This window comes from Pollicipes pollicipes, unplaced genomic scaffold (assembly GCF_011947565.3).
Source record: "Pollicipes pollicipes isolate AB1234 unplaced genomic scaffold, Ppol_2.1 Scaffold_7261;HRSCAF=8764_pilon_pilon_pilon, whole genome shotgun sequence".
NCBI classification, from domain to species: domain Eukaryota; kingdom Metazoa; phylum Arthropoda; class Thecostraca; order Pollicipedomorpha; family Pollicipedidae; genus Pollicipes; species Pollicipes pollicipes.
This window is the reverse complement of record NW_023597054.1, coordinates 59,606,058-59,678,146: the sequence shown is the minus strand read 5'-3', so window position 1 is coordinate 59,678,146 and position 72,089 is coordinate 59,606,058. Positions and strand designations below refer to the sequence as shown.

Below are 72,089 nucleotides of genomic sequence, written 5' to 3'. Positions count from 1 at the left end.
CTTTCGGTCATCCACATACACAACTGTCTGCCTGGTGTTTGCCATATTCGGAGTGCTGGGTGCATCATATCAGGTGAGTTAGACTGTGGGGAGACATGTGATGTAACGTCAGATGTCGTGCAGTGTAAGTTGCCGTGAGCAATCGCCACCAGTTACCCAGGTGCAACATCAGGGCCAATGGGTGCTGCTGTATGGTGGCAGGGACGGAAACGGCCAAAACAAGGGGAAATTTGTCGGAAACGGTTTTGTCATCGACCAATGGCTCAAAAGGCAGAAGGTTTCTTCATTGCTAAGTGCAGTGATAGAGCAACGCACAAGTACATCAGTTGTGTGATCGTGTTTCCATCAACGAGGGCTCCAACTCCCCAAAGTGTCAGTGCTGTGTGCCCGTCTAATGTATCCGCCCCGCACGGACCTACATGGTGCCATAAAAAGCTAACATTAGCTCTGCTTGGATAAAACCATCTGCCCTGCGGTGGCCGCCCTTCCCGCCAGGGTGACAGGCAGGCGACGCCATAACGTCAACAGCTGGTTGCGTTGTAAAATCCCTATCACGACGATCACCGCCATAGCCATCCATTCAAAAAGCCTTGTTTTTGGGTGACGCTAATTGGCATATTGATGACTTCATATGTTTACAAATTTGTTATCTCGTTTCCGGCATGCCTCTGTCGTGTTTGCGGCGTGGGGACGTCATGGCTTCCAATATTTGCAGTACATGCTGTCATTCCAGGAGTTGTGCATATCCCCCCAAAAGTTGTAAGGAACAGCGACTTTTCCACGCGGGCAATGACCCCTCCCCCCTCACAATCCCCCAGTATCTAACCCCTGTGTCGCAATATAGTGGTGAGGAAAGGTAGTTATCGGTAAGTTATTTGAATCGTTGGATGCATCTTCACAGGAATAGTAGTCGCAGAAAGCACTTAGCGAGTGAAAATACAGGTTTCTGTTGTACTCAACAATTGTGCTTTGCAAATAGCCCAATCTGCAAACAAGCTTTTTAGGTCCCGAACCCACCCGACCCCAATGATGTTCACTCCCGTGAGCCGCGCTTGTGCCGCAGCCAGCAGTTTGAAATGTGGCACCGAGTCTACATTGGTCGGAATCCATGCATGCATCCATACATCCATCCATCTATCCATCCGCCGAACTGAAGTGCAAAAATGCCGCGGCTTTTGAACCGTCAGAAGTTTGAGGATCGCCACAGGTCGGTAAACGTAACTTGAGCTTCATTATCAGCCAAACGACATGTGCGACCTCCACCTGTTTTCGATCAGCGTGTGTTATCTATACACGGCCGTCATGAGTCAGACATATTCCGACGTTCCGCTTTGCTTATTCCGCGCTGCATCAGCTGGTCGTTGTGGTCTGGCGCTAATAGCCAGACCACCCAATGACTGTCAGACTTTGCGACGCTCGGCCCTCAGCCCTATGTCAACTACGGCGCGTCGGAACGCGGGAGATGATAGGCCAGCGATATGATCGAAGCGGTGACGACTGTGTGACGCCGATATTGGAGAAAGCGAAAAAAGTGACTCTTCTGTTGTGTCGTTAGAGGCAACGTCCACAAACATTAGTGAGAGGTGCGACTGATAACGCAACGAACCTTGCGTTAAGGAGCTTGGCTTCGAACTGTGGCATCTCGTAAACATTTTACTTATATTTGGGCAAACAACGCGAGGGAATGCGGTGGAACGTTCACCATTGTCTTCGAGATGAGTGAATGATCTAACGATAGCCACGTCATCACGTAATCTAGCGCGAAAATGTCATGCATACAGGGTTTTATCTTTTGATTGTTAGCGCCGCGTCGACAATCATTCCGTGTCGTTGCTTCGTCTGCTTCTACAGCTTCTCATGTAGATCAAATTAGGAATGTTTGATTTCGCTAGGATTTCGGAATATGCCGTGGCGACTTCCCAAACAGTATTGGCTCACTGGGTTCACGTGAATGTGATTGTCAGGAGTGTTAAAACCGCGATATAGCTTTTCAAGCGGATTTATGCTGCCTCGTTACGAACATCTTAAAATATACCGATTGAGTGACTTAACGTACACACTCGTTGCTAAGCAAGGCTCGTTACTAAGTAAGGTCTCTCTTCCGAGGCAAAATATCCCAATAGCTTCGGCACGAGCTCGCCGCATGAGCTGCCCCCGCCGGAGTCCTCGTGCGCTGAGCTGCCTCCGCTTGAGCCCTCGTGCGTGTCCGTTCTGTGCACGCGCAGCTAACGTGACGGCTCGTCGCGCAGATCCTGCACAACCACGTGATCTTGGAGCGGAGCAGCCAGCGGCGTCCGACCTTCATACTGCGCGGCCGCCGCATCCTGCAGTGGCTGGGGTTTGCCGACTTGATGGCTGCCCTAGGTGAGCTGTGCCACGTGCCCTTCCAGTGGCAGTTGTCTTACATGCCGCGCAGTTGCGGGCTTTGTTGACGTGATGCCGGTCCCCAGTGAGTCGAAGTAAGAGATCATCCAGTAGTAAGTGCGGGTGCGTATGTGAGGGCGTTACGGTGACGCGTTCAGGGTCCAAACAAGGTGCGGGTTGTGTAGTCATTTTCGTGCGTCTCACTGCGAAACGGCCTGGTTACACCAAAAAAGTGGTATCTGTCAGTGGGTTGCAACACAAGCTAATGATCGGTACCTAAGAATCGAGCATGCATTGCACTGTGCTGTGACCTGTAATGTGTTTCAATTATTGCAGCGAGTAGCGTGCTATGCTTAGTGGTCAGCTAAGTTTCCGTTTCTTCTACTTGTTCCTGGGATGGAACATGTCTTTATCTGGCGTCGCTCTGTTCCAGGCGTGATACTGCGATGCGTAGCATGGCTGATGGACGACGCCCTGATACGGAAAATGGGCATTGATGAGTTCTCCAGTGACTTTTGCATCGTCTCATCGGTAAGTTGTGTCTGTCCAACCCCTCTCACCTATTCCTATTTTTTCTCCCCCTCCCCCTCCCACACACATACCTGCTCCTCCTTTCCACCCTTCCACATTTGGTCCAGGTGCGTGATTCTTAGTCTTCAGCTGAATGCAGTGGCGCACCGACTGAATTGGAAAAGGAGTGTAGTCGTTTGACCACACGCCTCGAACTCTGGAAGCCTTTTTTGGTGAAGCCTTAACGTGTCGTGCGAGGAGCGCGTGCAGCGGTAATCTGCCGTCGCCGGACCTGTGGACATGTGGACTGCTCTCCCGCTGAGTCCCCGCCGCCATGCTGCCGGCAGGCCATCACCCAGTTCTTCTACACGGCCACCTACATGTGGACGCTGCTGTACGCCGTGGACGTGCTGCGCACCCTGAAGGGCACCAACGGCTCGATGGTGACGTACGGCCTGTGGGCGTGGCTGGTGCCGCTGGTACTGTCCGTGATCGGCTTCCTGCTGCTCTTCGTGCCGGACACCAAGTGAGTCCAGCGACCGGCTGGTTACGCTGCCCCGGTGCTGGAGATTGGCGACAGCGATTGCGTCCGGCGGTCGCGTGTTTACGTCATGCATTCACACGCCTATTCACACTAGCGCTGTGCACGCATCACTAGTGCTTTCTCTTGCGTGTTGGTGTGACTGAGATTTAAAGGAGGTGTTCCACATTTTTATGGGGCTTTGAACTGAAATAGCCATCTTGAAAACCACTCGGTGCAGTTTATAGCCCTGCCTTTTTAGACCTGCACCTAGACCTAAGACCTGAACTTGTGTAGTTTCTGAGCGAATATGTGTAGACTATTTCGGGAGACTTTCGAGGTCACCCAAGCATCCAGCATGTCATAATAACATTCGGATCCTGTCATTGCATTTGTCATGCGGTGGTCAAAATCATGGAAAGTGTAATTGTTGAGTCGTTTATATCTGGTGTTCGTGAACATGATTTCCAGATATAACGGTCACCAACTGCCTCTCAATCAATTTTGTGTAACATGCAATGACGTCATCAAACAATGACGCATTAGGAAGCACATATATAAAACAGAGAAATGGTGTCGCCTAGAGCGGTCTTTTCCACTTGCCATATGACATGTATGCGAATATATGACAAGTACGCGAATAGTTATAAGTAAACTTATTGCATCATATCTGATGCTTGCTTCAATATTTTTCAAATATGGAACTTCCCTTTGAATTGGTAGATGTCAGTGCGCTCCGTTTGCGCCGACTCTTCGGCTATTTAGGGACGTTGCGACGGGACGAATATCAGCGGAGCCGCACTTTGGCCTGGCTTTGCAGGGTGTGCGGAAGGCTTTCGGTGGCGTTCGGTGCGCTTTAGTTTCATATCGGCAGTGACACATCATTGACAGGTTTATGAACGTTGATTGGCATGTACGTATGTGGCGGTCATTCCTGATTCGGTATCTGGGCGGTCGGCCACCTGCTGCCTCATCCCCGGCGCTGCGTCCAGCCGGCCCACTCACCAGGGCTGTGTGCTCAGCCGCCGAGAGCTCGCTTCGCGCGGGCCGCCGGGCCCTGCCCCGCGGCCGCCCTTTCACTCGAGCGCGCTGTTTCAGCTGCCACGCGCGGGGCACCAACAGCTTCCTGCGCCACTTCCCCAACTACGTGTGCGTGTACGTGCCGCTGGTGAGCGTGCTGGTGGCGTGCCCGCTGCTGGTGCGGTTCTCGCTGGCCAGGATCCGCGCGCGCATCGTCAACACTTCCAACCGGTGAGGACCGGCGCGCGGCCGCCGCAAGCGCCCGCAAACCGGCGTCGCGGTTGCTATGACAACTGGTGTAAGGGGCCGTTAAAATCGCCATTAGCTCTGCTGGGCTTGGTGCGACATCGGCTCTGGTGACCGTAATGCGTTATGCGTTATTCACGCGTGTTGTGGACGGTTTTGGTGACCGTATCGGTCGGTATCAGCGCGTGCGGTGACCCCGCCCCCGTCCGCGTGCTTCCAGCTTCAGCAACCGGGAGCGTCGCACGCTACTCTACCTGCGCTTCAAGTTTGTCTGCATCATCATCGCCTTCTACCTGTGCTGGGTGCCGAACCTCGTCAACGGCATCATCCTGTGGAGCACGTGGCCTAATATACCTGTCAAGCCGGTGGTGGTCATCTGGTACTTCATGGTGAGCATGCCCTTTGCGCAAAGGGCGCGAGTGGCAAGCGGCCCTCAAATGGCGGTGTGCTTGACGTGTTTGGCGCATTATTCTCCTTGGGTTTTTGTGCCCAGTACGGGGTTCGATTCCCTACGGTGTCCGGCCTCCTGTTACGGTGAGAGGCAGGCGACGCCATATTGCCTCAGCAGCTGAGTGCGTCGTAAGGTCCCAGTGACACACACTCACATTCACACATTCTTGTGCGCGGTGGTGCAGGTTCAAAGAGCGCTAGATGGATGTTGCTGCGGCTCCGCCACGTTCTGAAGTGTGTGCGTGTGGTTTTCGTTTGACTTTTGACGCGAGTCTTGATTCGTGTCATGGCCGCCAGCGTGACGCCGAGCCTGCTGCCAGCATTGGATTCGCCGGGCGTAGCACAGGAGAGGCGTGGCTCGTGGTCCCGCAGATCACCCGTGCTGGGCGGTACTGAGCGCGTGTGGGCGGCGCGGGCGGTTCTGAGTCCGCGCGTCTGTTGCAGGCGGTGGTGAACCCATCCCAGGCGGTGCTGAACTCGGTGCTGTACCGGAGCTGGGACCCGAGCTCGCCGAGCATCCGCGACTGGCTGGCCGAGCGGCTGGCGGCCGTCACCTGGTGGCGCTCCACTCGCAACGGCCGACCCGAGATGGATCCGCTCTTCGAAGGCCCCAGCAAGTCCTACGACTCGTTCGATGACCGGTAGGACACCTGTCGGCCGATCTCAGAAGCTGTATCGTGGATTTTCTCCAAAGATGGCAAAGCAATAGAGACGAGCATGCTGCCTGGAGTGAGTGCGTGCGGATACTGCAGAACCTTCGAGCTTTCTAACGCAGATTATAACTCAACAACATGCTCCTTAATTGATTTGTGACCTGTGCTCCGTGTGTTTACTGGCCGGTGCAGTACGAGACGGGCCTCATTCGTTATCCCTCGGACTCAATTCAGCGTGTCCTGGCTCAAAAAGCGTGACCTGTCACTGACCTCACCAGCCCGTTCTGTTCCACGCCGTTTTGAACGGCCCTGAATGGCTTGTGAGGAGCTTTTGCCTGTTGGTCTGCCTTCGGCGCCTGCGTGCGTCTGGTATTTCCCTTGCGGTCGTGTATGGCTCATTCTGTATCCCAGTGAGCCACCCAGCACTGTGTTGCCGGTCATCCTTCGGGCTGCATTGCCGCGGGGTGCCTGTAGTGAACAGCTTTGTAAGCAGGAAAGCTGGTCTCTGGGGATCTGAACAAAAGCCAGCTCTTTCATGTGTACCAGATCAATGTGAATGAGCTGATGCAGGTAGTTGTGGACGCGTGTTCCATTTTTAGTGCCATGCCAGGTTTTTCCAGGACCTGATCTGTGAATGTTTCTAGTTATGTGCTTGCTGGGACCAAGTTGCATTGTGCATTTATTTTGCTCATGTTTATCTTAGTGTGCAGACGTTTTGTGATTACGTTATGGCTCAGTCAAGTGGTGTAATATGTTGCCTGTGCTTGACATGGCATACAAGGGTGTGGTGGCTTTGTTCATACCAGGCGTAGAAGTTTGTACCTTACGTTGAACGGAATGTTGTGGCAATTCAGTATATGTAAAAGGTAATCAAATATCTACTTATAGAGGACGGGGCGGTGTGGTGTGGGGATAGATGGATACTGCGCGATCGTAGCTGAGAATCAACGTGCCCATAATCCTCCAAAATCATATCTGGGGGTCTGTGTAGGATTGGTACCTGGCATCACCCGAGTTATATGCTGAGGTCTTGTCTCGGAAACTTCAGCGGCGTCACATACGCCCACGATTTCGTCGTTTTCAGTGTCATTGATCTCCTCTTGGCTCTCTGTCACCCGTCCGGTACCCGTTCGCTGTCGCACGAGCGCCGCAGAGGGCGGCCCGTTCTCGCTTGTGCCGCTCTGCCGCCGTGTTCGCCCGTGGCCGAGGCTGTGTAGAGCCGCGGCCCGCGGTGCGCGCTTCTGACCGGGCCGAGACGCAGCTGGGCCGGCTCCCTCAGCGGCTGGGCACGGCTCGTGCCCTCTCCAGCCGTCTGAGGCGCGTCTGGTCAGCGGCCCCGTGTCTGCTGCTGTCTGCCCACCTGCCTGCTGCCGTCTGCCCACCTGTCTGCCGACCGCGGCAGGCGGGCACGCACGCTATGTGCCCTCCCGATTTTGCGTGGCATCGTTAGGCAATATATTTGCATTTTTTGAACTGGTGTCTTTTGAATGTGTGGGGAAATTGTAATATTTGTCAGCTGAAGTTTTCATACCTGCAGTAAACCGACGACAGTAGCAGTGCCGAAGAGATTTTAATGGGGTTTCAAATGGTCATGGGATATGTGAAATTGCTCGTTATGTGCACACGCATGGTTTTTATCATCATTAATTGGCTCGAAGTGTACCGGACGGTCGGGCCCGACTGCATTGACGAGTGCTGATATTCGGGTCACCACTTCATGGCGGGGAGTCTGAACGAATCACCGCAACAGTACTGTGGAATCGCCACGGCGGACGTGCGATCAGATCACCACACCAGACGGTGTCAATCCGATTGCCACGGCGGATAACATGACCAGCGGTAGACAACACAATCAGTTCAACACAACAGACAGCGTGATCAGATCACCGCGGCAGAGAGCGAGATCAGATCATCACAGCGGGGAGTGAGATCAGATCACCGCAGCAGGCAGCGTGATCAGATTATCACAGCAGATAGCGTGATCCGATCACCATAACAGACAACGATACCAGATCACCACAGCAGACGGTGTCATCCGATCGCCACAGCAGACAGCGAGATCAGATCACCACAGCAGACAACGAGATCAGACCACCACAGCAGACAGCGTGATCCGATCACCATAAACGGCGCGATTGAATATCCACGTGATCGGATCAGACCACCTCCAACGCAAGCATAATCAGATCTCCACGTCAGGCAGCGGGTTTGGGATCAACCGAGCAGAGCGCCTGGTGGAATTACTACTGCGACCAATGTGCTCGGATCACCATGACGCGCAGCTTGATCACATCACCGGACGGATGGTGTGGTCGAACCTCCACAGCAGGCTGCGCGATAGAGTCGATGAGGGCCTCTGTGTCGGTAGAGCACCGCCAGTGCCGAACAGTCGCTAGACGAGGGGGAGAGCTGCGTCGGTAAGGAGCCCTGAGTCGGCCAAGGAGACATTTGCCTGCGTAAGGACTGAGACGGGACCCCGAATACCAGAGGGCCTCTTGCTCTGGTCGAGGCCCTCTGACAATGAAAGGAGATATGAAAACTTTTGACGAAGAGACACAGTGAGGCAATGGAATGTCTCTATGTCACTCAGGGCCCCAGCACTGAACTGGGTCCTCCACCCCATTTCAGATAAGGGCCCGTTAAGCCATTGAACCCCTGCGGCGATAAGGGAACTTTTGCACCATTGAGGGCCCCTTCCGTCCATCCAGGGTCAATTGTCTGGATCACGGGGCCTCCCGCGTCAGGGAAGAGACAAATGCATAATCTACCATTCTATGGGCCTCGGGTCGACCATGCGCCCGTGTCGCCAGCCGATAGGTACCCCACGCTGAGACGGAATACCCCTTCAGCACCTGACTGGGAAAGGTGGTGATACAGTGTCCCTGGTGTTTTACCGACAGGGCACCTTGCATGGGAAAGGTTGGGAGTCTCCTTAGTGTTCAATAGGGCGGATCCATGTGAGGTCAAAAATGAAAAGAGCCAACCCATGTTTACCTGAGGATGTCCATATTGCTTCAGAATCGCCTAGTGAAACGAATTACATGAACAGTTTTGAGCCTTCGCGCACAACCTTACGGGCAAGAACACCGGTGGCCGGGGCTGCGGTTTCTGTAAAACCGAGTGGCGTTAGCCGGCTACAGCTAACCCCAGGCGCCAGGCGCGCTGCAGCGACCGCTAAATGATGTTTCCAAAAGTCATTCGAAAGTAGTTCGTGCCGTTCAAAAACTAGGCTAGGATGTGTATCTCACCCTTACAATTTTGAGGTTATCGTCGGAACAGTTAAACAGTTATAACACGAAAATAGATATTCCACCGTTATTTTTCTAGTTCCACCACCAGGTTTCAGCACCAGTTGGACGCATACAGCGATACCTCCATATCAAACACCCAAAAATTGCGGGGGTCAAATATACGCCGGGACCACTTTCTACACGTGCGAATTGATGGTCAAAAGCGCTCAAAGGCTACGGGGTTCGATTCCCCGCGGTGTCCGCCCTTCCTGCCAGAGTGAGAGGCAGGCGACGCCATATAGCCTCAGTAGCTGAGTGCGTCGTAAATCTCTAATCACACACACACACACACGCTCAAGGGCGCCTCTTCCAGAAACGTCATCGTTTTCGTCCGGTTGTTGGCCGCTGCTTAGCGTCAGCCCGCAGGGATGACGCCGTGCGGCTAGAAGATCGCAGCACCGGCCGTCGGGGTGTTTGCATCTAGGAACTGCGAGCACGCATGCTCAGAACGATATTTTGCATGTTTTTTTAATTCTCGAATCTGAATGAAAGTTGAACATTCACAGGCGGACATGGGCTAGCCACGCCAAAACCAACTGTTGACCTCATTTTGATCTGCAATCCGTGATCACGTGGCCCTCAACATTTCTGTAGAACCCAGAGGAGATCCCGCAGAGCTCCAGAGTGCTATCGTTTTTAAAAAAAGTTCACTCAATCATTGTCATATGAGTGGACAGCAGAACTGCACCTTCCGGTGGCATCTGACTTAGGTCAAGGAAAGTGAATATTTAAGTGATGCGAGGAATATCGGGCTCCCCGAGATCAGGTGGGCCATATTCGGTGATTTGTTTTGGGGGAGGAAGCTTTCACAAACAGGGTGCTTGCCAACCCTGCCCCCCTCCCCCCTCCCCACCTTACCAAGACTGGCTGCGCCCCTGACTGCAGATAGACAATATTGGTTCTAACAAGACGGAGCACCTGTGCACGCGACACTCACTATCCGCGTCTGGCTGCAGATAGACAATATTGGTTCCAACAAGAGGGAGCACCTGTGCACGCGACACTCGCTATCCGTGTCTGACTGCAGATACACAATATTTGTTCCAACAAGACGGAGCACCTGTGCACGCGACGCTCGCTATCCGGGTCTGGCTGAGCAGCAAGTTAAGCGTGCAAGCTGCGCGTAAGGCGACCCTCGGGACCGCACTGGTCGGCCATCTTCGGCCAGCTATTGGGTGGTCCAGACCTATCGCCACTAGACTTCTGGCTTTGGTCTGTGGCCAGCAAGCCTCTCCAACAGCGATGGAGCAGCCGAGGACGAGAACGCCGAGGTGGTGGACTGGGGCATAGGTGGCCCACCGTTTGGAGGGCCAGGCGTGCCAGCAAAGGAACCGCACTGCTGAGGTGTGTCGACTGGTGTGGAAAAATCAAAGCATAACATCGTAAAACAATTTTCCCGGGGCTTATAAAAAATGAGTGGTATTAAAAAGCCTACGGCCGACTCAACACTACAGGGCTGCATTGTATCGCGTGAAGGAAACCTGTTCAAGACTTTCACATGTTCATGTATGCATCCGCTCGTATCGAGTCATTTTTTGTCTTCACGCGTTGTATGAAGCCCACGGATACGTGTACATGAGATGTGTACCGGGCTGGGTTGGGTAGAAGCCTGAAAAAATATGGGAACAGTTGCGGTATGGATGGGAATTCCAATGAAGAAATGAAATGAAAAATGTGCTTTTTACTAAAGGAAAGTATCATCAAATGCCACTGCTTGCGTTTTTATTCATGAAATTCACGTGCTTGATTTGGGGCATGGTTCAAACCTACAGACATCAATTTTATATCCGTGCGGCTTTTGAACGCAACCTTGAGGACTTCATGAAAAGGGCTTGCACCTAAACGAAACGTGTAGTAAGATAACTGGAAAATACTCATGACTTGACGGAAACGGAATTTAACCTTTGCTTAAGGAAGTCCTGGCTGCGCCCATGCCCATTTCCACGTGACTCAGTGCAGCAGCCATGTGCACCATTGGTCCCCCTATTAATTTGTATGACGCAGCTTTGTCGTCAGCAGTAATGACACCGTGCCACTACCCAATTAAACATGCTTTCATACCATGTGTGCCTCATGAAGCTACTAAAATACCCGTGTTTTATTCCTGTGTAAAAAAACTTTCCTACAGGCGCTTATTATTTCATCACGCTCAATGTTCAAACCCTCTGTAAAGGTGACAACTATCTTTAACGCCAGGTTCAGAAGATGGCAGAGTTGCCACTAGATGAGCAGTCATTCGTAAACTTGAGGGTCACGTCTTGGAGATGGGATGGCTTATCTGCACAAGCTATTTTTGTTTTAAGTAAACTTGATAAATCAGGTAACTAAAAACTGTTTTGAAATATCTTGTGCCAAAATTTAAAAGTGGATCGAGGATTACTGGGGACTTGTCACCAAAATTATGGTAAGAATATTAGACTCTGGTGGATGCCGGGCAATCTTTCATAGGCGATAAATCTCAAAGAACCATCGGAAATTTAGTTAGCGCATTTTGGATTCCGGCAGATCCAGATGCAGGGATTCGCTCGCATGGATGTTATCAGGGGCGCAGCCCGAGCCTTGACAAGGGGCGGGGGCAAGGTTGACAAAGGGCCCCTGATAGTGAAAGTATAGTCTCCAGAGGCCGCGCGGCCTCGGCTTTGCCGCTAACACTAAGTGGCGGCCAACGGGAGGAGGAGAATGTAGTCTGATCATCTGATATAAGTACATCTGAAATAAGTAGTTTTGAGCGCTTCAGTACATCAATTCTAGGTCGTTTGCAGTCGATACGTCCCAAACCTCTGTACGGCTAGAAGGCAGTCTTGGCGTGAATTTCACCCGTGCCACTTTGGGATTTATAATAAAAACGGAATAGCATTCACTGCGCCGCGAACTGGTGAAGGAATCTGGTGCAGATGAATTGCAAAAGTAAAGGTAGCATTTTTTCGTGTTGCTGCGACTGTTCATCTGTTTGGAGGGCAGCCTCACATTACAGCGATGAAAAGGATACCCCGCCTGGTCTTTGCACTGTGTGAATTGATTTCGAACGACTTTCGGAAGCATTATTTGACGACAATCGTTCCCGCGCGACCGCCGCCCAGCACCTGGCGTTATCTGCAGCAGCGAACGCCGTTTAGTTTCACGGAAACTCTGACCAAAGCCATCGCTGTTCTTGTTCCTGAGACTGCAACTGCCTAGGCTCAAAACCGTCTCATGCAGTTCGTTCACATGTCGATTCTGTAACAAGATGCACGTCCTCAGGAAAACATGGACTGGGCCTTTTATTTTTGACCTCATTCCGATTCACTGCATAAAAGTTAATGAGAGCCCTTTACTTTTTCCAAGCAAGGGACCTTGTGGGAGAGCACTAAAGGGCACATTATCGTCCTCAGCATGCAGGTGCTAAATGTCCATTCCGTCCTAGCGCGGGGTACCTATTGGCTATCATTCTGACAACACGGGGAGAGGTCCCCTGGTCGATCCGGAGGCCCTTAGAGAGATGCAGCATACATTGATCCCCTCCCTGACGCGAGAAGCTCTCTGATCAGCGTGGTTGCCCCCAGATTGATGGAGGAGCCCTCATTCGCGGAATATCCTTTATCACAGCAGGCCGTCATATAATCGCCACAGAGGCTTCAGTTCGGCCCAACGGGTCGTTGGCTAAAATGGAGTGGACAGCCTCTGTTCGGCACTGGGGACCCTGACTGACAAAGGACTCTTCCAATGTCACATTGTGAGCTCTCATCATAAGTTCTCATATCTCCTTTCATTGTCAGAGGGCCTCGACCACCGCAAGAGGCCCGGGACCCTTGTTGGCACAGCCCCCCCCCCCCCCCCCGTCTAGCGCTGTGGGCCCCTGACTGTCACAGGGTGTCACAGGGGCCCTCCATTTCTCCAGGCCCAGACCAGTGCAAATCATCGGCCCTGGCCTTCTCCCTGATTGATAAATGGGGGCCCCAGGACTCGGACCGACACAGAGCCGACTGTTCGGCGTTGGTGGCCTCTGGCCGAAATAGAGACCTGCATTGTCCCAAGGGCAGTCGAGCGTTCCCTGACCCACCCGAGGCCTCTTGTTGACGCAGGACACGCTGTCAGGCACTGGGGCCCCTGACCGACACAGAAGCATTGTTGCAGGCGGCCCGACCAATGAAAATTGCGGACCCAACCCTGTCCTGCTTAGGAAATGGGCCCCTAGGGCTCAGACCGACAGCGAGGGAACTGTTTGGTGTTGGGGGTTTCTGCCCGAAGTAGCGGTCCGCATTGTCCCAGGAATTCTCAATCGGTACAAGAGGTCGTCTAACTGTAATTTGAGACCATGGCCCTTTTGGCGAGGATCCTTAATACGATCTACAGCCAACCTTTCGGCACCTTCGGACCCTTCAGTCTTCCCATCCGGTCCTTAATCGCCAGTTCCGACTTGGTCTTCGAGCCGTTCTTCGGATCCCCTCAAACACTATCCCAGGCCAACTCGGGCCTGCTACGCACACAGGATCTCCTGGTAGGCACTGTGGGGCCCTGGCTGATACAGGGGCCCTCGTTGACTTAGGAACCTTGAGTTCACGAGGGCTTATTTCCCCGTTTCGGAAATCGGTCCTCAGGCTCAGGCCGACACGGAATCGACTGTTCATTTTGGCTAGCATAGACGACCTCATCGACTCATGGAGCCCCCAATTAGCGTAAAAGGCTATCTGGCTGGCATTTGTGGGCCCAAAGGCGGCTCGGGTCTTTAATGTGACCTCCGACCAGTCCTTCGGGCCCCTCGGGCGCTCAAATCGAGCCCTTGAACATCGATCTCGGGGGCTGAAGAGACCCTCGAAACCTATGGGGGCGGGGCCACGTGTCCCCCCCCCCCCCACCGCACTCGTCTGCTTACGCCACTGGATGTTATATACCTGCTATTTTGATCGAAGATGGACTCATGCGGTATAGTACCGCATGAGTGCATGAGTGCAGTGCAAGAGAGCATGTCAAAATCATTATTTGGGGGCCTGAAGCACGCTTCCCTTGCGTCTGTTCTTGTCCCTTCCTTGCGCTTGTTTACGCTGCTTTCGCTCTCGCCTGGTTTTCGCGCCCAGATTCTCGGTTGACTTAGCACGACCTGATGCCGCGAGGGCGCGTGATCTATCCTGATGCCGCGAGCGCGTGTGATCTGATCTGATGCCGCGAACGCGTGTGATCTGATCTGATGCCGCGAACGCGCGTGGTCTGGTCTGATGCCGCGAGCGCGTGTGATCCGATCTGATGCCGCGAACACGCGTGATCTGATCTGATGCCGCAAGCGTGTGTGATTTGATCTGATGCCGCGTACGCGCGTGATCTGATCTGATGCTGCGAACGCGCGTGATCTGATCTGATGCCGCGAGCGCGCGTGATCTATCTTGGTTCCGCGAGCGCGCGTGATCTGATCTGATGCCGCGAACGCGCGTGGTCTGGTCTGATGCCGCGAGCGCGCGTGATATATCCTGATGCCGCGAGCGCACGTAATCTGACCTGATGCCGCGAGCACGCGTGCTCTGATCTGATGCCACGAGTGCGCGTGATCTGATCTAATATTGCGAGCGCGCGTGATCTGATCTGATGCCGCGAGCACGCGTGATCTGATCTGATGCCGCGAGCGCGCGTGCTCTGATCTGGTGCCGCGAGCATGCGTGATCTGATCTGATGCCGCGAGCGCGCGCGCTCTGCAAACACACGCGTCACAGCGAGAATGGAATTTGTTTGCGTGTTGTTCACCGTGTTCTATCTAGTGATGTTCTTGTTCGTGATATAAAAGTCGTGATCTGCTTGAGCTCGTATACATACAATTGGCCTTAGAGTTGGTTTGGAACAGAATGGTGTATGATTCGTCCATAAACGTTTTTTAGTTTACATGTTATTAAATTTAGGCATTTGCATTTCTCTCATGTAAACTTTTGAGTGATATCAATCACAATTTAGCATGGGGAAACACCAAACCCATTTCCACGGCATAGTTAACATGGGCTCTAGCTGCCAAAGATATGAAATTGTTGAGTTGATGTATTATTTGATGACCACCTTGGGACAGTTTGAGATGTTTTCAATTCATCGTCAACAAAGCGTTTCGCTACATGGGTCTTATTTTCCTTTGATATTATTTTCTTCCATTTGAACTCAAAATTTGATATTGTATCAACGAAGTTGGAAGTTGGAGTGGATGCTATGCAAAAAGGAGCATTGGTCAAGCTATCGCGAAACCCAGGGTTTTAAAACGCTTTAAGATGATATCATGAATTGCGAATCCTTCCATAAACGCTTTAAAATGATTGAAATTCTGGCACATTTCTTCCCCATGTGAGTCATGGCATATACATGGAATCGCCAACCTTTTGAATGAACGAATGGAGTTCTGATTTCTTTTCACACAGCCGACATTTGGCCATGACGCCCGTGTACCGCCGCCTGTGATAAGGTGGTGTCCGACATGGCCAATTCACCCACAGATTGTTGGACGGGCGAGCAGCACGGTTTCCCCCTTCCACTAGTTCATAACGTCATCAAAAGATCGGTAACATCGCTCGTTCAATCAAGACAACGACAAAACAAAACAAACCAGGAATTAAGCCACCGTGCTCCAACTCTTGCTGTTGTCATGCAACTGGCAAAGCAATACAGGACGCCGCCGTCAGTCAGTCTCCTATATTTGATGCTTGTCGGAAACATCGCTCACGCCATAAAGCAGCACAGCAAACACGAGAGCGCACATGGTGGGCTGCGCGGCGCCGATCCGTGACAATGTACAGTGTCCCGCCCCGGCAAATAAATAGCTCTTCCGCCGATGAGTTAATGATAAAATGTGGCATAAACAGACGCGCATATCGCAGACAAGCTCGGACAACGCGCACGCATACACCCAACGACCGCACGTGTCAAATCCTCTACGCGCGCGCGCCGGACCAACAACACGTCCGCCGCGCCACCACGTCCTGCACGCGGCACGCGTCCGGGCGCCCGTCCGGCTCAGTCCAGCATCATATCACGGGGCAGGACGTAGTCGGAGAGCGCGTAGAGCAGGCTGGCGTACCAGTGCACGCCGGACGAGGGCTCGACGGCCGCGACCAGCGCCCGCCGCGGCGCCCGCCCGCCGCCAAACTGTTCCAACAAATGCATAACAAAGTCGCGTACGTTCACCGCCCAGCGCACGGGCAGGAAGGCGGCGTGCGCCGTGCTTTGGTCGTCCACCATGGCGTAGCACGAGGCGAGCACGTCGCTGGCGAGCACGGTGCCGTGCCGCGTGAGGGGCGCGTACACGCCCCGCCCAGTCACCAGGTCCACGGCGGCCACGCGCTCGGCCGCTGGCGCGCCGCCCGCCGGCCGCCCGACTAGAACGTAGTCGCCCTCGATCACGTGTTTGACGAAGGTGACGCGCGCGTCCAGCGCCGTGACGTTGCCGGCGGCGGCGCTGGCCGCGTCCAGCACGTAGAGCAGGTGGCCGGGCGTGACGGTCAGCCGACGGCCGGACGCCGTTGTCAGCCGATAGAAGAGCCGACGCTCGGTCGGGTCACGGTCCAGCCAGAGGATCACCTCGCTGTCGACCACGGCGCCGCTCTCGTCCACCGCCTTGACGACCGTCGCGTCTCCGCAGCTGGTGAAGCGGCGCCGCCGGCCGTCGGCCAGCACTGCCCCTTGTCGCCGAAAAGCAGCACCTTGGCCGTTTCCGCGCGTCACGACTCTGAAACTGATCAGGTTGTGCGCGATCCACTTCGGTGCGCGCGGCAGACGCGGTCACGGCGGGGTCGGCGGCAGACGCGGTCACGGCGGGGTCGGCGGCAGACGCGGTCACGGCGGGTCCAGCCTCAGTTGTGTGTTTGGCGAGTACGTAGCGTCGGCTCGTCAACAGGTGACTGTCCAGGCACAGTGGTCGATGGCGGCACAAACACAGACGGTGCCGCGGGCTGTCCGAGGATCGGGCGGGGCTCCCCCCACGTGGGGAGCGGTTACGGGGCTGCCGCCGGCGAACGCTGTGCGCGCGCTGAGGTGCGTGGGGGATTGGAATGTGCGAGGAGCCACTCTCGGGTGGTAACCGGTGGTCTGTGGTCGGCTGGTTCCTCCAGAGGATCGTTAACCGTAACGGTTGTGGTCTGTTTTGGCGACACTGTCAGGCGGATAGCTCGGCTCAGTGGGGATCGGGAATGAAATATGCAAAGCATTTAGTGTGGAAGCAAGGGTGACCTGAACTCACCCATGCGGTAACCGGGGCAGAGTCTTAGGAAGGCTCTTAAGCTCTTACCTATGTTAAAGAAAATTCTTAATTAAAAGCTCCTATCTGCCGCCCCTGCAGGGTGTCCGACTGCTAGCCCGATGTCAAACTTTAATGCAGGTCGGGTAAGTTTGAGGGGACTTGATTGAGCGGCATAGTGACAAAACTACCAAAGAAATTTTACTTTGCTTCTATAGTACTTGCGTAACTATAAATCCATCTATGGATATGCGGAAAACGCATCGTGGCAGCAGTGACCACGCGAATTTCCATCTGAATTACTCCAGATTAAACATGTCGTCATTGAAACGCGCTCGGTCCCCGCCACATTTCTCCCTCACAACAATTTCTCAGCATTTTGCCATCACGACTGCATATTTGTGACAGTCATTCACTGGCTGCAAAAAGGAAGAATAACTTTTTTATCTAAAGAAAACTTGGTGGTGGTCATAATCAGCAGACGGCATCCAAAGCAATATATGAAAAGGCAAACGCAAGCTTAACTTCCAAAATTCAGGGTCTGATTCGTCTAGCCTCTTCTCGCGGGAGGCCACCGCGTCTGTCTCGTGATCACACATACTAAATACGCTACACACCACGTACAATTCTGTTCGGTCACATGTCCGTGGGAATTAGCTATTCCGATGCATTCCGCTTTCGATTGCGTTTTCCACTGTTCCAATGATCATTTTCCACAATGCCCGACCTGTTCGCGCGGATGAACAAACCAGTAGGACAGAGGAGGAGCATGGCAATGTCTCATTTGCCCCTATGCACTTTCTCTGGTCAGTTCGCTGAACACCGGTGCCGCCATGGATGCCTTCGCCAGTCGACTCTCGAGCCACCCGGCCATGAGAAAAACTCGTCGTCATGACAACGGAGGGTGCGCGCATGCTTTGTCTAGCCACCCCAGCACGCGAGGCCGTCCCAGCCAGGTACTACCAGAGTCAGGTATTCATCATCGTATCAGCGTGAGATCAGCAGGCGATACCATCGCCCGCCGAAATGGTCTCGCCCCTGTCACCGCCATCTGCGGAGCCGGCGCTGCCGCCACCAGAGGCGCCACTGGCGGCAGCGGCTCCGGCGCCGCGGCAATCAGCAAACAGCTGCCGTTGGAACGAGGGAAATGTAAATATGGACACCACAGGGTTTGAAGGACGCCAGCGCAGGCCAAGAATTTCTGAGTGGCGGCATGCCATCCCTGGAGCGCACAGGTCAATATTGACCCGGACAAGCATCTATACCTACCAGTTACCGACGTCAAGTCTTGTTTTTGTGTATTACCATGACTGCCCCGTGCGGCGATCTTTACCGATGTGTCATTTTTAAATTGGATGTATTTCGGGTGAGACATTATTCTCACGCGTTCTGATGCAACAACACCAGCCCATAGTCGCATGCAAGTGAAATAATCCTAGCAAAGACTGTTATGGAAACTCACAAAACTGGTATTGAGTCCCCGTAGAATCCGTCGATTGAGAGTGTATAGCTCTCTTGATGGCCTTCTTGGTGTTGTTAGCCTGTATGCCGGTTAGACTGGTAGGTAGCGATCCTAAGAGCAAGGGGATTAGCAGACATTTTGGCCATAAACACTCTTCAGTGTCGCGGAGGTAGTGAACACGGACTTTGGTCGAAACTGCTGCTGATCCCCTGCTCTTAGAAGAGCTACCTGTCACGCTCTACGGCATTGAAGTCAACAACCAGCAGCATGATAACTGTGGGATTATCCTACTTAAATGTGTCTGCATCTGGCAGCTTTGCCGGGTCAAAAACATAAACTTAACAGAGAGTACTCCACATTGTGTGGGTGTTTGAATTGAAAGAGCTATTATGAAGATCATGTAGTGCAATTTACACCCCCTGCCCCTCTTAAGACCTAAGCCCGTCTAGCTTCTGAGCTATGCGCCCGCGAAAACGTGCGGACTAATTTGGTGCAGACTTACAAAGTTACCCGGGCACATATGACGCCGTAGCAACGCCATTAAAATCCTCTCATTCCACTGGCCATGCAGCGATCAGCGTCAAAAATAATACAGCTGTCAAGGCGGTCATATCTGGCATTCGTGAGCACGATTTCCAGATAAAGCCGCTGTCAATTAGCTCTCAATCAATGTTGTGCAAGGTACCATGACGCAATCAAGGAAAAACGCGTTGAGGAGCGCCTAAAAGCGTCTAGATAGAGAGCACCTATTGTCTAGAGCAGTCTTTTTCACTTCGAAGTACACCAATAGTTACAAGCGGGCTTATTTTATCATACGTGACGTTTGCTTCAACATCTTGCAATGTGGAGCATTATCTCTAATCAACATATCCGTGCCATGACCGAGATTGAGGCACATAGCGGAACACAATTTAAAACCGGAACTTCTATCGCTTATCAGAAGCAACTGTTCCGCTGTTAGGGGTGATAATTGCTTTTTGTAATATAAATCCGTTTGCCGGTGGGAACTGCAGGTCTACACACAACGACGTACAGTTTGCCAGTGCCTAATAGTGGTTTCGACGCGCCGCCAGCCTTTTGGAGCACTGCTGGTGGACAGAAGACAACATGCAGAAGGCAAGCATAAGTGAACAGTGTTACAGCTTATGGCAGATGTCATGGTGCAAAATGCTGCAAAATTTAAGCCAAAATACGCAATACAAGGGTGTTTTCTTTGATGAATTTAAGTAATATATAACGTATTTTGCCAAACTAGTTCCCAATCACTACACAATCTAATGGTATCTGGTCAGGCATCCAAAGAAACCAGGTACTGCTACTTATTACTGAAACTGCCTCCAATAATAACTCGGGCAGCGAATATGGATAATATCGCTCTTGGACTTATTAAATGCGCAGAACTATTGTTCAATGCCAAAATTTGATTAAAAGGAGCAGAAGTAGCAAATTATATTCGTGTTCAAGCTTTCATCTGCTGAAAAAATCAGTAGAAAATTGTTCTTACTGAATGGCCTCAGTAAGCAGTGATCGGATCGCATTAATTGAACCGGAAATGCCTTTCAAAATAGAATATGGTACTGATCCCAGATGAGGGGAGGTACACACTCCCAGTTATAGATGCCCTAGTTGCTCGTAATGTGCAAGCGCCTTTATTCATCACACAATCGCTTTCGGAATAACGGCATTATGAGCGGGCTCAGCTGCCTGCAGGTATTGCTCCTAAGCTACCAGCCGACATCTGACCACACGCACGCGCAGTTTCCCGCCGCGTGGTCAGAATTTTCATCTCATTTTCAAAAGTTATCGGTTCGGGCGCAGCTCACATGGTCTGGTTGTTTTAATGGAATCGCTATCACTAAAAGAGTGACAGTCGCATTACAATACCCATTAGCCCTACTTTAAACTAGGAGTTCTTGCTCCACTACTATTACTTGTAACCGTCACTTGATCAGTGCGCTGTAATGGTCCATGGCTCGCCCGTGCCAAAAAATTGTTGGTTCCAGTACGCAACATGTGTCCTTGGCCAGGGTGCTGTAATGGCCTCGCCGCTACCCACTAGGCAGAGAGAGGCAGGCCTGCTTGTCAGTTCCAAAACTGTGATCACGTGATCAGGGTGCCGTAATGTCGCCGCTCTTACCCAGAGGTCAGCACTTCCAACACCCATCACGTGATCACGTTACCTACCAACGGTTCGGCTGGCGCTTAGCAGCTGTCAACGTGCGTTTGTTTCCCTTGCGTGTCCGCGGCCTTACGACCAATCATAGCCACTTCTGCCGCCTACAAATTTAACGACCGCAGACCTGAGTAACTTTTATTGCTCGATTTACACCAATCAGTATGGATGGCTGGTTTTCATTATGTAGGCCGACAAGCAGGCCGTTATGAATTGGGAATGCCATTAGAGAGTTGGCCTGGCGGTGGTCAGCGTGGCTCTGGCTGCACCTCGGCTCGTAACGATGAGAAAATGCTCTCCCGGCCGTACATGATTACAAATTAATCATAATTAATGCGGAGGGCCGCCGCGGTGGTCGGCAGGCAATGGCGGCCGGGCAGCCATTTGGCAACAGCATCCAGTTATTTTCGGCCATCAATCGCGCGTTACAAAGCGACACGCTCTTTGCAGAGTGTCGGTCCCGGCCGACCGCGCCGGCGGAAGCCAATCACGCGGCGGCGGCGGAAATAGCACGGCCTGAGCGCGCAAGCCACGTGACAGACAGGGTAATGGACGAGCGAAGGCATCGGAGCGGCCGTTCAGGGGCGGCCGCCTGCACGGGATGGTGGCGGCGGGCGGTGGAGCGCCCTCTGGGGGGAGGCGACGCCGACGTCGGTCCACCCGGAGTGGCCCTGTCGGCCCGCGCCGCGCCGTCACCGCTAATCCCTCGCCGCGTGCTACTAATAGCAACAGGGGGCGTGTGTGGCGGCCGCGCTCGACGCCACCAGGCGGCGGTGTCAGTGCGCCACAAGCGGCTTATCTGCGCTGTAATCGCCGCTAATCGGTTTAGCCGCCGCCGCCACGCCGCGCTCACAACATGACAACAATGGGAGCGGCGTGTCGGCCGCGCCGCTGCCGGCGCCCATTTGCATGCCGGGATTCTTCAGCCGAAGAACAATGACGGTGAGCGCGGGCGCAGATAAATTTCAATCGTCGTTTATGTAGGGATCGCGCCGGCCGGGCCGGCGGCGAGGCGGCGGGCTGTCAGCCGTGCGCCTTGTGTGACCCGGACGGCCGCTAATCCTGACAGCTATTAACCGGGCGGCCGGGCGGCCGGCGTGTCGGCCCGGGCGGCTGTCAGCGGCGCCGGCGGGGGCGCCGCCGAGGTCACGCCGGGCCGCCCGGGCGCGCCCCGGCCCGACGCCGCCATTGGCCGCCGTCCCAGATCATTCTCCGGTTGCGGTGTCGACCGGCAGTAATCCGGCCGGGCTTTAGATGGCAGGATAAAGGAACACCCGCCGCATGCAACGGCGGGCACCTGACAGCGCCTCAATGGCCGCCGGCGTGCCCGCCGCTCCAGACGACCTGTCCGGGTCTCGGGCGCGCTGACCCCCGCATATAAAGGCTGCTGTCGGGAGCGCCGGCAAGGCTTAAGATGATGCTTGAGGCGCATTGGGAGAAATTGTTGAAACCACGACGCTCAACATTTCTTTGCGGGGCCAGCAGCTTTGCTAAAACCACTATCTCACTTAGCGGCGTTGCATCTTAATTCCGACGCATATGTGTCTGTGAACCACAAGGCACTCGCGTTCAGGAAAGCACCTAGCGAGCGCCAAGCAGCCATGTGCTGGAATGTCATGGAATAGGTTCTACACTGAACCCGCGTCACCCATGTGCCCAACGCGCGGCTTTGTCGTTGGATCTTTCAGAATAAAACCTAACTGCAAATGTCATCAGCTTATCTTGCACAAGTCATAATCCCAAGGCAGTTTTGTATGCCTCGACATTTTTCAAAGATAATTTCGAATGCATGTTTCACCGTTGTAAGCCGGGCGCAGTTGTCTTGACTGCTAAACATTTTTAACTTTCCGCTAAAAGCGGGAAATCTTAAGAGCAAAATATCTTCCTTTCATCGGGTGTGTTGGTTTGCATCCTTTTTTGTAAGCCCTTCCCCCATGTTGAGTTGAGCTCACTTCTTATATTGGTTTAATCTTTTGAATGCCTTTTGTCTTTTCCCCCACTTTTGAATGTCTTTTGAATATCTTGGATAATGCAAAAATGCTTTGCTTGGTTACTTTCAGAAAGCTCACCTTTTTGGGCATTTTTTGCTAATCGCGACTAGAGCTGTTCAACTTAAGGACTTTTCCATATAAAATCTAGTAATTGGAAGTTAAAAATTATCGTCCATCAATACAAGGTTGGCTTTTCCTGCAGAAAGCAAATTTGCGGCTGTGGGTTGGTGTCGTCGGGCCCTTAACTCGCCCCCCTCCCGCCCCCTGTTCTCAATCATTTGTCGTGAATCGGTGTTATACACCGTGTTTAGATCAACACGACCATAGTCATGTGAAACATTAGGCAGATCCAGTCGTCACATACCTACCAATGAAGTGTATCTCCACAGATACTCACCACTGACCAGAAATTATCTCCCCGCATGATGCATAATGTCCATAGCCAGCATGATATCAGCACAAGATGGTGTATATGAGGATATCGTAAATACCATTCTGATGTTTATCCTGACATCATGACCGGACATCCTGACTGTACACAGTGACACACAGCATCCTGATATATGTACAGCATGATCATAATTTGCGGGTATCATGATCACTGCTTGAGTGGGTCGTGCCAGCGTAGGTCAGTGTTAGTGTACTTAGTGTCAGAATCAGCAGCAGTGTGGGCGGTTGCCATTAGTCGACGATATAACGGGGTGTGATTGTCGTTTAGTGGGCCCTGTTAAGCCTCTAATATGAATTACCCGCCTCCATCTTCGCGGTGCGTGTTGTCACTTACCTGCTTGAGGTATGTGAAGCTTGTGGGCAGGTGTGTGTGCATGCAGTCGGTATTGCGGAAGTGTTTATCGAAAGCTATGTTTTTCATACGTGGTCTGAGCCAATGGTATTGCATTTTCAAAGAAAAACGCTTGAAGAAATTACCGTTATGTTCCCATCCGTATCTCATTTCCAGCGGAGCAGCTTGATGAACTGGAGCGCTGGACAGATTTTCCTGCCGAAGCGCATTCCAGCTTAAGTGGAATTCAGTGGAAACTTCGCGTTCTCCACTATATCATCTTCTGTATATCTGCTACACAAAACAAGAAAACTGCCACGAATTTCGTGAGTAGCATACCTGATCATTATTTGGAACTTTGCTCCTAAGTTTGGAGCGGGCCACATGGTTACATCATTTTTTAAATAAATTTGCCACCGCTTGGACGAAAGCAACTGGTATCCGGACACAGATCCAGAATTTTCTTCTTCTTTGGAACGGTAGTTATTTGAAACAATACACATGCCTCTACACTGTAACCAATCTGTTCTCATGCAAAAAAAAGCTGAATAATTTATCGGCCGACCTAACAAGTAATCTAGTTTATTATCCCCTGATGTTGCATGTTTTGATTACATCATTTGGCATAATCATGCTTATTTAGTTACATCTGTTGTCTTCGGTCCTCCTTAAGAACTGCACCAGCCGCTGGTACATGTTCTGTCCGCGTCCTTGGTCTGCGCATCGGCACGTGCCCCAGACTCGTGTTTCTCGGCCAGCCCGTGTACCGTGTGCTAGCCGCGCCCTAGACGTGTCTTGGCAGCCCCTCAAATACATTTGCCAGTCGTCTTTTTCCATTGGAGTGGCCTTGTCACTGGCTGGGAGGGATGCTGGTCGTTCAGAACTTTGTGACGCAATAGGAAAGTCGGAATCCCAGCCACCGCTGAAGAGTCAATATTTGCGGGCATGGCTGAGGACTGGCAGGACGCGCGGGCATGCCGGTAATGCTGCCAGACACCGCAGGACATGCTGGCACGCACGCAGACATGCACACACACACACACATACAAACACACACACACACACACGCACTCAAACACACACACACACACACACACACACACACACACACACACACACACACACACACACACACACACACACACACACACACACACACACACACACACACACACACACACACACACGCACGCACACACACACCCGCACACAAACACACACGCGCACACACACACACTGCTATCAAGTGATAGGCTTCGCCTAGCCAAGGGGACTTTTCGGATATGTTTAACGGTAATGCGATTGAGTCCGACCACTAATTCGTGCTTCTAAACGCGAGAACGGATGGTTGAAACGGTATTGCATCGAAATATCAGGTCCTGATTTGGCCATCGATCATAGCCGTCTTTTCAACCGCACCGTAAACACAGATCGACCCTTTTTGATGGATATACAACGTCTTGAAACTGCCAAGTGCTGATTGAGTATCCGACTCTCTCAGCACATTGTCCTTGCTGCAGTCAGTGATCTCATCACTGATTCACGCCGATAAACAGAGAATATGGCTGCCACACCTGCCGTCAAATCAAAGCACACCCTCAGCCGGCTGATCATTGGCGGATTAAAGCGTGCTGCCATTAGCCGCTCGGGCCATCAGCGAGCGGGCGAGTCCACCGGCAACGGCGGGGGAGGACACACAGCCGACTGCCATCTCGGTACGTGGACATCACCGCCGATATCTCATTACCACGACGCTTGAGCACATAACAAATGGCCACGGAAAACGACGCAATTGATTATCTGCGGCGCGGGGAAATTACAGCGCCGTGCGGCGCCGCGGCGTGCGGAGCGGCGCCGCCACCGTCGCCTCCACCTCCGCCGCCGCCACCTCCGCCGCCCAGCCTTGACCTCCGTCGGCCGGCAAATTAAATGTGGCTCACCACCGGCGAAAAATGCAAGACCACCAGGCCAATTTAAATCAATCAGCAACGAGGTAATGAGAGGGGTGGCACGGCCGCGCCGGCGGCGGTGGCGGGCCCAGAACGTGCAGCGGGCAGCCGGCAGCGGGCGGCGGGCAGCGGGCAGCGGGCGGCGCGGCGGGCGGCGGGCGGCGGCGGCGGCGGCGGCGGAGGCCAATTTGTAATGATTGTGCGCCGTGTTTGAGTGGGCTGTGTTTATGTTCCACAGGTGGGCCGCGGCGATGGCATTGTGCTCGACTTTGTGCGGCGCACAAGAGGCCACAAAGCCGCGCGGGGATAAATCTCGACCACCTGTCGGGCCTCGTTTCGCCGGCTGACTGAGCCGGCTCGGCCGCGCTTTCAGTTCGGCGTCAACAAAGCCAGGCGCGCCGGGCGAAACTGAAGACGCGCTGGCTGCCGGCGCCGAGGAACAGGAAGGACTGTCACGGTCGAATTCCGGCAGATCTGTGCCCGGGAATCGGCCGGCTTTGGGCCTCAAAGGCCGGGGAGTTCGGTTGTCAATGGCGCTGAAGGTCTTGTCGGCCGGCGCTCACAACGGACGAGCACATTCGGCCAGCAGTCATTTGCCGGCCGTCTGTCCTCGATTTCTATTTGTGAGTCACATTATCCCTGTCTGCTGGACGGGTTCCAGGCTTGGCCCGAAGGGTGAGGGATAATGGTTGTGACTGTTGTGCGGCAAAGCTGTGATGGCGGCCGCCGGGGCGGGCCGCCGGCTGGGGATGTGCAGGGGTGACCGTCGTAGACACAGTGGAAGGTTATGCGGGGGGTGGCCGTCGTAAGGGGTAGGGAGACAGATGGATCATGAGGCTAAAAGTGTTCTGGGTTGGGGCCCTTTGGTGAGGTTGTGTGGGGACAATTATGACACCATAGGGGTAGTGAGGCCGAACAGGGGCAGGACTGCTGAGGAGACATGGCGAAGCTATGCAGTACACGGGAGTCTATGTCGGTACCGTGAAAGTTGTAGTGCGGAGGTGACTGCTGGGATCGCGGGCTGAGGCACAGACGTGAGCTGCGGCTCCTCTGAAGCCACGGCGAACAGGGCGCCGGGCTGGCCACCTCCGCTTCACATCACGTCAGCCCCCCTGCATACCTGACTTGAGCCACCTCCTCTCCACATAACGTCAGCTCGCCTGCATACCTGACTTGAGCCACCTCCTCTCTACATCACGTTAGCCCGCCTGCATACCCGACTTGAGCCACCTGCTCTCCACATAACGTCAGCCCGCCTGCATACCTGACTTAAGCCACCTCCTCTTCACATCACGTCAGCCCGCCTGCATACCTGACTTAAGCCACCTCCTCTCCACATCACGTCAGCCCGCCAACATACCTGACTTGACGGAGCAGTGGATGTGCGAGCGCGACTCGAAGTAGACCCAGTCGAAGCCGACCTCGACGGCCAGCCGCGCCAGCATGCCGTACTTGCTGCGGTCGCGGTCCGAGGTGGTTATGTCGACGGCGCGGCCCTCGTAGTGCAGCGACTGCGGCGCGTGCAGGCCGCTCTCGTCCCAGCCCTCTGTCACGCGCAGCCGCACGCCCGGCCACTGGTTCATCACCGAGATGGCCAGCGTGTTCAGCTTCTCCTTCCCCCGCTGGAACGGCACCGGCAGCACGTCAGCGTGCGGTCGCACACAAGAGCAGCGGCGGCTGGCAAGGACGCTGCTCCCAGAGACATATGTGAGATGAATTAACTGTTGTCCGGGGCAGGCACGGCGGGTTTTCGACCGTACGAGACAACGCAATATGTCAACAACAAAAAACAACAACATTGGCCGAGATCATGTTCATCAATCCTAGTTCAACACTCCAGGACAAATACCGCGTAATGTGTAATCGATTAGGTGGAAGGCATGCAAAATACAAAAACAAAACAGAGGATGGATACAACAGAAGACCTGACACAAAAAACATCCTCGGATATGCTAGCAACGATCACACAGGCCCCCACACACACGCACACACACACACACACACACACACACACACACACACACACACACACACACACACACACACACACACACACACACACACACACACACACACACACACACACACACACACACACACACACACACACACACACACACACACACATCGCTCGCTTTCTTCTCAAGATAATGCCTACATCCGCTAGCAAAAAGCGCCTTGAGCCGTTGCGAAGTCGAGCCTTTCAGCGCGCAGCCTGCCACAACATGCCGCGTGCTTGCCAGTGTTCACCGGTGGAAATGCCTCAAACGGCGATGGTTAGCCGCTCCGCCGAAGGTGACAGCCGCGGCCGCGACGCCGGAGCGCTCGAGCCTCACTAATCCGGCGGCCGATGGTCCTCAAAGTAACCGTCAGGCAATCGGTCAAGAGCTGACAGTCGCCGGCCGCCTGCTACCGCCCATTTCGCAACGCGCTGGCGCGTGCAGAGAGCACACCATCATCGATCAGATCGCAGTCAGAGCCCAGATCACAGTCAGAGCCGCGTCCGAGGACGGCAGGTCACTGTCGGGCCCGCGCCCGAGGATGGTCGGTCACTGTCGAGCCTGCGACCGAGGACGTCGGGTCACTGTCGGAACCAGTATCTGAGGATGGCCGTTCACTGTCGGGCCCGCGTCCGAGGATGTTCAGTTATTGTCAGTGGCGTGTCCGAAGACGGCCGGTCACTGTCGGACCCGTGTCTGAGGACGGAGGTCACTGTCGGGACCATTGTGGAGGACGGCAGGTCACTGTCGGAACCAGTGTCTGAGGACGGAGGTCACTGTCGGACCATTGTAGATGGACGGCAGGTTACTGTCGGACCAGTGTCTGAGGATGACAGGTCACTGTCGGACCCGTGTCTGAGAACAGCAGGTCACTGCCGGACCAGCCGGACCTGCGACTGAGAACGGCAGGTCACTGTCAGACTGGTGTCTGAGGTCGGCAGGTCGCTGTTAGATCCGTGTCTGAGGACGGCCGGTCACTGTCAGACCAGCGTGTCAGGACCGGCAGGTCACTGTCGGATCAGTGTCTGAGGACGGCAGGTCACTGTCGGATCAGTGTCTGAGGACGGCAGGTCATTGTCGGGCCCGTGACTGAGGCTGATTGCTGTCAGATTGAGCATTCGTTCGTCTTGTTGACGTGGGGACAAAATTGACATTAATGCCTTCGTTGTCCAGCACCACCCCTCTAGAGGCCCCAGCAACCTTATTAAGGTTGCAAAATGACAAAGGCTACCAACTGTGCAGGAAAACAACACCGATAAAGATGCTCACGTCCTGCTGAAGAACGGACAAAATAAAGACACACATTTATGCTTCCGAATAGGTTGTGGTCCCATGGATAGGGGGGGGGGGACATCCCACCCAGTTTTCAGGAAAGTTCAGCGTTTGGCCTGTGTGATCCATGAAAAGAATAGACTTTAAAATGGCGTTCTGGCCACCCAGTTTTGAGATGACCGTACGCTTCCATCGCAAGAAGCAAACAATAGCAGCGTTCGTGATAACTTCGGGGGAAAGCATTCGCAATACAACTTAACAGCAACAAAAAGCTCTTGGAGCTATCTAAGGCAAAACACGTGAGTCGTGGTCTCGGCTACAGCCAAACACTGTTAACATGTTCAGTCACGCCTCACAAAATACGGATCCAACCGATCTTTTAGGATGAAAAATTATGCTGGGTGGCATTACGCTTTCACACCTGAATTACTGTCGCCCGGTATGGAGAGGCTGTGACGTTATTCTACGACACGCTGTTCAGAAAGTGATCAATCAGCGGGCCCGAGTTCCAGATGTCAAAACACCCCGCGGTCCCGCCAGCCGCCCGATCGGAGGCTGGGCACGGCTGAATGCGGGCCATCTCCCGGCGGTGTCCAGCACAGCTACGCTGGGTGCGGATCCCTGCAGGATGTACAGCGAGAGCGAGCCGTCGGCACAGTGAGACTGTAGACGGCGGAAAGTGAGGTGTCACCTGCGAAGACTTCCAAGGGAGAGCTGACGTTTGTTTCAGGCCACTGAACCGGAGTAAAAACAGGCCTTGACGGACCGCGTTTTCTTAAGGCACGGACTAGACGTCTGACCATATTCGTCAGACCTTTGTGTTCGTTTTGTACCAGAATTACGGCAGAAGTGTGTGACTGCAGAGGCACGTAACAAGTGTATAATAAGCAACATGAAAAAATACATGTGGGAGCAGCCGTAGCACTGTTTCACGTCGCACAATTCAGTGACACAGGCACTGCGTTGTATCTTGTGTCGTACGGTTGACATGACTTGGCGAGCCGGCGCAATGTGCCCGGTTCGCTTTGATCTATCTAAGCACGCGAATACGACTGTTTGTTACATGTATCAGTGAGCAAATAGCTGTTCGTCTGCTCAGGTTCATCCCACTTCCGTCGGTTTTTCGTTGTCTTCCGTTGACACTTTTTCCTATTTGAGTGGATCAGCGATCTATTTTTGTCTCGCCCTGTTGCCTTTCATCAATCGATCATTCGGACATTTCGATGGGGCCAGCATAAAAATCCAACAGAACAAGATTATGTAAATTAACTCGATAAAACTTTCATCCAGTTCCCTTGTCTTGGTTTTCTGTTTGTGTTGACATGTTTAATATTAGAGCGACAATTACACTAAGCTTTGTCCAGCCCTTTTTCATGGCTAGATATTCAGGGAATTTCAGTTGATTTTGCACGAAAATCCAGCTGGTTAAAAGTGAAAGCAAAGTGATGCTAACACCATTAACTAATTCACCCAGGATTATGATGCCAGCTCCTTGCTAAGATCATAGCAGGTTGTACTGTGTAAAAGTTGTATTGATGCTCACAATCTAGCAAAGGCCTTGGCAAATATTGGCGACACGTGGCAGCCCGCTGTACAGAAGGCCTGTTGCACTTTCGATCCTTGTTTATATGGTCGGTATGAGTATGAATCTCGTACGATTTATTGCGCCAGGCGAACAGCAGGTGTTGGTCACGATGTCATCAGAGCATGCATCTGACGAGATAGGCGTCAGGACTTATGGCCTACGTCAGCGCACAGCCAGACATACAGCTGCGAGCTCTCGACCCGCGTCTGCCGGCCGGCGGTCGGCCGGAGCCAGCTGGCGGCCGTGGCCTCGGCCAACAGACAGACAGATGGGTATCACCGGTTCCTGACGGGCCGGCAGGCGCGGCGGCCGGCTTCAAACGGATCGTACCTCCATTACTGCCGCCGTCTCGACGACAGATTTTTATGGATGAGACGGCCGGGCCGCCCGGACGGCGGGTGCAGCATTGACAGCATATTTCATTGCAATATGCGGCACTGATTTACGGCGCTGGCGCGTGCATCGCAATTACCCTGAGAGAGGTCGGGCTGGTCGGGTGCCTGTCGCGGCTGCGGTCAACACGCGGACAGGCCCGGCCACGTGCAGCGGCGGGGGATCCGAGACAAGGGATCCGCCCGGCGCGGTGTCCGATGTCCATACCCAGCCGTCTGTATGGCTCGCGAGCCGCCGGGCCCAGGACAGCGCGCCGGGATTAGCGGCCGCTGTGCTCGTCGAATCAGGCCAAGAAGGTCAGAGAATGGAAAGAGACAGGCCGGATTTTCCAGCCGGCCTGGTGCCGGGCCGATTTGCATCGCGACTGAGATGCTCGCTGGCATCTTATCTGCATCACAGTTTGCGTCACGACAGCGCACCTTTGGAGGCGGCATGTTCGACACCGCGGCGCTGCAGGCGGACGGTGACGGCGCGGTCGGCGCTTTTGACCGACTCAGACTCATCTCCATGAAAGCGAGGAGTGTCCCGTCCGGCGGCCGGCTCTCGGCCCACCTGGAAATCTGAATAGAAGGGCTGCCGTCGTCCGTCGTCCTGTCCGCCCGACAGCGGCCCGACGGCGGCCCGACAGCAGCGCGACGGCGACTCGACGGCGGCGCCGCCTCCTGCGCAGCAGTCAGCCGGCGTCGCCCATTCAGCGGTAACCGATCAGCGGGACCAACACTGCGGCTCGAGCGGGCCGATTTATTGTCCATTGTGGGCCGGACCCCCGCCGCGGCCGCCGGAGCGCGGGCAGAGCGCCGGAGCGGACAGAGCGGGAGCGGGGAGCGCGAGAGAGCGCGGCCCCAGCGCCTCCCCGCTCCTGATGTTGACAAATCCCGGCACTCGGGGCGGCTGACAGCCGCGGGAGGGCGCTTTGATTTAGGGTCGCCGATCGGCGGGGACACTTTCGAAGTAGCGTCCCGTGTCCGTGCCGCGCCCGACAAGGCCGCGCGTCGTTAGAGCGGGCCGGACCGGTCGGCATCCCGCCAGCCGCCGCCGCCATTAAATCACTCGGCCACTCATTACAATTATCAATTAGGGTCCGAGGCGGGCGGGCGGCGCGGAGGGCCGGTGTTGTTTCACCTGGGGAGCGGCCGCGGCCGCCGCGAGGGCCGGCCCCCGGCGCGCCGCGATTGTATCGCACCCTAATTGAACAGGGCTGGAATCTGTCTGGTCGTTTGTACCCTTGTTAACCGGGGACCGGGCAGGCGAGAACGGCCTGTGTGGTCCCTGGACCCCCGGCTACCATAATTGATACTGATGGATACGGTATTTAAATGAGTGGGGCGCGGAGAGGGTCCACATGCGCGGTGCACTCGTGCGCAGCCGTGTGCGGAGAGGGATGACATGAAAATGTTGTGATAGGACCCGGCTGAAGCAGATTACGCGGACGGACCGTCTGTGCGCGTGCGGTGCGGTAGGGCGATCCGCAGGAGACAGCGACGGCAGCTGGAGAGGAGAAACGAAATCTGGGCGGCGTGGCGGCCAAACTCACAGCTGCTCCAAGCCAGCATCCACCAAAGACCTCGCCTCCGCCGAGACCAGCCTGTAACCAGCCCGATTTGTCTCGGCTCGATCAGCGGCGCTTATTTATTCACTTATCCCTTCCGCCCTGAAATTGGCTGGCGAGGAATGCCTGCCGCACTGGGGCGGGCCGGGCAGCCAGCGGGGGAGCGGCCGGCCGGCGCGCCACATGCCGAAGCGGCGCCGCCCTCCCCCCGCGCGCCCGTCACCCGGCCGCCTCTAAACGCCCGCTAAACCATCATTAAAGCTAACCTCTTTTGAAAAGTTTGCAAACAGCCGGCGCCCATAATGAATGACTGGTATGCCGGGTGGATGTCGCTACACCGCGGGCGTGAATGGGCGGCGGGACAGGTGACACGAAGCCACAACACGGCCGGCCGGGGGGCGCCGCGCGCGGCGGCCGGGCGCGCGCGGCGCCGGCTGACAGCGATTCGTCGCGCGCGCCGCGGGGCGCCGTGTCGGCCGCGCCGCCGGAACCTGGCGGCAGTTGTGACGCGCCGTGCGGCCGGCTGATGGATGGCACGGCGGCGGCGGCGGCGGCGCGGCGCGGCCAGCGGCGCCCTTGATCCGCGCGCGCCGAGCGGCCGCGACACCGACACGGCGCGGCCCCGTGTCGCGCCGCTGTACGACAAAAAGACCACCCATTGTTGGCGGCGGCGCCGATTCGGATCGGGCCCGGCGAGGTGCGCGCTCAGGCGCCCCCGCCCGGCCGGCCCATTGTTTTGCACGCGCCTGATACTCGGAATGGACGTGGGAATCAAGGAAACCTGGGCACAGTCGCAGGAATTTACGGGCGGAAGGATCCTTTACATAAACGGCTGTCAAGGGAGCGTTTAGGCGGCACCACGCGTGGGAAAACACAGCAAGTGGGAGCGTCTCCAGGTGAGTGATTTGCTGACGACTCCGCACAAAGTACACGCCGAAGAAGGCATGCGGCCGCGAAGAGGCCTAAACACATGGCCGCGATCCGACGTCAATGCCAACAGATAAAAGCAGCACAGCTAACCAGTTTATGTTTTGCTTCCAGGATCTCATGGCAGCTAAATCAGATAATAAAATCGACGGTCTATCGGCGCATTCCGAGCCACAGCTCACCTTTTACGAGGCTAGATTTACTTCTAATGGATCATAAAGCGTCGGGTTTGTATTGGCTCTGATTTATCGCTGCGGTGGGGGTCGTGCGCGGCTGACCGGCTGACCGTCGGAAGTGGGCGACCGCAGCAGCAGGCGCCGACCCGGTGCAGGCACTTGCCTGACGTCACCGCCCCAGAGGCCCCCAAACTGCCAGACTGCCCCAGACCGACACGGCAACAACGGGGTCTCGAGCCAACTTTATGGCTGTTCTGGTGAAACCAAAAGTTTTCAAACTGCTTGCAGCCCGACAAGAAAGTAACAGTGGCCTTCAAATTGGGTGCAAGAGTGGACACGTCGAGGCCTGCCGAGGCCTTCAAAGCACCCACTGGCAAATGCAACGTCACCAGGGGCCCACAAACTGCCTACTGGTAAGACCGATCGATGATCACAGGTCCTAAAAGTACATATCTGCCGAGAATCATATCATAAGTCTTCGAACCGTCTGAGAAGGAGTGTGATGAGTAACCAGGGATCCCAAAACTGACCGCAGATCGGCCTAGCCGACAGGCCTCGGTAAGCTTAGTGTCATTGCAATTTATCAGCAAAAATTATAAGACGGCGAGTGGTGGCCACTTATCAGCCAGTTAAGCTTGTTTTAAATGCTTCTGCCTCACAATGCCTGCACATATCAATGCATGTCTACAGGGAACAATAACGTTTTTGTGTGGAATAAGTTAGCCATTCATATACATTCTTGTTTATTTGAGTTCATGGCGGGTTCATAAGCCAAAAAGCTTTCCCTTTATATCGCTTATAGGTGGGATGGGCACTTGCTCACCTTATACAATATACCTGCTCAGATTGCATACTGAACTGCATGCTTTCATAAGCTTTGCTGAGGTACCAGTGAAATCCCAAATATCAGTGACAAGCATGCTGCTTTGCATTGTAGTTGCATAATATGTTTCGAGTTATGATAAAGAACGTGGTCACTGGTGCCGTGGAGAGCGCGCTGCCCGAGCCGTGCCTGAGAAACAAAGGCCGTTGTAGAAACGAAGCGGGTGCTTACTGAGTGCAAGCATATAACACTGTGATATATTATATGTATGCAGCAGGATTGCCTAAGTCTTGTTCCCTGTGAGCATAAACTTGGCAAACAGCGTGCTGGGCACGGATCTTATCAAGCACTGTTCTCGAACATGACACAAGGTGACCTATAAAACGTTCTTTCGTTGTGAACTTAAGTTTTGGGCATGTAACATTTTCTTCTACCAGGAGCTTTCTTTTTACGCTCTAATAATTCGACAACGTTTTAGTCTTGCCACAGGCGCAACGGAGGGCAAGCACCACCTAGCGCCACTTTGAAGATGGTAAGACTAGCCAAAAAGTGGCAAATTTTCGGTGTTGGCAACTTGTTGAGGTTGACTTTTTGTGCTCAGTTAGCGCTTTTGGATCGCTCAATAATATGATAGAAGAAACTTCTTGCGCCGGGCAAAATCTTATTAGAGTAATCTTTCCGTGTTTAAAGTGCCGGGAGCAGACAAAAATCGGGATACAAGGTTATATTGAAAACAAGGGACTATTTTAAGCATTTGCACCCACGGTGAGAACACTGGACTGTACAAACAGCATTGATGAAAAAGAAACAAAGGGTCCACACACCTGATCCTTACGCAAACCGCGGGGGATCACCTGACAAACCGCAGGAGGTCACCTGACAAACTGCAGGTCATTTGACAAACTGCAGGTCACTTGACGAACCGCAGGAGGTCACCTGACAAGCCGCAGGAGGTCACCTGACAAACTGCAGGTCACTTGACAAACCTCAGGAGGTCACCTGACAAACTACAGAAGGTCACCTGGCAAACGGCAAGAGGTCACCTGACAAACATGTCACGGCAGCCATCGCCAGGAGCCGTTTCGCCGGGTGCGTGCACCGGTGCAGTGGCAGGCCGTGGTCGCCAGCACGCGGCGTGCGGCTCTGCCTCCACGTCAGCACCAGCGGGCGGGCCGGCGCGGGCGGCTGGCCGTCTGGCGCGCCTGCGCCGGGCGCGGCACGGCCCACGCCGCCGCCGCGCCGCCGGCGGCCTCCGATCCCGCCTCAAGTACCGGGTAGCCGGCGCGGGAGACGAGCTCGTCGTCCGGCCGGCCCGAGGCTGCTAATGACTGCTGGTCACGGCGCTAGAGACGGACGCGCCGTTCAAATTTCGGTCGGTGACGTATGGACGGGATGAATGTCGGTAAGAAACGTATGGACGGGATGACTGTCGGTCGGTGACGCCTGCACGGGATGGGTGAAGTACACGCGGGCTGGATTTCAGCCAGTGACGCGCGCCCGGCCTGGAATCCGGCCGCTGACTTACGAGAGGGCTCGATTTCCACCCGGGGCATGCTGTCGGCCGGGCCTCAGCTGGGCGGACTCGGGCCCCGGCCGCGCCATTTGCCATCCTGGCAGAGCGCCGGCCGCCTCGAACTCGCCTGCATCGAGGTGGGACATAAATCTGCACCGTGCAAGATGAGCAATTTATGAATGGCCGGTAATGGTGCATCGTGATCGGCGTCGAGCCGCGTCGCGTCCGTCCGGCACGCCGCGCCCGCGCCTGGCCCCGCTCCCTTCACAATTAGCGTTTAATTATCAATTAATGGCGGCGTCGGGCAGCGTGGCCGTTTGCCGTGATTCAGGTGAGCGGCGGCTGCTCGCGGCGGCGAGAGGCGACGGCGCGCAGGCATGGCCGCGCCGGCTCACCGACCTCCCGGCCTCACCACCATCATTAAATGATATGTTACGAGGTTTTTACGAGCCAGCATGAGCCGGAAAAATGGTTGATGGTGATTTTTACAACCGCCCGGCTAATTTTTCGTCTGGCCCTGAGCGTAGCCAGCAACACGGAAACGGACGAGACGCGCACGGTGTTCACTGGGTGCGTGTTTATCAGCGGCCCATTTCATTCCGCTGCCACCGAAGCCAGTGTCGTAGCTGTTACGGTGGTCATTACAAGACCAACAACTTCTGTAATTTCTGTTTATGGCTGTTGTAGCAGCGCACGGGATGACATTTACGGCCCGGCCAGAGCTGATATCGGAGTTTTGGAACAGCGACATAGCCAGCCGGTATCTGCTCATCGGGACGGCTTTCCAGAACATTCCACTGTCCCGGGTCCGGGCCACAGAGAGCAGCAAAAAGCCCAGCATTTTCTAGCCAGCAGGGGTTCTGACGGCCGGCCCTGATGGCGTGGGCGGGGCCAGTGCGGCGTCGACCAATCAGGCGCGTCCGGCGGCTGACCGCCAGCCGACGCGTGCGCCATCTTGCGCCGCCAGCCGGCGAGTGGCCGGGGCCGGCGAGCGGCAGCAATCCGGCGCTATCCGCGTCGCCCCGGTGATAAAATGGCCGGGGGCTATCACACACTCATCCTGTAATTACGGCACAATGAATGGCGGCGCGATATCGCCGGCCCACGTGAGTGCGGCGCGCCGGCTGGCGAGACGGCAGCGGCAGCGCCGCCGCCCTCACCCCTCCGTCGGCGGCTGATTGCCACGCGGCAACGGATGCTGCGCACGCAAAGAGAAATCGTCCGGGCGAGTGGGCCATCCATCAGGCGGGCCACCACCGCCGGTGGCCGGCCGATCGACGGCGCGGCTGCTGGCTCCCACCGTCCGCCGCGCCGGAGCCGGAGCCGGAGCCTGGGCCGGAGCAGGGCCCGGAGCCGGAGCCGGAGTCTGGGCCGGAGCAGGGGTCGGAGCCGGAGCAGGGGCTAGGCCGTCCGCCAGCTGTCGGGCGGTGTTCGGTGGCCACCCGGCGGCAAAACATTCCGACGCGCACAGTTCCAATGGTGCCCGTCACCTGGGAGCGCACCGTTGGCGGGCACGGCACGACGGGCACGAAGTGTGGGAACGGCCGAGGAGGCGGAAAGGTGCCGTGCCGGGCTGACAGCGTTCGCTACCCTGCTGTGCCGAGATGCAGTCTCCGCCAGCGCCGCTCTGTTCGGCGATGCGACCGGTGCTGCGGGTGGTGATCCAGACAGCGAAGGAGAACTTTTGGCGCTGAAAACGCCGCGAGGAAGCCGTTTTAGCGGTGAGCTCTGCATATTCTCCAACAAGTTTGCTCAAACGACATGCCGCATGCAAACTCCATGCTGTCTGGCAACATAACCTGAATACCAGAACAAGGATGCTGTAGCCAGGCTCATACTTAATGAGTATATGAGCAATGCATTTTACTGGGCCTGTTGACAAGGAAAGCTTCATGCTGCCTGCGTACTAGAGGTCTTCGCAGACTGCGTTTCAGGGTCTGGTCCAGTCCGGTATGACCAATCTAACCATAATCCGTCGGCCGATCCGCTTTTCCAAATTTATAAATCCAACCCAACCTGCTCCAGGTTGCTGGAAAAATCGTTCTTAAAAATCCGTGCCAATGCGCCTTTAAACTTAAGATTAATGTTAGCGGAAGATGTGATGCATATAGCTGTACAACTATTTCCATCATTCACTTATTTTCATCGGAAAGAAATGTGCAAGCAGCTCGCATCTATAGGCAAGTTCAAACGCACAAAATAATTATTTCATTGGATAAAAGACTCATACCGTAGGAATGCTGGTAGATTCAAGGTATCTAATGAAACAATAACACCAATGAAAGTGAAAGAGAAGAATTTTGAACCATATGCCTCCTTTTTAGAGATGACCGACAGTTTTAGGTTTAGTGTTGTTTGCTCACCGCACTTTGACATTCTAAGTTAAATTATCCAGCGCAAAATAGTGAAGACATTCAAAATAGGTGCCATCAATATTGATTCATCGTAAATAGGGCTGTCGAAAACCTTTGATACCAATCTGAATAGGATTAGCCCCGGTTTCCAGTACCCACTTAAGCTCGTATGCAGGAAACATCAGTATGCAGTTCATCACAATAAGTTTAGTTTTCTCCATTTTCCAGACTGCCGGCTTGTGTGTCTTGGCCGTGAACCGACTGCGCGTTTTGCCAAGCAAAAGTCGGTAGCTGTCCATCTGCTAAGTGACGGCATACTTATGAACATTTCGCAAGCTCACTCAACTTGTTTTCACATTTTGTCATCAATATGCAGTCAGTGGGGTTCAGAGGTGGTGTTAGTTCTACAAACTTTGGAGATACAAATATAGCTCCTACTTCGTGCGTTAAAAAAACAGCATGGGCTTAATGTCAAACCGTATCAAAGTAGGGATCGTTGCAGTTGGTTCAAACCGCCCGACCCTTCACCCAACGGTGCGCTTGCTTGAAATTTCGAGTCACGAGGACGTCCTAAGCGCTCTGGCTGGGATGGCGGGCCACCTATCACTTTGACACTCACTAATCAAAGTTACGACTTACTAATTAAAGTTACGACAAAGTTACGAAAGTTACAATGGCACATGAGTCTTTCGAAAACACGGCGAATTCTTTCTTTGTTCGCGCGACATTGTGTTCGGTAAAACCAACACGTAGTGCAAAAAACTGTGTATTTTGTCCAGCTACTTATGTCCTATGTCCAATGGTGTAGACCTGACCTGCAGGACTCCTCAGTTCTCATTTATCTGTTTCTTCTCATCCCAGTATGCCACTCCCGAGCGCGCTGAGAACCCTTGTGAGGAAGGTGCCCGACCTCGACATCGATCCAGAGAAGAGTCTGACGTGGGTCGATCTGACTTGCAGCAGTCACAGGCTCTGCTAATGACCTCATCTGTTCCTGGGACCTCCTGATCAGCAGGCACTCGTGCGTTGCCGTGAGCGATGTAAGTGGGATATGAATTCGGCCTCGTTATCTCACTGTTCCAGATGTACGGGCCTCGCAGCTGGTAGAGGAGGGACATGGGCTGTGTGCATCCCTTTACGAGTGCAAACTCGTAACTCACGACGATTCATGAACCGCACCACACTGAGCTGATATGCTTCCGTACGCGACCAAGGACAGACCTTCATAAAATTGATGGTCAGTTGATATAATTGCTAAAATTGCACAGAAAGACCATTATTTCTGGCTCCTGTTTATGATGTTTCTTGTTGTTCTTACTTCAGATTGACAGTGCCCGTAACATAATATCACTTGAGGAGTAAGACTATCCCAAGCTCGACACCCAGCTTCACCCATGTCACTGCATTCAGCCAAAGATCAGAGGGCAAAGGCAATACAATTTTGTTTGAAAATCGTATGAAGTATGCTGTACGGACAATCAGCTGTCTCAAAATTGCTTTTCAACCCAGCAAGCCACCAAAATAATTGGCTGGAACAGCTCTGATACGATAAGTAATTTGTATACCCGCTCGTTTCCTATGAAATCGTCTCATAAAGAAAGCGTATAACACCACCAAGGTTTCATTTTTTCAAAGGGTTTTCACTTAGCACTACTGAAGAACTGCGAATGCTTCCAAATAATTGAGTATGTCTTCTGCGGTACACCTATAGACAGGAGGAAACCGAAAACCCCAAGAACGCCTGCCCACCAGCAACAAGTTGCGTTGGATCCCGTACAATTGCTTCTTAGTATGTATTGTCGGCGATGGCGTTAGCTTTAAAGCTGCAAAGCTGAACAGTCGGAATGACTCAACTACTTTTCAAGTTTGGTACACGATCATCATCAGTTAGCATAATATACATCTAAAGTACAACCTGCGAACAACACGATAATCCTGGTCGCAGCCGTCCTTCCACGCGCTACTTTCCGTACCAGCCATGATTCAAACGGACTTCCGGGCTGTCTCACCGCTGGATCGCATACCTCTCTCTCTGTCTCCCATCAAAGCTTGAACACATCAGTCGGGCTGGGGGAGGGGCCCTCAGTGGGGTGCGGCGACCGTGTTGAATGCCGCCGCGGCGGCCCCCTGCCCGCGTGTGGTGGCAGCCGCCGCGACGAGCATACCTGGCCACCATAAACGCGTCCAGCTCGGCGCCTGTCGTTTGTCACCTATCCGTCCATCTCAGGTGGGCGCGCACCTCGCCCGGCCCGCGCCCAGCCCCAAACGACCGTTTATGGCCCTCGGTCCACCCCGAAAAACGTGGGAAAATAGCTGCTGGCCGGCGCCTTGCAGTGGCCGGTGTGGAAGGGCGACGGAAGCAGCCGACCCCGCGACCGAGGTCGGGCTGGAGGCGCCGGCGCGGACTTCCCAAATGCGGCCGAGACGCCGAGTGAGTGCTGTGTGGGAGAACTTGTCCAGAAAACTAGAAGAAACGAGAGCTGGGCACGTTTAGTATGCTTAACACTAAAACTTAAGGGGCTGGCAAAAACGATGTGGGATTGGGCGGGGGGGGGGGCACTGGCGGGGGGGGGGGGAAGCCGAGCAGAGCATTGTTGCGCCGCACCGCGGAAGTAAGCCTGTGCGTTCGGAGGACAAGGTTGGTCGCTCTACAGACGAACCAGATCTGTGCGGACCGCGGCCGGATGTTGCGACCCTCGCCGGGGGTCGGAGGTGGGTCACGAGCCGACCCGACCGCCGGCGGGGGTCGGCGCGGCCCGTCGGAGGGCGGCGCGGCGCCCCACGCGGCGGCCGCCCCTGTAAATCTCGACCGCCGCGTGACGGCCACCACATTAGGGCCACGCGGGCCATAAAACAGCCGTGGGAAAACGGCGCGCCGTCGTGCCGGCCGGCGCGCCATATTCAAGCCTTTCGGACCGTGATGGACGCGGCGCCGTAAAATGTCGCGCCGCCGCGGCATTCCCGCCGCGCAGCCGGAATGCCGCGGCGGCGAGAGGTTGCGATATCGGATCGCGTCACATCCTGTTGAAACCTGAGCGGCCGGCGTAAGCCTGTCGCGTTCGGCTCGCGCGTCAGGTGTGGGACAGAGTCGTGACCGGCGGCGCCGTCTTTGATCGGTCTGGTCGGCGCGGTTGCGCATCAGAGTGGATGAGATCCGGATCGCCAGAGCCGACAGCCACCTCAGATCTCGATCACCGGTCTGGGGGCGGAGCTGCGTTCGAAGCGGATTGCCATTTGAAGGACATGGCCGTCGTAAGCCCGGCCACGTCGGTAGGTGTGGGCGGGGCCGTTCGAGATCGAGTAGAGTAAGCAAATGCGGGGCATGGTCGGAGGAATCTGAAGTGCATTCGGGATGAAGTGTACTTCAGAATATTAAGGCCGTCATGTTGCTAAATATTAATTATGCAGCGTTCCCGTACACTGGCGACAGTCGAAACTCCCTGAGATTTTCACAGAACTACTTAACTTGTGTCAGTCTGGTAAAGAAGGGCCCATTTCCACAGCCACGTAACACACCGATAACGTTGGAAGCAGCAGACAAGCCGGGCCAAACGTTTGAAATGCGTGCTTCAAGACAAGGGCCCGCTAAAAGACAATGAAAAATTGCCACATGGCACATAACTTCTTCACTTGGACATGACCTGGAAACTCATCTGACCTATTGCCGCTAACACACCGTTAAAACTGTCTGAGCGCTAATTAACGGCCCGTTGCAGTTTATGCAGCCAGGAAGAGCATGACAGAAAGCTGACGCCGACTGCCCGCGGCGAGGCAAGAAGAGGTGCATCATGGCTGCTGGGTCCAGAGATCATGCCCCCTGACCCCAGCATACCTGACTGTCGGGCCACGAAACACCACAAAATGGCGGCATCTCTCGCCTGTATGCGGCGGCCGCCTGTCAAGACTGGCGTCAGAGGGCGTCCTGGGAGCCCAATCGCATTCCTCATAATGCTGCTCTGTCTTTATGCAAATGGTCAGCTTGTTTGTATTCGTCCACCCAGGCAGTGTCTGTTTGTACGGGTACAGCCAACCTCGAGCCTTATGCATATTTCATGTTTCTAGCCTCTAGCTTTTGGAAATTATTCCTACATAAATCATGGCAGCCTCCCTCATCTCGACCAATCATAACCGGGAGAAACAATCGGGCCAGGCAAAAACTGCGTTCGACAAAAACTGGAACGATTGGACATCTGCGGTGGGTAATGGCCGACTTCGACCCAGATGATATGAGCCCGTTCCTACCAGTACCCCATCTCCGTCACTCTTCCTCGCTCTCCCCCTTCTCCTCATTCTCTACCACTGTTTAACGCAGGTGAGCGGCGGTGAGCGCCGAGCAATGCCGGCCGCCCGCCCGGCGCCCTGCCACCTCGCCGGCCCCTGCGGTCGACACAGCACACAGGCCTAACACGCCGAGGCGCCCTGCCCATTCAGCGGAGCCTGCAGTCGACACAGCACGCGGGGCCCTGCCCGCCCCGGCGTCCTGCCACCTCGACGGCCCCTGCAGTCGACACAGCACGCGGGGCCCTGCCCGTCCCGGCGTCCTGCCACCTCGACGGCCCCTGCAGTCGACACAGCACGCGGGGCCCTGCCCGCCCCGGCGTCCTGCCACCTCGACGGCCCCTGCAGTCGACACAGCACGCGGGGCCCTGCCCATCCCGGCGCGCAAGCCGAGGACGCCGTGTACACGACCGCGAACAAAGCGATCGGCTTAGTCTGACATAACTCGCGCCACCAGCACGGGCGGACGGACACGGACGCGACACCGTGCCAGCCGCGACTGATCCGGGCGGGCCGCTGCCAGATGCGGACAGACACGCCGTGCGGGAATCAACCAGCGGTGACACTCTCCAGACGCAGTGTCTTGCTGGACGCGACGCTTTGCCGTGCTAAGCCTGTCGCTTCCTCGACAGCATTTCCACCCCTCGGGCCCAGTGCGACAACCCTTACGCTCTCCAGTCCACAGAGGCCAGCACGACAGCTTCCAAAGACTGCCCGAGGCCAGGGTGACAGCCCCAACGCCCCCAAAGGCCGGCGTGACAGCCCCGGCGCCCCTCACAGGCAGCTGTCGGAGCGGCTCGGCCTCAGCCTGTCTGAAGCCGCTACCCACGCCCTGTTTTCTGAGCAGACGCTGTTGTGTGCGCTGTCACTGCTCCGGGTGACCGCCTGTTTGCCGGCCGGTTATTGACACCGTCGTGCCCATCTGTGGAGAGTGTTCTGCCTGCACGGATGAGCACCAGCAATTGAGAGTGGCCGCAGGGGGCAGTGAGTCAGCAGACGCAAGTCGGGTGAGAGTTATGCGTATGGGACGTGGGCGCCTCACGAGGTGCACCATCGCGTGCGCCTGTCCGCTTGGAGACAACGGCGGCTACCACCGGGGTACGTCTGGGTGCATGTCTGTGAGGTCACAGGTTTATCCATGCGTTGCGGTGCAAGCCCAGAGCGGATAACATTGTATGCGTCTCTCCGTGTATGCCTGATATTTGTCTCCCTGTCTGCACTTCTCTGAAAGCGTAAGTACGTTCATTTGTCCACGAGTCTCGCTGCGCTTATCTTTCCGCGTGAAAATGTCCTCCCTCACATTCCTCTGTCGGATGTCTTCACCTAATATCTAGACAACCCGAAGTCTAGGTCAATATCAGTGTGAACTGTGCGTCGTCAGGTAAGGTGCATTGTTTGTCGTCGTATTATATTTTATATTGTATAGAACGTAATTGCATTTGTGATATGTGTAAGCTTGTATGCATTGGGTTGTCTGTCAAGATGTGTTTAAGCTATTTGTTACGTTTGCTTTCCCCAATCAAGAGAGAGAGAGAGAGAGAGAGAGAGAGAGAGAGAGAGAGAGAGAGAGAGAGAGAGAGAGAGAGAGAGAGAGAGAGAGAGAGAGAGAGAGAGAGAGAGAGAGAGAGAGGGTGAGAGAGAGAGAGAGAGGGTGAGAGAGAGAGAGAGAGAGGGTGAGAGAGAGAGAGAGAGGGTGAGAGAGAGAGAGAGAGAGGGTGAGAGAGAGAGAGGGGAGAGAGAGAGGGGGGGGAGAGAGAGAAGGATATATATATATATATATATATATATATATATATATATATATATATATATATATATATATATATGAGCGTGGGCACTTGCGCCCATTCACCCGCTTCTCTGTGTACATGAGTGTCTTCTCCTGCATACCACCAAAACAGCTGACCAAAATCCTGATCCCCACCACGCTTGCCCGAGTCACCGTGTGTCTGCGTGCGTGTCATCTGTGTCGGTGTGTCACAGGAGGTGTGCCGTCCTTGTCAGTATGTCCCCACATGCGTGCCGTCCATGTCAGTGTGTCCCCACATGCGTGCCGTCCGTGTCAGTGTGTGGATTTTTCGCCAGCGTCAGTGGCCTTCGCGTGCATGCCGTCCGTGTCAGTGTGTCTCCGCATGTGTATAGTCCGTGTCAGTGTGTCTCTGCCTGCATGCCGTCCGTGTCAGTGTATCTCCGCGAGCGTGTCGTTTATGTCAGTCCGTCTATGCCCGCGTGTCACCCGTGCCAGCGCGTCTTCGCATGCGTGTCGGACGGCCGCGGCGCCCGCCCGAGCGTCTTCGCCCTGTGGCCTGCTGGCCGGTCGCCGGGAAACCTAATCTGCCGTGTACACAGCGCGTCGGGCCGCGCCTTCCGGCCGCCGAGACAAAGCCGCACCTGGCGACAAACACGCGCGCTCCGATCACGGCCGCGCGCCGGCAAATATTGGCCCGCCCCCGCCAAACTATGTTGGCTTTTCGAGCGGGGGCCGCTTCCTGTGTCGGTAGCCGGTGCGGCTGGAGCGCCGCCGCGCTGGACAGAAGCACGGTCTGACTGCGGACGGCTGTGAGTTCTGCCTACGTGACGGCAGGGCATGCTTGTTCAATGATGTGTACAATGTGGCGGCTGCATGTAGTTATGAAGGATGAAAGTCGCCGACAGGTAAGCACGGGGCATGCGCCCCCACCTTTTGCACAGTGGCACAGCAGCAACAAGGGTGCAAGCGGCCCTTCTCCTACTCGATACAGGGACATACCGTGCGCCCGAGCTGGCCACGGGTGACATTCCGTTCCGGTCGGCTGTGACGAGCCCCCTTACGATAATCCGGCCCCCAAACGTATCCCCCACGACGACAAATTGCATGACACTCCGGAGCAGATGATCCGATTGCGGCGCCTAAACGTGCAGTTGACACTTTCCCACCGACGGGAGCCCGTGGCGATGTGCGTGATAGCAGCGCTCGCCGCGGCCGCGCGCGCTGCAGCGCACGGGCGCGCCGCGTCGCACGAGCCGGCCGCGCGCGATACCATCTGAGGCCCGCCGGCCGCCAGTTAGCGGCCCTGTTTGTCATCCGGACCGCCGGCACCGCCGCCTGTTTGCCTCCCGCACTTGTTCTGCTTGTTAACCCTTTAGTTGGCTTGGCGGCGGCGGAATGTCGACGGCGTCGCGGCTCGGTGCGCGCGCGCGGGCGGCCGCGCGCCGTCCAGTCAGGCGTGAGCGACGAGGCGGCGCGTGAGGTCCGCGCGCCGCAGACCGGGGGACGTATTGGCGGGGAGGGGCGCAGATCAGACAGCGATACCTGGCGCTGAGTCTGGCGCTCACCACTGACGGACGACGTCATGCGCTGACTGGCCGGCGCTGCCAGCGGCCTGCAGGACTCGCGGGAAGTCTGGTCGACCGGTGGCAGAAGGTAGATGTGGTGAGAGGGCAGGAAGAGGGGGGGGGGGGGGGGCGGTGACAGGTCCCAATGCGCTCACCATGGTCGCTGTCAAAACAGTGGACCGGCTGGGGGCCGCAAAACACGCCAAGAATGCTGCGCCCGCTCACGCAAAAAGACCGCGTCTGATGACAACAGGCGGATAGAGGAGACGCAAATGGCGGAGTTTAGGCCGGCGAGCCGGCAGGCCGGCAGTGCTCACGCGGAAACGCCGGGCGATGTCGGCAGGGCGTGCTCAGACGTCGGGCTGGGAAGCGAAACCAACTGTGGCAGCCCAGAACACAAACCAGATATGATGACGAAGGCTGAGAAGGTCTGTGCATGTGGGCTTGATGGAGCGAAGGAAAACATTGAAATGCCTCTGCTTCTGCGGTCTTGAAAGTTCGATGGGGGAGCGAAATCACTTTAAGCATGTCAACTCCGTGTGACGCCAATGAAAGCTTGTGATTAGTCGGTTGTTCACAGACGGAACATTGCAAATTATGCTTCGTTTCCAGGATGATCCGTTCTCCTTCAAGCGGTGGACGTGTGTGGCTAAGCGTTTTGATGCAACTATGTCAGAGCTACTTTCATTAAAATAAAAAAATCACAAAAAGTGAGAAAATAAGCATGGATGGCGGAGCTCCGCAGTTTTAACAATTTTTCGAACAAACAAAAGGAGTCATCGCGAGCAATCATATTTTGACACTTTCCATGAGCAATATTCGCCATTTCCTGGTAAAAGTTTGGCATCCTTTTGCGGTTGGCATCATATCAACAGTGACTAGCAAATTAAGTGCAACCATGATAAACGCCAGGTGCTATACGCGGTCCAAGCTACCGAGAAGCTTTGCTGCAAAATATGTGCGGATATGTAGGCTCATTCCAATGTTTTGAAAGAAGTTCTGCTGTTTCTGTTACCTATGGCCAGTAACGGGCTTAAAACAAGCCTGCCCGCTACACTCAACGTATTTGTAAGCAATTTCGAGAACAAAATCAGACTACGCACTTTAAAAAGTAGGATGAGCTAAACTGTCTTCGATCTGTTTCAATCGAGTTAAAGGCGTCAATATTGAGCATTTTTTAGTATTTATAAGAAGGTTTGGGCCTGCCGGAAAGCCGGTATAGAATGAATAGTGAAGAAGCTGCATCCTGCTTAACCGATTCATTTGGCAGCTCTCTTCTGCGATGCGCTTCCTCCCGTAAAAAGTTTTGGTTTCAACATCAGCCCTTTTAGAGGAGGGTGCGCAGTGGAAACATTCACTACACCAGTGTATCGGTCATCGCATTATGCACGAAGACAAAGTGCAAAGGTGCTAATATTTCAGTTGGTCAGCATTTGCAAGAATTAAGAAAATTATCATCGTGTTCTGCCCCTTTAGGAAAAATAGAGCGAGGAGGTCTTTGGCACGCACACCACTTAAACGCCTCGAACTATTTGTTTAAAATGTGCCTTAATCCGTAGATTGATGGGGCCCAGCCGGAATTCCACATGCTCCCTGGACACGGGAAAAGGGGGGAGGGAAAACGCCGCCGCTCTACTGCATCCTAATATGTCTCCCACTGCCAGCGTCGATGCCATCCATGCGCAGATGATGACAGGGACTGAAGGTGCCATGGGCGGTGCATCCCCGCCACGCGCTCCAAAAATCGCCTCTTCGGCCGCGAGCCAAAGGCGCCTCAGCGGTAGCCCCTGTCATCCGATGACACCTCTGCTGGCATGCAGAAAACCAAGCACTTTGCAACACCGGCGGGCCATGGCAATCACTGCAGCTGCGCGGGCCCGGCGACCGAGCGGAGCGGCTCGTCGGTGGCTCAGAGACGCCGGCCGGCCGCCGGCCGTGGCGGCGCCGGCCCCGGCGCGGTCGGCAAACACGGCAGGCACCGGCCGGCGCCCATGGGCGGCTCGGCGTCGTCCTGGAGCGCTCACCGGCACCTGGCTGATGCTCGTGAGCGTCGCTGAGGAAGCTGGCCGTGTTGGCGGTGGCAGGACTCGGACAAATTCTCTGCTGAGCGCGAGGAGCTCGATCTCGATGTAATGTCCCCCTCACATCGAAATCAAATTAGTTTGTGTTAGTCTCTACACTCACCATAATCCGGCTGAATTGGGTCAGACTTAAACGGTGCTAATAGTAGAATATGATGACTAGCATTCTTACAAAAATGTGTATCGAACATATCTTATGATGAATTGGTGCACAACATTGTGCAACTAGTTTATTCTTCGTCTCTCTCTTCATGAGTTTGCGTCGGGACTTGCCATGATTCGGACTCCGTCTAGAGGGCAAAAGATTGAGAGCCCCTCAGTTTATTCTTCGTCTCTCTCTTCATGAGTTTGCGTCGGGACTTGCCATGATTCGGACTCCGTCTAGAGGGCAAAAGATTGAGAGCTCCTCAGTCTTCATCTGTTTCCGCAAGTACTGTCGACTGCTTTTTCTAGAGTATCGGAGCTAGCGCGAATGACACAGGATCAAAAGGTATAATGAGTTGAATGAATGCATTTGTCACTTTCCCTCCACCGTCTTAGCACAAACTATGATGCATTGTGAATAACGAACGTGGAGTAGGCCAATAGCCAACATATCAGAAGCCGTAACCAGGGACCTTACTGAACTTTGTGTCAAAATATTTTAGTTGAATGTCCAGGCATTTGAACACAAGCGCTCTTAAAGAAATTTGATTGGTCATATCGCGCTCAATTACCCATGACTAGCAAAGTTGATGAAGCATCGCGTCACTTTGCCATCAATATTTAGGGCACTTTTTCTTCAAATCCCATTTCGAAAAAAGTCATTTTCTCCGCAGAACATACATAAATTCGTGTAAGGCGGTGTAAATTTTCAGGAATAAACTGCATTACCCTCACTTGAACTTGAAATATTTCGATGATGATTATAAACATCTTGAAAAATATACTTGATTAGTTTCAGTTAAACTATCTTCACTGCCATATCGGTCAGCAGACTCCTCAATGTTCAAACGTCTTAAACCCCTAAGACATGGTTACAAGTTGTTCAAACTGGGCATTCAGATAAAGATTGATGCATCCTGTACCTTTTTACACAGTGTACTGGAACTTAAGATTAAGCCTTTGTGCATGTGCAGGAGACGTCTTTTAGTCGTTCACAACGCCCATGGTTTCCACAAATCATCGTAAAGTACAGACTGAACACAAGATCTCCTTGAAATGGAATGTAAGGGTTGGCTACTGGAATAACGAGATTCGTATCTTGATTGGATCTCAGCTACCTTGTACAATCCTTAATTGACCCGGTGTTTCCGATAACCAATCGTTTGCAAACAGAGAGATGTGAAACAGCCGAATTCGGTGAGCAGTTTAAACACTGCAACCGCAGACATAAAAATGACCCTTTGCATCGGCTAGAATACCTGCCTAATGGAACACGGCCCACCTGATGGACTTACCGACTAATAACATTGAAAATCGCCTTGTTGTTTTCAGCGAATGTCATAAAACGGTGACAGTGGGCTATAAATGTCAATTTAAAATGTCGTTCGGTCATCAATCATCTCCAGTGGTAAGCCGCTGCAGGCAGGCAACGACACCAGGCCGGGTGGCATTACACAGACACAGACCGGGCAGCGGCACTGGTTGTGCCTCGACATCCTGAGACATGCTGAACGGTCACACAGACATACTAGGCAGCCCCACGCAGACAGACTGATCAGCATGATACAGGGGCAGACGGGGCAACGCTGCACAGAGACAGACCGCTACGTTCGATTATATTCGTCAGGCAACACAAACTGGGCCGTGTCACACAACATAAACTAAACCCCTTTACGGCACATATGCGTTCTGCAAATCCCGGTGCATTCGATGTTTTGAGTATCATGGGAGCCAGGCTTTCGACTTCGGGAGTGTGCGGTGTGAGTCGGTCACTCCTGTGAGGGCAAACGATCGCTTCTAGCGGTCATAATCGGCGCCGTGAAAATCCAGGAGTCCAGTGCCTGCCACCGGTCCCATGCACTGAGAGCGCAGCTTCACGAAGTTTATAGAGAAAAGCAGGGATTTTAAAGACACAATGTGTTTTTTACTGCTGGAGTGCTTTTATAGATTTTTGCACGCTTGGGCATCACTTTAGGAAACACGAAGAGAGGCCAAGGCCCTAAGGTACAAAGTTCCACGCACCAGAACTGGCTCTAAACTGCTTTGGGGCTTCCGACGAGGAGGGGCTGCCGCGGTCCCGTCTTCTGCCGGTGATTCCACATACACCCACGCCAAAGCAATAACCCAGCTTAGAAGTCTTCAGAGATGGGGCAGTCCATTAAGACAAGAGTGTTTTAGCGATGAAACAAATACAAATGTTCATTCTTTGGCTATCTTTCCAGACGTTTCCATTCATTTTTTATCATCAATGCGTGAAGGATATCGACATGAAGACAACTTGAGAAAGCCACGAGACCAGAAGAGTCCGCTGGATTCCAAGCGACGCGTGACGCACCGAGGTCGATGAGTCACGCAGAAACCGAACAGGCACGGCGGAGTTCCCGGCCAGAGGGCCGTCGCCTCCGCGGGAACGGCGTGCGTCAGCTCGCACCGCTGACGAGCCTGGGGACCGTCGGCGAGGCAGGCCGTCCAGCATGGGCACCTGCCGGGCCACACCGGCCGCGCGGGGGGAGCGGGAAGCTCAGCAGCTGTCGCCGCCGCTGCCGCCAGCGACCGGCGCTGAGACGGGCTATCGGACAGATAGCCGTTCGCTTCGATAGCGTATCTGCGGCCGGTGCGCTCACCTGCGTCATCAGACGGTCGGCGCCGGTGCCCTCCTCGTCCTTGAAGATGACGTCCTCGCTGTAGTTTGGCACCAGCTCGCGGAAGCGCGGGTCCTGGCGCGTGATGGCACCCTCGGGTAGGCCGGACGCGCCCAGCGTGTTCTCGCTCACGTTCGGCACGTGCTGCTTGTACACGAGCGGCGTGAGCTTGCGCGGCGACCGGCGCCGGTAATGTCCGCGGCCGGGCGCGCAGGCGCGCGCGTCGGCCAGTAGCAGCCAGGTCAGCAGCAGCGGCCGCCAGGCCACCCGGCGGCGCATGGCGGCCAGCACGGCGGGGGCGCGCATCTCAGCCGGCCCTCGGCATCGTCGGCGTCGACGCCGCACCTGCCGGCACCTCCTGGCGGGGCGCGCGCGCGGCGCTCTGCCGTCGCGCGCAGACGCGGGCGGCCGTGGGATGGATGGTCGGCGTTCAGCGCGGCTGCAGCGCCATCAATCACCCGAGGATCAGCGCGCGCGGACGGTGGTAAATCAGCGCCGGACGGTGGAGCGGCCGCGCGGTCAGTTAACACTGCTGCGGCGGCCGGCCGGGCGCGCGCGCCGCGCCGGGGCCGGCCGGGCGGCGGCTGCGCGCGCGCCCATTGGTCGCCGACGACCGCGGCCAGCGGCTACCCGGCGAGGTGTCGGCCGGGCCGCCCGGCCGGCCGACCGCGATTAATTACAGCGCCGCGCCGGGCGGGCCGCGCCACTTAGGCCGCCGCACTGGCAATTTCCACAGCCGCTTTGTGAGACAAGAAAAAGTGACGCTATGCGCTCAGGGAGCTGGACAGAGCTCCCTGGGGTTTACGGGCCGCTGATGTGGGAGAATAGTGGCGCTTGGGGTGCGCTGAGAAAGGGTGTCGGTTTACGTGGCGAATGGAGACAAATTGGTTTGATTGGGCTGCATGAATCTAAAGGATCCTGCTGATTTGTCACAATCAGACGGGATTAGCAACGTACCAATTGGCCACTGTTGCAGGGTGGCCGGACACTTGAAGCCACTGCCACCCATCGCTGACTGACTTCGTGTGGTGACATGTTCATCGCCGGTGCATCAGCTTTCAGACCCGGCTTGCGGAAGGGCAACACTTCTGCGCTGTACTTATGTCAGTCTGAGACGAATCATGGAGATGAGTGAATGGAACATGGTTGATGAGGTATGCAAATGGGCAAAAGAAGTTCAATGTCGTCCTAGGCACTCATGCGACGTTTTTGATTGCTCCATTTCCATCGACGAAGCCCTGTCCGCGGGTTTGAATAAGTCATCTAAATACAGTGTTTTTTTTATGTTCTGCAAAAGCAGGCAAGCCACCCATTGTTTTCCACCCACCTCTTGTTCCGTTGTTACGTCGGGGCTGATATTTGATCAGCGTGAACTGGATTTCTTATTTATTTCAATTTAACCAGTTCTAGTTTTGTCACCCCAAGTCGACGCGGGATGGGCTTTAGTTCAAACAGATGCATGTATATATATATATATATATATATATATATATATATATATATATATATATATTAATTCATCATGCAATGGCTCGTGTCGGTCTGGAGCAGGCATCAAATATGATGAAGCAAGCCCACTTATAACTATTGGTTTGCCATTAAGTAAAGAAGACTGATCTAAACAACACAATTTCTCTTTTAAGTAAATGTGCTCCTCAACACATATCGCTTGACTGCGCCCTCGTGCCTTGCACAACATTAATTGAGAGCCAACTGACAGCCATTTTATCAGGAAATTGTGCTCACGAACGCCAGAAATGACCGATTCGACAATACTACTTGTATTGGCCTGGATCGCCGCATGACCAACAGGATGGCAGGATTTGAATTACGTTATAACAGCGTCATAGATGCCCAGGTGATCTTGAAATAGTCTGCACGAAACAGGCTGTACATCTTCGCTGGCGTGTAGGTCGGCAACTAGAGGGGCTTAGAAATTAAGAAGGACAGGGCTGTGAACCGCATCGAATGATCTCTAAAATGGCTACTGCAGTTCAAAACCCAATAAAATGTGGAACGCTCCCTTCAAATAACCTAAACGGGTAGAGTGATATGACCCACTGCGATAAAAATTCCAGCATAAAGCTTCACATGCAATGCAATACCTGATCTCATACACCTGATCCCATCCCATGGCTAACCTGTTCACTAACACTTTGTTGGCGCACATATCCACATGCATGGTCTTCTTGTTGTTTGCGACATTGTCAGCATTAACATGCACGTTGTTTCTGAAATCAAGATGCTTTTTTGTTTAACGATATGGAAAGTCGGACCTGTCACCTTTCGTCGTACCATCAGTCATTTCTTGACCCCGAATTGATTGCTTTGAAGCCTTGCAAAGCTCTACCAGTTTGCAGCTAGGCGAGCTGGAAACGCAAGCCCCTGGTCCTACCCTAATGACAGACCGATGGTATCGGTTGCCACTTACAGGTTGGGCGTGCGAACCGAGGCAGAGAGGTGCTGCTCACAGCTTGCTGCTAACGGCGCCGTCGACAATGCACCAGTTATGTAAGAGGGTGGCTTAAACGTGCCAACGGGCTGATGCTCGCGAAATGCTTTGCACTTATTACGTCTACAACGTCTTGGCGTGGGCGCCGAGCATGTGAAATCCATCCGGAGCAAGGTGAGACATGTGCCCATAAAAAGTAACCTGACCGGCGTGTGGTAAAATATGAGATGCATTGCCATGAGCGGCGCCATCGGCTTTTTCCAAAGAGGAAAACAGATATGGGATGCCGCTAGACAAATCTGGAGGTCTTCTTTTCCTCCCCCTATCCGAGACCGTCCCTCGGCTTTGTCCACGTTTTCAAAAGGGCGTATTTGTTGGACGCAACTGGATGCAAGTCTCCTGACCTGATGGCAACTCCAGTCTTCCTCATCCTGCCTTTATCTTGGGGTTAGGGTTTTTTTTTGTTTTTATTGGCCTCCTACGCATCGTATGACCTTTTTTGATCATTGCGGGCCTCTCATCAAGCGATAAGGACTGATGTTGCCAATCTAAAATGTTATGCAGGGTGGATGCTGTCTCCTACGTACCTCCTACGTGCCCCTTTCATTTAAAGGAATAGTAGGTATGGACATCTGGCGCCTCCTGCCGGCCTGATAGGCCTCCTGAGACTTCCAGGGAACATATGTTTTTTTTTTTCTCTTTGACAAGTAGGAACTGGGTGACTGTTCCTTTCGCGCCTCGCCCCACCCCTCACCTCTTGCCCTGGCGTCGCTTTCCCCCACGCTTAAGCCGTTCATAACACCAACAAAGCAAATAGACATTTGTTTACTCGTAGATTTGCTCGATATTTTAAGCGATGATTTGTACGTGTGCTCTAGTGTGTGGGATTGTTGGGGATATTACCGTTCTGTGCGCTCATTTCCCTTCCACCAACGGCTGAAACTTTAAGACACCCTAAGTTTCACTTAGCATTCTCACTCTCAAAGATATTGGAGACGTCAATCAAGTAAATTTGTGCCTGGATCGCTTGGGCGCAACGTCGTCTAAATCCAAAAGCGCAAAATCTGCGGAAATCGGGCGGGGGGGAGGCATGCGACATTTCGGGTTGAGGGAGTTTATTCTGTGATTGAGCTTACTAATGTTTTATTTCCTGGCATATGAACAGTTTATATAAGCTTAAATGTCACTTTAAGAGAAATTCCCATGTTTTCTAAAACTCAAAATAAAGTGTTAGGTACCCGAGGAAAATTTGCATTTCTGTCACAGATTAGACTTTTCATCCCACCTGTGCACTGAGACCACACGTCTGTGTCCACGCGTCTGTGCTAAAGTCCGCCTCACGAAACGCACAAAGATTTGCTCCCCATGTTCCAACTGCGATCAGGCCTGTGCAACTTGGAAACGGTAGCAGCTCTGTTTCCAGATGACCTGGCCAATCCCAGATACGCTTGAACTCAGTTCATTCCGGTGAGAACAACCAGTGTTTTTATCCCCTCTACCAGCTTGGACAAGCTCGTACATCACATATGTGTCGTGTCAAAACGCAGACAATATGAGTTCTTATGCTGAAACTAGCCGAAATACAATATGCCAAGTTGCATCGGCAAAACTCAGGGATCATCATCAATCATCGGGACATATCGTGAGATTCTATTGATCATTTATATGGCGTATAATGTGCTTCATAACTTTTTCCAGCTAATTTCTCTTCCGCAAATGAAAGCTGGCTGCGTTCATAATTCAAACTTGTGACCAAAAAAACAGTGGCTCGGGGCTTTCCTTGCGCATATTTGTAGCTTGATTTTCTGTGTGTTATATTTTCTTCGCATGCGAGTTGACTAAAAATACTTGAGCGTTATTCCCTCCCATTTTTTCATAGTGTTTCAGAAAATTCATGTCTCCCATCAGTCTAACGCCTGATATCATTAGAGCAACGCATGCTAGATGTTCGTTGCAGGAGTCATGACCTGCGGTTCGTCCTGTATCGGATGAGCCTAATATCCATTGGTTTCGACGAATAGTTTCGAAATTAAGCTCGGTGCAAACTCAGCAGGCAGCCTTATGGCGTCGATTTAATACTTCCAACACGAAGTCATGGTGTCCGCCTCCCTCCTGAGAGCAATACGTAACCGAAGAAAAATACTAGAAATTCGCATCCCCTACTGACAGCACAACCATGCATGGTGAAATTGCAACGGCACATTCGCTTCCAGCACGTAGTTAGTTTGGCGCCTTCATCTGCCATGGCAGCTGATAGCTGGCATCCTAAAAACACGTTAAAACGGGCGGATCCATGGACTGCGCAAGGCAGCATGCTACCGTTTACACGACCTACATGTTTTCCCAGAACGATCGCGGTTTTCTCTTCTATCAGAATCTGTTCGTCTCGTGTCATTGCGACGCCGTTTTTCAAATCTGAAGCCGGCTTCAACCCACGTTTTGGCGGCCTTTACGCAATTGGAAAATGCTACGTTTTCCACATCAATCAAATGGGAAGGAAATGGTGGAGATTTTGGGATACTGCAGTGAGAGCCCTCTTGATTAAACAATTTAGATGTACATGGCTGCACGTTTGCAAATCACAGCCCTCGAAGATCGCACTTGGTGTTCCTAAACACAGCTTAGGCTGGCATCGGCGAAATCTTATAATCACTCGCATTTGGGTGTTTTTATTTTGTTTTGTTTTGTTTTTGGCAGCATCTCGCTTTTAATTGCCGCAATAATGAATGATTGCAAGTTCGTCGATTTTATTGCCTGAATGAAGAAACAGGTGTGGGGGAGAGAGGCCATGTCCTCCCTCATTTTGCTGACAAATGACATTAATGTTATGACCAGTCATTGAAAGAATCTATATTAAGAACTGTCTTGCCCTCTCATTTTCTGAGACCTACTTACGCCTATGTTTTGTCGGCTATAATTGTTAATCCTGATCAGACACATAGATGGCCATCTATCAAGCAAGTTTTTTTTAAGGGCGTATGAATTTTGTCTCATTTCATCTCCAACTTTTAGATTATGATGAAAAACAGATTTTTGGGCGCTTCGTAGAGATATACTGGTAACGTTTGTCGAAGCTGTCTGGCTCCATTAGTTTGGTTTCTGACATCATGTACATAATAACGGCGGACAATTTTCACATCTTCTATGACCTCGCCCGTCCAGTGTTTCATGAGGCGCCCTGCTGGGCACGCTCAACAAACGCTGACGTACGGTAGTTAATTAATATGGGCATTAGTGTTGTGGTCTGTCAGTTATCATGCCTGACATTTATTGTTTAGATTAGCACTTCCCTGCATGTATATGCTCATAGCCTAGTTACTAACCTGGATACTAACCAATATTAACTGATCTATGTGATTGTCTCGTTCTCTTGCAGCGTTCTTTGTTTGTTTAGTCTCCTCACGTTCCTTGGTTTGGAGAGCTCCGGCTTTGTGTTGTAGTTAATGCACGGTTATGTGGAGCGCGGTGAATAGGGGTTAGTTCTTTTGATTACCTACACATGGGTGCTAAGAAGAAAGGCAAATTAAAAGGATTTATAGGAGGACAAAACTATAGTCATGCTACTTGCGCTGGACAAATCCCCCTTCTGAAACAATGCCAACATCTAAAAATTTACAGGGCATGGCATATAAAGCATAATTCTTCTTGTTTCTAGGGCCGCATGAACCTGGATAGAAAACGTGACGTGGCTGATCGTGGCTGATCGCTCCAGTTGCTGATAATTCGACCAATGGTCTGTTTACATGGGTGTTTGGTAATGCGCGTCAGACACTCCAAAAGCAGGCGACGTTATCAGAAAGTGTGCCGTGTGATCCGTACCCGAGAGTGCTCACATTTGGGTCCAATACAGTCCGTCGCGATACACGCATACACACACACACACACACACGGCGCGATACACACATACTGAAGGCCCGCATCTCCACCTAAATCGTCTCAAATATTCAGGTACATGGGAAAGCTACTGTTGATAAGCCACCGTCAGCCATGTAAAAATAGACTACCAGTGGCGTGCTGGGCATGAAACGTGCAACCAAATTCCTCCTGTCCTCAGCCCTAAAAGAATGTTCCACGTGATCAGACGGGAGATGGGAGAAGACAGCATATGTCCTGTGTGCAGCGGTGCATGCTATCCGGTGCGCAGCGGCGATGAAAGCGTCTAGAAAAGAGCGCACCCACGGTCTGCCGTAGGACAACATGTGCACCCATGGTCTGTCGCAGGAGAACACGTGCACCCATGGTCTGCCACAGAAGAGCACGTGCACCCATGGTCTGCCGCAGGAGAACACGCGCACCCATGGTCTGCCACAGGAGAGCACGTGCATCCATGGTCTGCCGCGGGAGAACACGTGACCAGCTGCACACATCGACCCGTGCTCCCAAAGGTTGTCTGTCTGCTCTGTGCTCTGGAAGATGTATTGGTCTCGTGTACCTGCTTTGTTGGGAGCCTCACCGTTTCGCGGAAATCTGGGGCAGGTCGTGACCTGCGTTGTGCATCTTTTTCGTAACTGGCCAATTTTTCGCTCCCAATGCAAATCAGATGGGAAGGTTACACCCATCGCAAATTACAGTGTCGCACAGGACCACCAGTGATGACCCAAGTTGAATGCGAATGCCTGGACTGGACACGGTAAAGTATTTAAAAGATTGCGTTTTTTGTTGCCGAAACGTACATGAACTTACAATCAGCGGCTGCCAAGATCTTAGCTTTTAAAAAGCGCGGGGGCCGGTCGTGCCAGATACACAACTCGAAGCACATCACGATTGTATTGCTTACTTTGTACGCAAATCATTGTGTGTGGGAAAAATAACATTAATTATACCGGTCCCTATCGTTGGGGATGCTGCTTTATCAGGCATGCGTTTCTTATACACTCCTCAGGCCATGAACATTTTGTACCCAAAATGTGCGGTGAGAAGATCGCGGTTTGGGCGCAGCTGCCTGTCTTGAAGTAAACACGGATTTGGCACCTTTTTGTTCATATGATATCGTTTTCACAATCATATCACCGTTTCCACTGAATTAAACTACGAAGTTGGTTTTGTCACACAAGTGATGGTATGACAAATGTGTTTCCCTTGTGGAAAAAGAGCCTCGCAAGACGTATGACAAGACAACCATTGCAAAACAATTTACGAGACAGGTGTCACACGGTCTTTTTATGTAAAGGCGAAAACGCCGACGCGTTGGCCTTTTAGGGGAAAACGGTTGCTACGTTTTAAGCGCCTGGCCCAATGACTTCGCAACCGTCCCCGGCTTTGAAACAACTTATGAGATGTGTCATGCAAACCCATAGTGCTTATAATCTCACAGGATATGTCCAGGACACAGGGTACATAATACCTGCCAGGAAATAATGCTAAGCACAGCACATGCAGAGGAAAGGGAAAAGTTTGTTGGTTTTTTTAGAGTGTACTTGACGAGATCTTGCTGTCGACCTTGCTTTATACAGTCTTGTCGTTTCCGATGCTCGCTAGTCAGCGTTGATGGCTGCTTGTCACCAGATATGAGATGAGTACGTCACTTGTTTTATGCGGTGTTGGCGAGGTTTGACAGCGTCCGGCCAACCACGTACGCTCGGTACGCGGTTGGCTGGCTGGCAACCACGTCCAGCCAACGGTACGTTCGTAAAATGAGCTGCATGGGAGAAATGAGCTCGTGAACACCAGCGTTGTTTCTAATGAACATTGTCTGGTCGAGAATGTTCTTGCGCAAATATTTGTGGAAACAAATCCTTCTGCGCCGTTGGTTACATCGTATGGAAAAATGCTGAACACAAAGCACCACGCAAAAGTGAAGTAGATTAAAGTCCATGTTGCAGATAATGTGTACAAGGCTGTGCGAATTCGGTGCAGCTTGGCAATATTTTGAGGAGTTCAATGGGCTTCAGCAGCGATTAATAGTAAACCATTAGAGCAGCGGACTATTGTGCCCTGTTGAAACCCGTAGTAGTCCGTTAAATCCATGGGATTTCGAGAGGGTTTTATGTGTTCCATTTGGGTTACGCAGTGTTTGCTAGGTTTCGTTGATTGAGGGTGGTTGTTTAGCTTAAGCGGCGTGCTTCGGCGTCCAGTAGCACGTGGTCAGATCTCAAAGTCGTCGGAGCATTTCACGTGCCAGCTAAGAAACTGGGGTATGATCGAACCCCTGTCAGCTCTGGCGACGCTCACAAATCCTTCCGAAGCTTACGAGGCTTCACAGAATGCGAATGTCTGACGTCAAACTCAAACGAGTCCAAGTGGAGTCGATAGTACGCATAATAACGGCATGAACTAATAGCATAATCGCATTTCGGATACGGTTCCCAAGACCTTCGGTACTTCGATGACAGCTGAAGAAACACCGTTGACGGCTGAAGCCTCGTGTGAAGGCAGTTCTACTACCCGTATGATAGGCATAATGAATTAGATGATGGGGCTAACGACTAGCCAGGTGTTAGCGTCGGCGCACACGTCATTTCTACACCGTCTCGATTTGGGTCGCAGAAATTGCTACCAATCCACGTAAAATGCTGTGGTAGGATTGCTGGTGTAATCACATTCTAAGTTTTATTTTTGAAGAAGACTTGTTTTAAATGAGGCACCAAAACTTAGCCGACTGGTCACACGAGGCTCCAGAGCATTGCCAGTTCACCTCCAGGCCTGGTGAACTGGCGATCCTGGATACCAAGGTTCGCGAAATAACGTGAGCGAAATGCTTCTCTCAATCCACCAAGCGTCTTTGGCGTCAGCCAAACCCAGTTCGGCGAATTCGTTGCTCGGACATTGCGTGCTAACCGTAAAACCATTGCAGTCTCACTGGAAATGCACCTTACTCGGTGCGAAATGTGAAGGGACCAACGATTTGCGGCCCAAGACATCAAGCCAGTAGCATTTATGTCTGGCTGCAAGAAAATGAAAGGAAACCAGGGTTTCACAGTTTTAGATATCAAAAGAATTAACCTCCAGGAGCGGGCGACACAGCCGACAGTCGCATGTTAGAAACACCCATGTGATATTCCTGGATGAATTTGTATATTAATGGTATAACTTTTGGAATACATTAGATGCGGCCTTCACATGCATCCCACTCGCCTGAGTTTTGCCGGCGTTTTAGTTTTACACGTGCTACCGGTCTTCTTGGCATTGGTACTGTTCACCGCTCACAGATGTAACTTCACGAATGAGGGACTCTAAGCTTCGTTTTTGCGTTTTGCCGACACTCATATCTCCAGGCGGCTAGCAGTAATTCTGTTGCACGAGCTTATGAAAATCCTCCACAAAACCTGCTATCTACATCCAGAAAAAAAGAAGCAACAGAACAACCTCTCTTCAGGAGGCCCGCTAGCCGCGCTCGAGCCATCTTGCGGTTAAACCGTGGCGCCGAGCCGGATCTGTAATCGGCTTCTCCTCACAAATGGCTGCCACGCGGTATGAGTGGGAGCCCGCCCTGGCACGGCGGCCTGATATCCCAGAACCGCGGCAACATGGCGCCAGGGGCCGCGATCGGGGCGTCGGCGGGGAGGAAGGCGGCCGGCCTGGGCCGCCTTTGATGGCCGGCTCAGCTCGCTGATCTGGCCGCGTGCAGGCGCCGGATGACCCACGTGCGGGATGTGGGCATCACGAATGGCGTCAGCACAGGAGCCGACAGGTGCCGGAGGTCGGCTGGCTCATGTCGCGGCCGCGGGCGCAGGCTTCTCGCGAAGAACTGCCATGCCGTGCCATGTCTGACCTCCGCTGCCTCTTCGGCAAGCAGCATGTCGTAAAGTGCTGTAAAACGTGAATGCTTTCCTACCTTTTTTGTCACATGTTTTCGAAAATGTTCTTCAGCGCAGCTCCTTGTCGCTGTTAGTGTTGCGGCCGGTCTTGGTGATGTTCTGCCACGGAAGTGGGGACCGTGTAACCGACACCGCTGGTAAGGTTCCGTGACGTCACGGTGAGCTGTCACCAGTGTCTCTTTTGAAATGTCTGCGGTCAAAATTCCTGGGAAGACAAGGCGCTGACGTTCGATGCATGGATTGCTACGTCAAAATGTGCAGCAGTGAAAAATCGGGCCGCAGCAATATAGTGAAGGCATTATTAAGATTTGGCATTGCAGTGGTTGGTTTCACGCGGAATTCCCCATGCGCCTAAGGTTCTACCAACCTATTATTTCATATCTGCTTGTAGCGGACAACCAGTGCCTTGGAACGATATTGGAGTTTTACAAAGTTTTTTTTTGGGGGGGGGCTGAGCAGGGCAAGTGTCTAAGCCTGCACCCAAAACACAACGAAGAGGACTATATCGATATGTAACAAGGCGCAACCGTAACCCCCTGCGCACTTTCGCACAACCGCATGTCTGTCTTTCACCCGCGTCTTGGGTCGGTTCTTCTTCACCACGTGGTGCACGCACCACTTGCGCAGTGATTCAAGGAGTTCCATCAAAACTTTCACCAATTCGTCTAGATTTCGTGGATCTCATGTCATTACTTCCTGAAAGTCATCCATTCTACATGAGCTTTACAGCACCAACGTAACGGTTACATTCATTTTTGAGGGTGCTTTACAAACGGGGGTCATGGCACGCACTGCAAGCATCGGGATGAGCGCAAATGCTGGGCTCTAGCATTGTACGTGCTGTAGGTAACTTTTCATGTAGGTAATCATTCAGTCATTGGAGTAACGCACAGTAGAATTTCAGTGCTTCCAGTAGCAGATAGTAACAGATGCAGTCAACTACCTTGGATAGATCAACTAAGCATATCGTCGCTACCTGACCGACATACGTGACTTGAAACGCTATCTCATTTCCTCAGAACCGCCATCTCAGTCGAATGATTCCTAAGAAGCACGTGTTAGCTCGGGGGTATCAGGACTTCTGATGTAAAATGTATTGTGAGCTCCTCGCACACCTGCTCCTTGACTGCTTTTTGTACTACGGTATGAACTACGGTAATGAACGAGATTAGCTTAAAGTTTCCCAATTTGGCCATGACTAAAAACATACCACACGAGTAGAGTAGATCTTTTCCACTTCCATGTCACTTGACCAGGGACAAATCTGATAATGACCACGTGCACCAACACTGGCATAAAAACTGGTAAGCGAACCATCAAAGATGATGCATCATGTCATAGTGCTCACAAGCGCCGCTAGTGTTCATTGATATCATAGCGGATTTTACTTCATGTTCGGTAACAGGTCGTAGGCCAAAGGATTCGCACGCCCTCACGTTGCCCGGTGGTCTCCTGTACCGACCGGCATCGCTGATAGCTTCGCCAGGGCCTCCTCCCTTAGCATTCCACAATGTCGGCGAGGAATTCGTTGGCCTGGTCTAACTGCTCAGCTGGGAGCTCTGTTGGCGCCGGTCCGTGCCACTGACGATGCTCCGAACAACGCGGGGACGCTTCCGAGCCTCGCCGGCTCGATGCGGCATCAGATAGTTTGGCAGCGAGCACATCAGATGGATGCACTCTCTGCTGGCTGCTGTTCTGCTATGTTTCGATGCGTCATTATCTGCTGGCTGCTGTTCTGTTATGTTTCGATGCGTCATTAGATAGCTTGGCAGTGGTCACGTCAGATGGCTGCACTCTCACGACGGTTCAGTTGCCTGCACGTTGCGTCGGTGTGGCGAGGGGCACGGCACCGCGTCATCGACTCCTTAGTCGCGCTCAGCACAGGCGGAGCGGTCTGATGTCCGATCTGGACCCTTCGCTCTTGTCAAGCAGCGGTGTGAAGATGGCCAAGACGCATGCTAAGGCTCATCGAGTGAAGAAAGCATCGTGACAGCACTTGAGCCGACAGCGGCCAGATCTTGCATATCTGTAGTTTAATCTAGAAGCATACCGGTGTCCGTTCGGCGATAGCCGTGTATGCGATTTTTTGTTGGCTGCTGTTCTGTTGCGTTTCATGTTCAATGAAGCAGTGACCATGTCATGGTCGCTGCAGTGGATGGGCAAGACACCCGTGTGTTGTATCTGTTTCGGAGAATTGATGGTAGCCAGTGACGACTTGATAGTCCGGCGATGTTGATAGCTCATAATTCAGTGAGTTGGCAGTCCAATGGTAGTCCGGTGAGGACTGGTATCTGCTGGATTAATGGAAGGGGTAGGGACAGTCGGGTGTGCAAAAAAAACTCGGCTCAAATGACCGGCCGACGATGTCGGCACATGCGATGCCAGGCTCGTCCTCGCGCAGCAGCTTACTGTTGGGATCGCCCGTGAACAGCACTGACCGCATACATTGTACCCTGTACGAAGAAGATGCTCCATTTTTGGCACCTGTGCGGGAGAGTTATGACCAAGCGCTATCTGTTGGGATATTCACCGTAGCACGTATGTATACAGCGAGCCACGGCGATTTATGGGGCTCGGGTGTCAAGCAGTTGACTATGGCGACCCAGTGCAAAACTGTTTAAAGACAAATCAGCGTGACAGAATAACGCAAATTATTGCAATCTACGGCACCCGAATGTTCAAGCTTGGCTGAATAATGCCAGGCTATTCAAAAAGTCATCAAACCAGGCCAAAACTAAAAAAGATGCATGCTTTGCCATTGAAGACGATCAGCATGAAGAAAAGGAAAATACCCAAGTTACCGCTTACAAACACGGAGCTTTAAAGTGTGACCAGCATAGTCATCTGCACTCAGGTGAACATGACAGAAAAGCTTGCATTTCCGTTGTCCCTTGTATTTGGGAATCAATTTTTGAACAACCTTTTTATCTTTGCCATCACTTTGAGTTTACAGCATCCATGCTCTGCATGTGTGAACTTGGGCTCCAAAACGTTGGGGGAAAATTGCTATTCGGCAGCCAAATTACACCTTGGAGGGCCAGTGATTCACCCAAGCGAGTACAAATCAACAACTGTGCTAGGCATTCGATCCTGACTTGGATGTTTGTCCTTAGGAAGGATGAAACTAAGTGATGAAAGTCGAAGACAAAAGATGAAATGAAACAATGAAACGTCGTTGGCGTCCTTGTCGCAGATTGTTTCAGTTGGACGCATACAGCGCCAGATATTGGCATGAAACATTTCTCAAGCCTAAGTGTGACCAACGCGAAACACAGCTTAAGCAATATGCAGCTTAAGTAAAATACCTCAGTGATATCCATGTCAACCACGCGTGGCAAGTACCAGCTGCTGCAGAAAGACACTTTCCTCTTTTCATTACGCAGTTTTTTGGCCTTTTTATCATCACTTTTCTTATCGTGATTTACCAGAAGCAGGCAATGAGAAAAGGCTCATGATGACGAGGCGGCGGGTCCAACGCCAACGCCATTGTTCCGGACGTGGACAACTTGGAGTCGCAGGCGCATAAGCTGTTATGCATATGCATTACCGGGTCGAGACTTTGGAAGTTGTTAGCCATTAAGGATTCAACGGCCACGCCAGTTGAACTGACAAAGCCTGGCCAGCTCAATAACTCCTATTTTAAAGCGCGTAAGGCCAAGAGCCCCTATGTTGAAAATAGCCGATTTTCGTTCTACCACGAGATACATAATACAAAGCCGAAGATGTCGGACGGTCGCCGAAATACGAGTGTGTTATGAGTTCGAAACGCTTTTTAGCAGCTGACACGTTCTTAAGCCCAAAACATTATCATATTATGAAGTTGAAGTTGGAATGTCCCAGCATTAGATGATTAGTTAATATCTTATTTAACAAATGCCCAGACTGAAGGTCATTTATCGTGCGCATGCAAGGTCAAAATGTCGAAGTCCCAGGAATTTTTATAGCTATCAGAACCAAACCTGCATCATCAAACCTTTCTAAAAAACAAAACATGATGCTATATATGTATGCTATATATGTATGCTATATATGCTATATGATGCATGCTATAACTTTTTGGCATATGCAAATTCCAACTTCGTAATAAACCTGTTTGTATGCATTTCGCTGCCCTATTCGCATGAGATTTTGTAAAATTCCCCCATAGAATTAGTTGCTCATATCTGTGATTACCTCGTTTGTCTCACCCTAGCTGAGACATCTTGCTTGTGGATGTCTTTGCAGACATATCGAAGAGCAAAATCATAGGTGGCATTTGACGTGAGAGTGGTCGATTATTTGTCACTCATGTGGCAAAACTCGTCATTACACCGGCCTCATTGCTCAGCGATTGGAAGCATTAGTCGATTCGTGCCAAACCACCACTTGGCATCGACTCGCATCCAGGGTGTCGTATTTCTGACACAAAGGGAGCTCTCAACCACGGACATCTGTGTTCTGATTTTGCATCACGTGTTAAAAACTATCTGGTTTGGCTAACGGGACGACCTTTTCCATAGTCCCCGTTGGGTCACTCGAGTCATAGGGTCAGTGTCCACGTAACAACCAACGTTTAGTGAGAACTGTGATGTTTGCAGTTCTTAGCCTATAATACATGCGACTAAATTTATTTACGAGAACATTTTGCCCTCAATTGAGACGAGCAAGGAAACCTATTGTATGGAATGTTAACCAGATGGATATTTTCTGCAGGCCGAACGCGGACTTTGTCTTGGTGAACTACACTTGCAGGTTCATACTCATGCTTTTCAAGGATGGTGCATATAGCAGAGCCGTACAAATTGGAGCATATGATTATCCTTGATTCCGGCCACAAAAATTAACTTTGATCACTAGGCACACGCAACTTGATAAGGAGCCGGAGCCGAATTATTCACACGCAAGTAGAAGTGACTAAAGCTAATCTTACACCCGATGTATGAATGACTTTTTTTTAGAATGTTCCGTTTTTCGTGAAAATGAATAAAACATGGACATTTTATGTATTTGCTTTGAAACAGAAACAGACCAATCTTAACGGCGCACGCATGCACATGAACTTGCCAAATGTAGATGCAGAAGAGAAGCTATTTCACACCGTGCGAAAAAAAACTCATGGGGAGCATTCTCCATCAACGCGGGAGGGCCGTCTATACCATTTGATGTCCGCTCTAGCCCCAATACGTAGTACAATGCATCGTTAAAGTTTCGGTATACCCCCTGCTAATTTATTGCTTCGTTCCTGGCAGATACGAACATCCTGGTTAGATTTTGGTATGTGATATAGTTCAAGGCGGTTTGAGTCTACACCAGCGAAATGTTCTCGGATGCTGAAGTCGCTGATATTCATATCAGGTCAGTGAATTTTTCCACGTTCATAAGTTAAAAATGACGAGCATTCTCGAAATAACTTTGACATTCGAATTTACCATCGGTGCCGAGGACTTGGCAGTTTTCTCCTCAAAGCAAAAGTTGGGTTGAGACCGGGGCAAGACAACACCGGATACTCCAAACTTTCGACTAGTAGGTATCGACACATACTATAAGTATACCAGAATCGGTATTAACACTATATTTAGTATGTCGTACCAAAAGTTGGCAGTGCTGTGCTAGCGGCATCTTTGGTTTGTTTGTTGCGATTAAGTGTAATCATGTTTCTCAGTCGCAAGACGCTTGAATTACGGTGCGGTGTTGGGGATGGTGGTTGGAGGATCAGATTGTGTTCAAGCGATTTCAGATGCTCCTGGGCTAATCAGATGTATGTTGTTCTTTGCCAAGTCACATTATGTCTCAGTTGACATATAAAGACTCATTTTGACATTCTGCAGCAAAACTGATCGTATAGTGATTCAGTTACTGCACAACTTGCCAGTTATGAATGTTGTGGCCTGGGCTACTGGCTGTTGAATGCGTGTGGAATGCTGCATGAGAAGTGATTGGCCAAGGCGTGCTCAGGTATATTTGTGTTGGAGCTAAGAGTCTTGTTAATTTTCAATACATGAATATTGAGATTGTTGTCTGATTGACATGAATATTCAATATATGCATTTATAGCCTTTGTCCACAGTGGCATTACCACCTATGAAATGGGCCAACCAGTAATTGTGTCAGTTCAGCACAGCTGTGTAATTGCATTAGATGTGTTTATTTAGACATGAAAGGCACTATAATGTGATGGAAATGTTTGGTATGATGCAATATTGTGCACATACCTGATGACATTTAACCAAAGGAGTGATTGGCCTGCATTGTCTAGAAAAGGTCATCTGATGGCAAAAATTGGCTGAGTTAACTGGCATCATTCAACTTATGTGAAATTTTAAGTCATGTTTTTTTCCAGATCAGAAGAATCAATGAGTGTGGCACATTGGTGGGCTGTGCTGAGGGTGACCCTACCTCACCTCCACCTGATGTGTGTTTCTCATTGTGCCTGGACACCTCATTTTGATTAAAGGATATTTAAAGTCATAGTTTTGTGTCTTTCCTTCAAAAATCTGGCCAATGTCATCAAATGATGCCCAAAGCAGGTGATCATGGTGAGCTAGTCACTTTTACCTTAGTTTGTTTTGTAATATTCTAGTGACAGTATGACAAGAGCAAGCCAACATTTGCTACTGTATTTCAACATTGTTGGAGGAGGCCATCATCACAAAATGCAATCGCTCCATGCAACTGCATGCAGCATAAACCTGGCATTGAACAATAGCCTGTGCTTGGCAAATGCATCCAATGTAAGCAGCAAATGTTGCAGTTGATGCAATTAATGGGTGCAATGGTTTGTGTTGTACCTGCAATGTACAGTTACTCAGTAAGATAAATCATCTTAATGATTTATGCTAAGTGTCATGCTGAAATAATGAGGTCATGCAGGATACAGAGCTGTCAAGCTCATTTCAACATCATGCAATGGCCGCTTATGCAAGGGAAGCTTTCAGGTTTGTGACATTTAAAGAATGTTTTATGTCAAATATTGCAATATTCTGAATGCTAGCTGTAACCCTATCCACAGCACTGTATCTGTCACACAACATCATTGCATAATTTATATCAACACAATTTCCTGGAACTTCCTGGAACAATACAAGAAAATGTTGAGTACAAGGTGGTACAGAAATATTGTATCAATACAAAATGTTACATTCATATGAAAATGTGCATAACTGGGGCATGGTTTGGGACAATCTAACATCCACTGAGAATTTGTATTGCCTTGAGCCAAGGCTGCATATGTTTCAGATACTGATGCATCTTCTAAATTGGTCTCGGCTGCCCATTCCATTCCAGTGGCTTAGGTGCACCTTTCCTACCCAGATATCAATGGATGGAAGTTGAAGTTATAGATTTCAAGGCTTGATGAGGAATGTAGAAAATTGTGTCACATTAAAGCTTCAAATATTGATTTGTTATTCAGTGTAGCTAGTGATAAAATGTTTGTATTCACCTTATTTCAAAAAACCTTCCTGCAAATGGTTTTAGCAGGCATGGTCACATAGGCCACAGGTCTGTCAGGTGTTTAGGCTCTTCAAGATCAATCAAAGAAGTTCTATGAATTATGTCATATTAGGGCCACTGTGCAGTACAGCTCTCCATTATGGCACTTATCATTATAATGCTTACCATCCCGCTTTTTAGCAGAACTGCTTCCCAATCAGAGGTGCTTGCGATGTTACTATGCTATCGTTGCTGCGCTAGTCCTGAGGCGGCATTGCCGGCCCCTGCACAGCAGTAGTCCGCCAGCACCACAACTTAAGAGCCTAACACAGTGCCTGGTCCTACCTCTGGCTGCGTTGGACGGCCAGCTTTGGATCGCTACCGTCGCGATAGGTTCCATGCGTCAGGCACAATAATGCTATGCACCCCAGCCTATAGGCTCTTGCGTGTAGCCCGACGGCTGCATAACACCTGTCAGGTATATTTTATAGAAGATCTCGTGTGTACTTCTTGTAATAACTCGCAGCACGCTTCAAAGCACAGCAGATGCATCTTCAGACTATACATAATATGCATATATATGCATACTGTATATATATATATATATATATATATATATATATATATATATAATCAGAACATTGTTGCACTCAATAGTTCTATCGCCAGTCAGTGGCCGTATTCACTCCGCATTCCATCTCAATTCTGCTGTAAAGAGTTGGCGGCAGCGGTATTCGATCCCGCGCTTGGACATCGCCGCGCGTGCACGGATCTACGCTTTGCCTGATAGCTCGAAAATGAGTGCCACGGTGCACACTTTTGATCCCGGAAATCGAAAAAGAATTGTTCAAGCTTCGTTTCTATGCACTTTTAATGCATATGTTTGTTCAAGATTTAGGAAGCCGTGGGCCTGAGAAGGGCATTTTAACATGGGAACCCTATGGCCAGGTCGTGAAATGTGCGCCGTTGCTGCCACATTTTATACTAGACTGGACCCCCGGTTGAGACCTATAAGGTTGGTGACTTCCTTGACTTTAATAGGGGCAAAATAAGGAGTCTGCTGACGATCGTGATCCATTAATTCGAAATAATTGTCACAAACTACCTCATAGAGCGAGTTTTCAGGGAATCAAGTGGTTTCATTTCGGCCTTGATCTGCCCTTCATGTCTAGACCCAAGGAAAAATAACTAGTTGTAATTCCAAAAACAATTGCCTTGCGTTATCTGTGAAAGCGTCTCAGAGTTGTACAATGTCGTCTCACGTTCAAAAGTTGCATTTTGATGAACGATTCCTAAGACCCGCTTCGCTAACAGTCATGGTGTGCTTTTGACCTGGTGTAAGTTAGTGACCTTATAAGGTATATCTGATTTTCATTCAAAAATTGGGCATTCCATTGCCTACAGCTGCACATGGTTTGGCACGGCCACGCCGCGTAGCCCGAAAGTTATTCTGGAAACACATTCGGGGGTCAAATTGACCCCAAACTCGAATGTATGTTTGGGTAAGCCCTGTGACATGTTAAAAGCGTGCAGTGCTATCAGCATTGCAGAAGCATCTTAGGCCATAGTGTGCAGCGTCGCGGGTCCATGCAAAAGGCGCAAAAGTGCTATAGTTCACTACTGCTGCTCAGCGTTTTGTGGGGCTTGAAAAACTGGTTCTTTTTCTTCTAGATAGATATTTTCTCAACCTAGATAGAGCTAACTCTTGGAATCGAAGGACATAGATCATTTAAACACTGAAACAGTAAGCAGACGCATTTAAGGGTAAGATTCTATCTTCCCAATAGACCCGCCACTCATGGCTCGTACTCACACCCATTCGCTTCTAACTTCTTAGCAGGTGTTCTTATCCGTTGTCAACCCGTTTACCTTTTTCAGCTCTTAAGCTCAAAATAAGGCAAGGTTTACAGGGAGCTTTGCTCGCAGATTTGCTCTTTTGCGTTGATAATCGCACAAACAGTGGGAAGGGAGCTAACTATGGCTAAGATAAGCGCAAGTAGGAACATTTGAAAATCTTTTTTGAAGTATCTACAAAGAAATCGGAAGCGTTTTACACATAACCTAAAATATATCAATAACATTCACAGAACCTTTACCCAGCCCAATGCCAATTACACTTGGGCACCCTTGGGTTGAACCAATACATGGAGGCCTCTATTTGTAAGGGGCAGCGAAGACAAAACTTACTGGATCTCACTGGAAAATGCTTCTGCATTTGGTGAAAGAGACAGGGTGGGTGGTGGAAAAGGCAGTGGCTCCGATTCTCGCATATTTTAGAGTCTCTGTTTAGAATATGTTCAAGGCGCCTTTCTCGAAGATACGGCGCGTCTCAGGTGCCGTCACTTATGACTTACTGTCGGCGCGTTACCGTTGTGTGCCGTACAAAGTTATGATTTACTGTGCGTGGGCACTCCGTTCCAGCCGGCTGGAGTCTTTTTTCACGTTGATCGGAACTGCCTCACATAGATAAACGTGTTTCGACGAGCGGTGCGACAAATTTTTAAATATTCTCACTCCAAAGACTTGATTCTCTTACTTCTTCATACATTGGACATGTTTTCCATCACTTCTTTGTCCTGCACCGGTTGGTCCTATTTTTGGTTCTGCTTGACAATATTCTTCAACTTTACCGGTTTCTTCTGAGTTCGCTGGTTTGTCTCATGGGTAATCCTGATGACAAACAGACAGACCTGAGGTAATCGCATGTCCCTGCCTTGCCGATGGTGACGCCCTCGGCTCCTGGTGAAAATAAAAGGAGAAATTTTCATGCCTTCTTGATTTGGATGCCACTTGAATTGAAAGGGCTTGGAGGCCCTCGTGGTGCCGCCTTCTTGGAAGCGGGCCTCGTCAAGGTACGAGTCGTGATGCCCCAAATGAAAGCATCAGATATCTCTTTGACGAGAGGTCCGACATAAGATTTCGTCATGGTGGAAGGCGTAAAAGTTGTGTAGTCGCAGATTTTGGTGCCCTTTGAAAATGAAAATGTAGGTAGCCTTGAAATGATCCGTTTCGATCGGGTGCTTACTTAATTATTAAGGTCACGGTGCCCCAAAATAAGAGTTTTCGCGACCCGACGCCAAATGAGCCGATCTCAGATTTTTCCCTGGAACGATGCGAACATTGTAGTGCCCTAAAGTTTGTTGTCCCTTGAAAACAAATGTTTTAGGAACCATTGTGGCGCCCTCTGGAATCGGATGTCAGCTTAATGCTAATAATGCTCCGCACTTAAGGTTTTGTGGTGCTTCTTTGTCAAAGGGGTCAATCCACCATTTGTTCACGATAGATAGAAAAAAAAATATTGGTGTCCCATAAAATTAAAATTTCGGAAAGGAATGTTTTGGTGCTACGAAATAAGGTCTCTGGTGTGCTTTGCCGAATGGGCCGATCCATCATTTCGCTTATGGAGCGTCATAGGCATTGCAATTTGCCCTGAAATTTGTTGTCTCTTAAAAATAAATGATTTGTGACCCTTCGAAATGCCCCCCCCCCCCCTGCCCGGAATTGGGCATCACTGGAAAATGAAGGTTATGACTCCCCAAAATGAAAAAATGCTAGTGCCACTTTGCCGAACGTCGAAGAACGTACCTATCATGAATTTCATTACGGGGAAACGCACAGAAGCCACTCTTGAAAATAAAGGTAACGATGCTTCGAAATAAAGATTTTACCTGTACTTCGCCGATGTTCTAGGATTTTGTTCGGGGTAGGAGGTGCCTGTTGAGAATGAAGGTTTGCGGCCTTTCGCGGTGTTCTCTGGAATCGGGTGCATCTTGACAACAAAGCTTTTGGTATTGGAAATGATGGTTTTATTGCTCCTTTGCCGAATGGGCCGA

The 72,089-nt window shown here is 52.2% G+C and overlaps 2 protein-coding genes across 6 annotated transcripts in view; one reads left to right on the top strand and one right to left on the bottom strand.

The window, feature by feature from the left end:
* LOC119112420 (uncharacterized) overlaps nt 1-7,236 on the top strand; it is a 9,276-nt gene extending 2,040 nt beyond the window's left edge. For all 5 annotated transcript variants that reach the window (XM_037236606.1, XM_037236608.1, XM_037236605.1 and 2 more), the window contains exons 2-8: nt 1-73; nt 2,250-2,364; nt 2,798-2,895; nt 3,222-3,400; nt 4,493-4,645; nt 4,881-5,049; nt 5,555-7,236. The exon at nt 1-73 is cut by the window's left edge and continues 87 nt beyond it. In XM_037236606.1, the coding sequence (XP_037092501.1) occupies nt 1-73; nt 2,250-2,364; nt 2,798-2,895; nt 3,222-3,400; nt 4,493-4,645; nt 4,881-5,049; nt 5,555-5,755 (988 nt within the window). In that variant the 3' untranslated portion in view covers nt 5,756-7,236. The remainder of the gene's footprint in view (nt 74-2,249; nt 2,365-2,797; nt 2,896-3,221; nt 3,401-4,492; nt 4,646-4,880; nt 5,050-5,554) is intronic.
* Nucleotides 7,237-15,675: 8,439 nt separating this feature from the next.
* On the bottom strand, nt 15,676-50,883 carry LOC119112454 (sonic hedgehog protein A; the record flags this gene model as incomplete). The annotated part of the gene is made up of 3 exons (XM_037236653.1): nt 15,676-16,720; nt 26,946-27,207; nt 50,620-50,883. Coding segments are annotated over 3 exons (1,236 nt in total), but the record flags the coding sequence as incomplete, so codon positions are not given.
* Between the last annotated feature and the right edge of the window lie 21,206 nt (nt 50,884-72,089).